This window comes from Helianthus annuus, chromosome 15 (assembly GCF_002127325.2).
Source record: "Helianthus annuus cultivar XRQ/B chromosome 15, HanXRQr2.0-SUNRISE, whole genome shotgun sequence".
Lineage (NCBI taxonomy): Eukaryota > Viridiplantae > Streptophyta > Magnoliopsida > Asterales > Asteraceae > Helianthus > Helianthus annuus.
The window spans coordinates 90,806,509-90,878,597 of record NC_035447.2 but is presented as its reverse complement, the minus strand read 5'-3'; the positions used below and the strand labels follow the sequence as shown (position 1 = coordinate 90,878,597).

At 37.9% G+C, this 72,089-nt stretch overlaps 1 protein-coding gene across 7 annotated transcripts; it reads right to left on the bottom strand.

The window, feature by feature from the left end:
* Positions 1-20,054: 20,054 nt before the first annotated feature.
* LOC110885148 lies at positions 20,055-45,946 on the bottom strand. Of its 7 annotated transcripts, XM_022129990.2 has the most exons (4): positions 45,594-45,944; positions 44,318-44,652; positions 22,558-22,623; positions 20,055-21,389 (listed from the first exon to the last, which is right to left on the bottom strand). In XM_022129990.2, exon 4 carries the CDS (start codon positions 21,381-21,383, stop codon positions 20,586-20,588), a length of 798 nt encoding a protein of 265 aa, XP_021985682.1. In that variant the 5' UTR covers positions 21,384-21,389; positions 22,558-22,623; positions 44,318-44,652; positions 45,594-45,944; the 3' UTR covers positions 20,055-20,585. The 7 variants fall into 7 exon arrangements, 5 of the variants coding, with proteins under 5 accessions (XP_021985682.1, XP_035839826.1, XP_035839823.1 ...); XM_035983933.1 differs by lacking the exon at positions 22,558-22,623; XM_035983930.1 differs by lacking the exons at positions 20,055-21,389; positions 22,558-22,623 and adding an exon at positions 30,128-31,542 and having other exon boundaries at positions 45,594-45,946.
* Between the last annotated feature and the right edge of the window lie 26,143 nt (positions 45,947-72,089).

Sequence of the window (72,089 nt, the reverse complement as noted above, 5' to 3'; positions counted from 1 at the left end):
ACCTTTAGTGTGAAGTTTGTAAGGTTATTATCCAAGGAATCTTACTTAAAATAAGTTGTGCAACTTTGTTTTAAATTATCTGTGCTTAGAATTTGACTAAAAAAACCATGAAAATAATTTAAAACTCCAAGATTCCTTTACTTAAAAACCTGCAGACGGCTGGACACGGGGCCGTGCTCAGCGAGCGCGGGGCCATGTCCGAGGGACTGTTTCGTAAAAATTGAACTCTTTTCGATCTATTTCCCCAGAAATGGCGAGCAGGACAAGCGGAACGTCTTCATCAAGAAATAACCGACAGGGGAGGAGATCGTCAACGGCGGAAGACTCTCTTGTAAACTATGTTTACGCCCTAAGAGAGGCTATTGATGAAATGACGGGGGTGGAAGAAGCATTGGTCGACCGTATCAACCATCTAACGGTGGGACTGGAAGGGTGTCCCCGAGAAGTAAACCTCTTGCACCAGAGGTTAAACCTTCTCGCCTCTCCTCCTTTGGTGCCTATAATAACCTAAAGGGCATGGAACATGGTCCCCGAAGTCATCATATCCGCCGAGTGGTACACCATCCACCCGGAGCCTTCGTAAGAGATAGTGCAAGGGGTCCCGGTGGGCGTTCCCCCTCCTCCGCGAGATGTTGAGGAAAATGAAGCCGCCTTCTTCCTTCCAAGGGAGACAGAAGAATGGCTTTGACAACATCTAGGAAGATAACCCTCGGCCAAGAGTCCTACTACATCGGGAAACTATTCCCGAAATTTTCTCAACAAAGAAGTAGAACTCTTTATGATAACTTTTTCTTCTTCGGTTCAGATACTGAAAACTTGTTCAAACTAATGGCTTCCTCAGTAAGTGCCACACTGAGATCGATGGCTTCCGTGATCGTTGCAGGCTTGGACATGGTAACCATGCTCATGATCTGGGGTGCCAATCCCCAGATAAAGCGCTCAACACGTTTAAATTCGGGCGTGACCATGTACGGCACCACATGGGACAAATCGTGAAACCTTTGAACATATTCTGCAATCTTAGGGCCTTCCATTTTTAGGTGCTAGAACTTAGTCTCTAGCTTCTGTATTTCAGCACGCGAGCAATACTTTCTCCTCATGATCTCTTTCGGCTCATTCCAGGTTAACGCATAAGCTGCGCTTCTCCCAATGTTTGCACTTGCAGATTCCACCACAATAGGGCACCATCCAGAAACAGCCCTGAGATGTAGGTCACTTGTTGCTCAGGAGCACACTTGCTCATCCTTAGGACAGAGTCTGTCTTTTCAGCCCACCTGACAAATGCAACAACACCTCCAGTGACGTCGAAATTTACGGGCTTACAGTCGAGGAATTGCTTGTAGGTGCACCCTGCACATACGTTAGAATTTACAAATGGTATTAGCGGGCGTGCTAGAAATATCCAAATGTATCGCAATATATCTCAAGCGACTTAACATTACCATTGGGTGGATTGTTATTGCCGTTTTTGTTCGAGATATTTCCGCTTGTTTCTGCATGGGAGTCCGCATACTGGGCTATAGCCGCGGCAATTATCCCTTGGAGTTCCACCTCGGTAGTGGGCATGCACAAGTCGCGTCGTGGAGGCATCTTCTAAAAGATGATCATATTGGTCAGGTCATAGTAAGTATAATAAATATGCATATATAGTAACATCCATCAAGCACCTAACATCTCATGTTATAAAATTAAAACATATAATTCAACAAAGCATGTAGTGAAGACGTTGCCATTGAGCTTTCATTGATCATGACCACAATATTGTTTTACAGGTTTTATAGTACATCATACATCCAAATGATATCATAGGGTCACATCACCCTCAAAATACAAGTCAAACTACACATATCATAAACAAAAAGTGTGGTCACTCAAAAGTCTTCGTATGCTGGCTCAATCGCGACTTTCTCACCAAAATGATCTACCTGCATCAAACGAAAAATATCTATGCTGATGGTGGAGGAGGAGGAGGGGGAAAATGAGAGAAAAGCAAACGACGCATGTGCATCCAGTCCTCCTCAAGTGCACAACAGACGCGCATCAAATAGGAAATCTGTTGCTCAGATGTAAGAAAACGAACATCCGAATCAGGGGAAAGCGGACGGGGAGTGTGTGGTGCTGCAAAGGGGGTCTGACAGTGACAAGCCGGGCGTGGAGCTCTCTCCAACTCCTGAATACGATGGCTCAGTGCATCCTGCTGTAGCTGCAGCGACGCAAGTATATCCTCCGTAGTGTACCCCACATGAAATGGGTGGTACGGGTCAGATAATGGCATAACATGGGGTGTAGTCCACAAAAACGGCTCGCCCGACGGTGCAACAGGTGGTGCAACATGAGGAAACTGTGACAAGAACGGAAAAGATGATGACACAGGAGGAATGAAAGCAGGTGGCTGCCTCGATGAACCCTCCCTTGGACGAGGTGGCAGTATGTCCTGGAGGAATGTGATGGGAAGATCAGTGCGATGGACGTCAGTGGTGTGTGGGTGGAACAATGGAATCTCAGCAGGTTCAGAAACAGGTGCTGCAGGAGGAGTGACGAGTAGCACAAATGGTGGGTAGTCGTCATCATCCTCGATCCACCCGTTACGGGTGTCAGCATAACGAAGATCTATGTGAGCGGCGAAAGGTGCACGGTCAACCAGTGCCAACACGGGGTCAGGTAAAGGTGCATCAACAATAGGATCATCCAGCAATGGTGGTGCAATAATGGGAAGGTCAGCAATGGGTGGTGCAAGGGCCGGTGCATCATCAAGAACAGGGTCGTGCTCTAGTGCAGGGTCAGGAGCAACAACAGGCTCTGGGGCCATGACAGTCTCAGGTTTAACAAGGTCCATATCAAAATCGGCAGGAATGTCAAACAACGGATCAATGGGAGCCACTGGCGCCTCTAATGGCTGGTCCATATGAATAAACTCGATCTGATGATCAGGATCGAAGTCAGGGGAGAACTGGATCGATGACGATCTCGTGGTCAAACTCAAACTCGTGTGATGGACCAGGTGCAGCTGACATCGCTACGTTGGGGTCAGCGTCAGGAGAGTGATGCTGCACACCCTGGTCGTGCAAGGATGCGGATGCCACAGACTCCAACGAGTCTGGGACAGGTGAACTAAGAGGAGCCTCCTCTATAGGGGCCTCAGCAATAGGAAGGATAGCATCAACATCAATCGGGGCCCCACCCTCATAGTCGTCCTCAGGGGGACCCTCCTCAAAAAGATCAATATCGTCATCAGACACGACATCGAGTGGCACATCCGCCACGGGAAAGGCAGCAAGTGGAACGGGAGCAGGGATCACAGCAAGAGGGAGATCCCCTGCAGGAATGCCATCAGCAGGCTGAATCTCAACTCCGATGTCTGGCAGAGCGAACGGCTGAAAATCATCGTCATCCGTGCTCGTGGTGTCTGACGTGTAAACGTCTCCCTCGGATGGCATCTCATCGTCTGACACAATCGCCATGGGGTCCACTGTGTCTGATACTCCTGTGTCAGAAGAAGATACCATGGTGTCTGTAACACAACCACACATATGCACAAATATCAACATGAAATCAAATAAACATGTAAGTCACAATAAAACAAACAAGTAATTCTCCTAGTCTCCCTAGACTACCCTCCCAGTCTCTCAGACTGAACTCCCTAGCCTCTCAGACTAACTCCCTGGTCTCTAAGACTAACTCCCAGTCTCTAAGACTAAACCTCCCCAATCTCTAAGATTGAACCCTTCAGTCTCTAAGACTGAACCTCCCTCAGCCTCTAAGGCTGAACTCCCTCAGTCTCTAAGACTGAACCATGAATTTTGAAAAAAAAAATGTATTTGTGCCTTTTTGTTTGTAAAAATGTTTTGTGCCCTGGATCTGGACGTTTATTGTATGCAATGTAAAAATGTTTTTGTGAGAGCCCTAGTGATCATAGTCTAGACTCGAGAAAGAATCCTAGTTCGCTATGATCGAGGCTCTGATACCAAGCTGTCACACCCTGGCTTTTGCGGAAGCGTGGGTTTAATTAGTGTGACTTCTTAATACCATAGCAACAATCATAACAATGCTATATGAAAATAAAACACATAATGATCATCCATTCATTGAATTTAAAGTTACCACAACATCATTGTTTAAAATGCCGACACATAAAACAAGTTACAACATGACATGATTAAAACGTGTTCACATGACACAACAAAAGTTTTAAATAAAAACATGGCTTGACACGATTGCACACTTCGCCAGATCCATTAATTTCCTGAAATACATGTAGTTTGAAAAATCAACAAAAGTTGAGCGAGTTCATGTAAAAGTGAGTATGTATAAACCTTTCGTGTATGAATAAAAGTCCCTGGTATGTAGCAATAAGGAAAAAAAAAGAGATCACCAATGGGTTGCAAAGCCACTGGTATGTGTGAAAAGGTGCAGGAAGACTCAAACCTAGCAAATTTGTTACCGGGCTTCGGCTGTAAGACACAGTCACCTCTATGGGCCGCCCCGGCCTCACGGGTGTGGGCTCGCTACACCCAAATAGATCTATTACTCTTGTGTTCCTCGGTCCTAACAACGAGGCTTGATGGCCTTAAGTGTTGTACCCACCCCTCACATGATCTAATAGTAAACCCTCCCTACGCTAACCATACCATGTAAATAAATGTTTGTAATAATTGTCACATGTATTTCACCCCCCGAGTATAAAACTGAAAACAGTAAAGAAAAAAGGGGGAACATGAACTCACAGAAGTGCGTCTCCTGAAATAGTCGTCAATCCAAACTCGGTCTGCTGCGCAATGACCTACACGTACTAATGCCTATTAGACGGATGGGCCGTGCCTTGGCTTAGGGTTTAATGTTTTGAGTTGCGTTACTTTGATATTATATCAAGTTTGGCTACTTGTTAAAATAATATTAATTCTTTTAACTTAACTTTTGTATTTAGGAAAAATAGTTAGGCAACTATTTCGTATCCACACTTCTCAAGTATTTTATATGTGTATTTCCTTCCCAAGGATGGGGGTATTTATACATGTACACTTGTCATTCCGAAAAATATATTTTAAATCCCACTTAAAAAAATATATTTAAATTATCTGTCTAAAACATCTTAATTCAAAATATAAATATTTTTCCCAAAAATATTATATTTTACTTCATAAGTCTTCCAACATAATATTTTACCAAAATATACGTGTGAAAGTATTTTTCTGAAATATTACATAGGTGACGTTTTAGCGTTTCGTATTGCAATAATAATTGCGTAACTTAAATATTTATTTTGTAAGAGTTTTTGTATTATTTTGGAGTCAAAATTTTATGGTATACATGAGTTATATTATTTCATCCTAAAAATAATATAACTAGTTCACAAAATAAACAAACAATCACACAAGCGTCTTAGTACAAAACATATATTCTACATATATATTTATCAAATTTTATTTACGAAAATCAACCTCCGGCACTTATTTTTTTTGTAATAAAAATCATAGCGAAGTTTATTTTGAAAACCAAGTTAAAAATATATTTGTAACACTTGTTAGAAAAATATTTTCTGAGTGTTGAAATTTTAGAAAAATTTCGCCAGAGTTTCCTTTGTAAATGGAGGCGTCCATGCTTACTAGCATATCATTTTCTTTTGTAAAATTATTGAATCAATCATCAACCAACAATATGTAACTTATACTTACCAAACTTGTCAAGAACAAGCACAACTACAAACTCATGAACTTGAATATTTATGAAAACATGTAGTAACTTACTGGCACACTTAGTAAGTCTTGTTACCTTCCAAAATGTGATTAGTTCTTTAAAAACTTCATTTTTAAAGGGTTTGAATGTTCACAACTTCTAGTCATATTTTCTAAAAAAGTTTCTTTGTGAAATTTTCCTATTACACAAGTGTTTCTACACTTGTTTATCCACCAAAATGTGTTAAGTTTATGTAAGATCTAAGTTTTAACAAAACTCACACTTTTCACTTGGTTCTTTCGAAAAACCTAAAATCTTGTATACAGTTTTACATGTTTGTCATACATGTGGGGCCGGTTTGTAAGCCGGACATGATTAACTGACTCACCACTTATAAAACCCACAAAGGAGTTATCCCCAACTTGTGGGTAATTTAATATTTAGCATTTGCATCTGTCGGGTGCATGCATGCACCCCGTGCATAGGTCGTGGCCATTATTAACTTAAATGAGCCAAGGATATCCAGGACACGGTCGTTAACCCCCAAATGTTTATGTTATCAAACAATACGGATTAAAACGGGTTATGCGGATTTATTAAATCACAACCCGACTAAATAATCCCATACCCGACCAAGCGGTATTAATATACCGTATCCCAAGCCCGTATAGGGAAAATAAGTTAAAAGTATTTACCTGGTGATAGCAGTAAAATTCCTAAGGTTCTTAAAGGCACTTTTTACCGGAAGCTATTTAATCTGTATAAAAGGTATAATTAAACTATTAGGATGCTAACGGGTCTTTAATTAAGTTAAGGACTTAAACCGGCTAGCTAGAAGGAAACCTTACGGTTCTAAACGCTAGATTAAGCAGAGACCGGGATAGAATGTGATTTAGACCCGACAAGCTTGGATACTTGTATAATATGGGTAAATTAAATACATTCTGGAAAATGAGAATTAAATGATAAGGTTAAGCCCGATTCGGCTATTTTACGTAAACTAGTCACGTAACTGATCCGCACGCATAAATGCGTAACGGGTAACCAAATGAATTATATGCAGGTCCTAATTGTTATTATGCTTAAAATATGTTAATACATCAGTAGGATGTTAACATATATGCACAAAAAGTATTTAAAACCATTTTAAGTCCCGTAAGGGCATTTTGGTAATTTTAATACTTATAAAAAGATTTTATATTAAACTGAAGTTCTGGTCCTTTCTAATCAGTAAAAATATTTAATTTATCTCATTACATTAGTAAGATATTACACATATGTGAAATTTACTATTTATGACCAAACTATGCCCCGAAATGGCATTTTGGTCATTTCACATAGGCTTTTAAGGGCATTTTTGGAAACCTGAGTTCATAACTTTTACCTGCTGTAATAATATTTAAATTTGTTTAACATTTCAATAGGTAACAAGTCTTAGATGTTAAATATGGTTTTAAACCATACTATGCACCTATTTAGCGTAAAACTCGCTTATTGGCGATAATCAAGATGTTTTATGTAAATCTGAAGTTTTGATCAGTTTTGAATGCCCAAAATAATTTACTTAATATATGAAATCAATAGAAAAAGGTTTGGCATTCAAATCCTTTGTGAATCTTATTTTATGCTTAAAAAGGGTATTATCGTCATTAACCGAATCATACAAAAACTCTATGTTTTAAACAGATAATAATCTGACCAAAAATCTTAAAATTTCCTAAAAATAATATCTTAACAGTAGGTAATGAGTTTTGATTCAAAGTCCAAGTTTAAACATGCATTATGCAAGATATCGCAAAGTAACTAATAAGAAGCTTCTAATTAGGATATCGAGCATAACTCCTATTTGGGACCAAGAACTGATGTCAAATTTTTGGGGCAAGTCTAAATATCAGTAGCAAAGGTATTAGTCCATTCACATTGCTAAAAATCTCAGTTTTATGCAAAAAGGGCGTTTAAGGCATTATTAAGCATAATTACAATCAAGTGCATATAATTCAAACCACTAGGCATCATGCAATATAACTCCAGAGGGTTATATTACTAAGTAATGTGGTCCTAATGGAAGCTTAAAACATAGGAGAATTAAGCTTGAACGGGTCAGAACTGAAAGTCAAAGCAAAAGTTAAGCTTTTACAACTTTCGGTTATAAACTGACCTTAGACTATTAATTGCCAGGTTGGGACTGATAAAACATGTTTAATTACTAAATACCAGGTCATTAGAATGTTAAAATAATATTTAGAACCTTTGGTTTATTAGTTTTAATCATATTTGCAACTTCTGTCCAGTTTGACTTTTTGTCAAACTACTTTGACCCGACAGTTGATCAGTCAAACGAGAATATTAGGAGATGCCCTTTTAAGGGTTAATCATCTATACTAATGTGGTCTTATAACTACTTTCAATTTGATCAGTAGTAAAACCACATGAGATTAAAACGAAAGTCAAACTTAAATTACGTCAAGTTTGACTTTTAGATAATTAAGCTAACTACAATGACTAATCAGGTAATTAGAGGCTTACTAGAGGTCCAAGCAACATTTTCTACACTTGATAGTCTTCTCCAAGTCCTTGCAATGCTCCAGAAGATGATTTTGAAGATGTTTGCAACTGAGGTATGAGAGCCTAACTCAAAAGTCCTATTTATACTTGATCACAAACTCTTGGATCAATCCCAGCTGTTATGGAAGGCACTAGGACACCCCAGGTGTCCTAGTGGTTTGTATATACCGTCCAATGATCCATGGTTTCGAAAATTATGAGTTTAAGTTGGTTTATCATATTAACATACATCTGTCCATAACTTCTGCCCAGCGACAGGCTTACGGACCGTAAGGGAAAGCTCTTGCGGTCCGTATCCTTTACTTTATGGACCGTAAGTCCAAGCGTTTGTGGTCCGTAACCGAACTTGGTTTGCATCACCCAGTTACCTCTTTACAGACCGTAAGCCTAGGGCCATACGGTCCGTAACCGATGACCAGAAGACAAAAATTTTTCTAACTTTTATACACTTCACCATGCATTTCAATTGTCCGAATCTTGAACCAAAATTCAGTGTAACAGTCCAAATGATCAGTTCTGAGTGCCCTAATAACCATGCCATGCAATGTGTCCCCTTGGAGTTTTCAAGAGTTGGCAACATATGAAGAAATTGTTGGTATTGCACATGAACTTCATACTCTTGAAAGGTTGGTTAATTCAACACAATTTCAACCGGATAATTATGCATTCATTATCAGATTTGCATGAGAATGTATTTATAATTTTACAAAGCCTTGTGGGCATTAAACGGTCACTCAGAGGTAGAATTTAACATGTTGACACGTTTAAATTACCGAAGCCTTATAATCTTTAGATTACATTCACACGGTTCTTCATATTCATTTAATCTCTTGATTAAGAATATATCTTCCGTGTAGTGTCATTCAGAGGCCCAAGCTTGGCATGTTGACACTTTAAGTCCTTCACAAAATTTCCACACGTTTAAAGTTCAGGACACGTGTCTATATATAATTTGGACACGTTTTTACGTGGTGTCACATCCTCACCCCCTTAAAAGAAATCTCGACCCCGAGATTTACTGGAATAAGTGAGGGTACTACTGCCTCATAGTGGACTCGACTTCTCACGTATACTCAGGACCTCTGTGAGCGTCCCATTTGACCTTTACTATTGGCACATACTTTCTTCGGAGCTTCTTAACTTGTCGATCCTCGATCGATATTGGTCTTTCCATGAATCTCAAGCTTTTATCAACCTGAACGTCTTTATGAGACATAGCTAGCGATTCATCGGCTAGGCATTTCTTGAGATTACAAACGTGGAACACGTTATGAATTCCACTCAGCTCCTCTGGCAAGTTTAGCTTATAAGCTACACTGCCGACACATTCGATAATCTCGAATGGTCCGATATATCTAGGGCTCAACTTGCCCTTTTTACCAAAACGCATCACACCTTTCCAGGGTGACACTTTCAGTAAAACCTTATCGCCTACCTCAAACTTTAGAGGTTTACGCCTCTTATCAGCATAACTTTTCTGCCTGTCTCTGGCCGCTTTCAGGCGATCACGGATCTGGACAATCTTGTCCGTTGTCTCAAGGACTATCTCGGGTCCTGATAACTGAGCTTCTCCTACTTCTGCCCAACAGACAGGCGTTCTGCATTTCCTACCATATAATGCCTCAAAAGGCGCAGCTTGAATGCTAGTATGGTAGCTATTGTTATAGGAGAACTCGATCAATGGCAGGTGGTCATCCTAACTACCACCTAAATCAATAACACATGCACGAAGCATGTCCTCCAGGGTTTGAATAGTACGCTCACTTTGTCCATCAGTCTGAGGGTGGTAAGCAGTACTAAAATTCAAACGAGTGCCCAAAGATTGTTGGAAACTTTTCCAAAAATGAGAGGTGTATCTAGTATCTCTATCCGAGATAATAGATACCGGTACACCATGAAGAGCTACAATCTTATCAACGTACAACTGGGCTAACTTGTCGGAGCTATGAGTCTCCTTGATGGGCAAGAAATGTGCTGACTTTGTCAGTCTATCAACTATAACCCATATAGTATCGTTTCCGTGCCTCGTTTTATGTAATTTGGTTATAAAATCCATGGTTACCATCTCCCACTTCCACGTGGGGAGTTCTGGCTGTTGTAAAAGACCTGATGGCTTTTGATGTTCAGCTTTAATCTGAGCACATGTCAGGCACTTAGCTACGTGGGTGGCAATAGATTTCTTCAAACCTATCCACCAATAATTAGCCTTCAAATCTTGATACATCTTGTCACCTCCAGGGTGAACCGAATACTTAGAGTTGTGGGCCTCCTGAAGGATCACATCTCGAAGTCCTCCTTGCATAGGAACCCAAATTCTACCATTCATCCGGAGGATTCCATCCTTCCTAGGTGTTAACTGTTCAGCAGTTACACCTAACTTTTCGTTTGGAAGGTTAACTTCCAAAACAACATCTTTTTGTGCAGCTAATAGTCTTTCATTCAGACTATTCTTCAGCTCAATGCTCTTGGCATTGATCCTAATTGGCTTAACTCTTTCCTTTCAGCTTAGAGCATCAGCAACCACGTTCGCGTTACCTGGATGGTAGTGAATTTCGCAATCATAATCATTCAGAGTTTCCATCCAACGGCGTTGTCTCATATTGAGCTCTTTTTTATTGAACAGATGTTGGAGACTTTTGTGATCCGAATAGATCACACATTTAGTTCCATACAAGTAATGTCTCCACAACTTTAGTGCGAATACAACAGCGCCCAATTCTAAATCATGGGTGGTGTAATTCTTTTCATGCACTTTTAGCTGTCGCGATGCATAGGCGATTACATTGCCGCGCTGCATAAGCACACACCCCATGTCGGTGTGTGAAGCATCGCAGTATACAACAAACTCTTCCATTCCTTCTGGTAAAGATAATACCGGAGCATTACTCAATCTTTGTTTTAGAATCTCAAAAGATTCCTGCTGCTTTGGACCCCAATCAAACTTCACATTCTTACGGGTCAAAGAGGTTAATGGTGCAGCTATTCTTGAGAAGTTCTCAATGAATCTTCTATAATATCCAGCTAAACCCAGAAAACTACGAATTTCTGTAGGTGTCTTAGGTGCTTCCCAATTCATAACAGCTTCTACCTTGGCAGGATCTACTTGGATGCCATGTTCACTGACAACATGTCACACCATGCTCGTAGCGGAAGCGCGAGGTGTGATCAGTTGGTTCTCATTGCATAACGATATAAGTAAACATACTAAATGAATAAAACATACTCCATTGCCATTACCATAATTGTTCAAAAGATACGCAACATACATTAAGTTTATAATTTACAAACCATTCAAAGAAAATAAGTTGTTATTATTTCATACATCCAACACGAAAGTTTTAAACATTAAGGCTTTGTCCACTATAACACCGCAAAGCGGTAGTATAATAGATAAACCCTTCAAAAGATGGCATGGAGTCTTGCTACTTGTTTCTTAAATTAGAATCCCTGACAAGATCCACTAATTCCCTGAAATACATGTTTAAGTAGAAAAATCAACAAACGTTGAGCGAGTTCATGCAGTTTACTTGTGTATGATACATCCGAAAAAGGTAGAATGTATTTGTGTTTGAATCAAATATAGTATGAAAAGCGTCAATGAAATCGTGATCATTAATGTTTTGCAAGGACATTAATATGTGTGACGAAATAGGAAGCAATCCAACCCTAGACGATTTTAATTGTATGGACACCATGTCGTAGGGCAACAAACGCACTCCTAGGCAAATGAATGGCCATGGGTGGGGCTCGCCAAAACCCATTAGATCTAACCCTTTGTTCCTTGGTCCAAACTGGATTAATGATGCTTTAGTTATGGCCCTAATTTCGCACATGATCTAAGGTGTTTCATTCCTTGACTTATCATACTTATTGTACATGTATTTTCCCCGATAGTTGTAAAGGTTGAAAAACATTTAAAATGAAAAGGGGACATGAACTCACAGTATTGCGTCAGTGAGTAGAAGTAAATATGATTTCACGTGCGGTAGTCCTGAACAGTGTTGCGACCTACAATCGTTGTTATATTTGTTAGACACTTCGGTCTTTGTAAATAACTTGAGTACAAGTCTTGTGTCTTAAATATGTGTAAGACTTGTATGTCTTTATTGTTCGTTGAACTTTGTATTAGATGCATTTATTGTTTAACCATTATATATATATTTTTCCAAATATATATATATAAGTAATCGTGTATCTTGTATGTCATATAGTCGGATCTGGTCCTCTTGATTTCGTGTCTAGTATGTATCAATCATATACTTGTATTTCTTTACAATTTATGTCATTGGACTTAGCCCAAGAAATTATGATATTGGGCCCAAATAGTGTTGGGCTTAAATAGTGTTGGGCTTTTGTAGTGTTGGACTTAAATAGTGTTGGGCTTTTGTAGTGTTGGGCTTAAATAGTGTTTGGCTTTTGGGCCCATAAGTTTGGTATTGGGCTTCGCCCATAAGTTATTGATATTGGGCTTAGCCCATGTATTTAGTTTAAGCCCATTTTAAATATAAGTCCATTAAGAGGTATAAGCCCATTTATATAAAAATAGCCCATTTGAAAAATATAATTCTTACATAAAAACATTTTTATAATATTAACTAAATATACTTTTTAGTTAATAAAAACATAATAGTTTTTTTTATAAGTTTCAAAATGTCCGAATTTCGTTAATGGTAACGTAATTTTTGTGTCCGTGTCGAAAGATCGTCTAGATGTCGTATTAAGTCCTCGGATTGGTAATATGTCCATAAGTTCGTCCGTCATCCGTTTTGACCATAATTTATGTCTGATTGTTCGTATTGTCCGTAACATGTCTTTAAGGCATATTTATATGTAGTTTTGTAAGACTTTAATTATAAAGTCTCTTGAGTTTATTATTATCATTTTAATCAAGTTCCTATCTTTGATATATATAACTAATACACCAATTATTACATATCACATAACTTGTTAAAATAAACAAATATATATTTTCTCAGAAAAAATATATATATTTATCTAATCTTTTCTTTTTATAAAAACCTTTCTTTAAATCTTTGTAAATCTTGTAAAGATTTAACCAAAAATGATAGTTTTTATAACATAATGTTTTTAAGAAAATTTGCCATATAACCTTTGTTTTAAGCACTTTGCCATGTTTAATAAACATATCTTTTTCTTTTCAAATCAACATCAAGAATTTACTCATAACTTTTATAAATAATACACATAAGATTTATAACATAACCTTGTCAAGATGATCTCAAAATCATGTAGGGTTTTGAACTTGATCATAACATATGTTAACTAGTTCAAAAACCAAGTTTACTTCTAGTTTTAACAACTTTTATAAAAATCTCATGTTGTATGTTACTTTTTATAATCTTGAAAAAAGTCTTGTTTTTAATTAAAAACCTTAGATACTTTAATTACACCATAAATTTTGATCATCCATTACCTTTTAAGTTTTTTTTTAAAAAAAAACCTTTAACATATTCATGTATACTTGTTAGATCATATTGTTAGAACATCATCTAACAAGTTATACATGTCTTAATCATCTCAACAAGATCAAATATGCAAATAACAATCTTAATAACAACATAAACAAACATATACATATCAGGATTTGTATTTTTGCTTCTTTGTATCTTCATATTATTATGTATGATTATTTTGTTTATTACTAGTTATAATAATAATCATAACATAAATAAGTAAGAAAAAAAATAAATTTAGAAGCTCACTTCTAGCTCTAGGCTAGGGATGATCTAGATGATCTTAAGAAACAAAGAAGATGTAGATCTTGTTGGTAGAAAACTCTTGGATGGATGAAAATGCTTGATTTAGCTTGCAAATGCTTTAGATCATCCTATGTTCCATGAAAATCCAGGTTGATCATAAGAAAAATCAAGAAGATGAAGTGGGTTTTTGAAGGTGTTCTTGATGAACATATGAAGATATGAAGAGAGAGTTCTTAAGTGTGCGAAAAATAAAGGTGTAAAAGAGTTGTAATTTGTGTTAGTGATTAATGAAGAGTGTTATAACTCTTCCACCTCATGACTAACCCTTCCACCTCATAATCCACCTAAGATTTGTATAAGTATCCATTAATTAAAATAAGAAAAAAAACAAAGAGTGGGGGGGGGCCCACTTGTCTACGGTTCAACAAAGGGGGGGGGGGTCATTTATGGTAAAAATTGTGATGGTAAATTTTTGTTAATGTTAAAAGGTTAAAAGGGTTAAATGCTTAGGTTTTTATATATTACCATGTTTCAAGACTTAGAATGATCACAAATAGGATGAAAATGACCAAAATAATTATCACTAGTTCACTACATATGTCAAATTTTAGTTTGGATAGTCTTTTGTCGTTCGTTCCGCAAGAAGATAGTCGAAAGGATTGCTTATGAAAGTTGTAGAGAAACATTCGGTTATATATTAATATGATGTTCCCTATGTATTTTCATATGGAATTTGAGTTTAAATAACCCATTTTGCACTTTGTAATAAAAACACTAATGCTGAATTTTGCCGAAAAATATTGAAATGGTCACTTTTGGTGCTTTTTGGCAGTTTTCGGGCAGTTTTTGTGCTATCGGACATTGGTAACATTTTCGACCAAACCATTGTATTTCCTATCAGGGTTTATTGTATAATTGATGTTGGACTTTCGTCTGAGTCCTAAAAATATCGTTACACTAGTTTCTGCGGATCCTGAGTTTTGTCAGCACGCTAGTTTACTAGGCACTACTCTAGTTGTTTCGATGCACTGTTTACACTGTTTCAAATGTAACCAGTAAAAATGAATCATGTGCATCATAAATGAATATTCCATAAGTATTCTAGGATGTATATCATGAAATCATGCATTTCGGATATTCTAATCACGTATTTGTATAATGTAATTTATTGCTTTAAATTTAAGTAATTTACCAGAAAGTGGCAGTTGTCACATTCTCCCCCTGTTATTGAAAATTTCGTCCCGAAATTCGAGCTTTGTTATTCTTTGTAGGAGTCTTCAGAAACAGGTGAGGATATTTTGCTTTGATTGGTCTTCACGTTCCCAAGTATACTCAGGTCCGTGACGAGAGTTCCAACGAACTTTTACTAACTTGGTACGACTTCTCCGTGTTTTCTGAACCTTCCAGTCCGTGACCTCAACGGGTTCTTCGGTGAATTGGAGGTTGTCGTCAATGTGAATTTCATCCGCAGGGATGATAACGGTATCTTGTGTTGGACTCCTTCTAAGATTCGACACATGAAACGTGTGGTGCACACTGCTAAGTTCATCTGGTAACTTCAACTTGTAGGCAACAGTGCCAATCTTTTCTAAGATTTCAAATGGTCCAATGTAACATGGGTTTAGCTTTCCACGCCTACCAAACCTCGCTACGGCTTTCCAAGGCGAGACTTTCAACAAGACTTTGTCTCCGACCTCGAAAGATAATTGTTTTCGCTTTTTGTTTGCATAGCTCTTTTGTCGATCGCGAGCCGCCTTGATACGGTCTCGGATCTGGAAAATTTTATCCGTAGTCTCTTGGACTAGTTCCGGACTAATTAACTGACTATCGCCTGTTTCCGCCCAACATAGCGGAGAGCGACACTTTCGACCATAAAGAGCTTCAAACGGTGCAGCTTGTATACTAGTATGGTAGCTGTTATTGTAGGAAAACTCAACTAAAGGTAGATGAGTATCCCAATTTCCGCCTAAATCCCTAACACACGCACAAAGCATATCTTCGAGTGTTTGGATTATCCGTTTGCTCTGGCCGTCAGTTTGAGGATGAAAGGCCGTACTCAGATTTAATTGTGATCCAAAGGCCTGTTGAAATGATTCCCAAATTCTAGAAAAAAACGACCATCTCGGTCCGAAATGATTGAAATAGGTACCCCATGACGAGCCACTATTTCTCTGACACAGAGTTCTGCTAGTTTCTCAGTACTATCCTTCTCCCGAATTGGCAAGAAGTGTGCGGACTTTGTCAATCTATCGACGATTACCCATATCATGTCAGGGCCTTTTGAGGTCCTGGGTAACTTCGTAATGAAGTCCATCGATATTTGCTCCCATTTCCAAACGGGAATCTCGGGTTGTTGTAACAAGCCCGAGGGTTTCTGATATTCAGCCTTGATCTTCGCGCAAGTTAAGCATTTTCCGACATAATTCGCAATATCACCTTTGAGTTTAGACCACCAATAGTACTCTTTCAAATCCTGGTACATTTTATCTGATCCAGGATGAATCGAGTATTTAGACCTATGTGCTTCCTCAAAAATAACATCTCGAAGGCCTCCAAAGAGTGGAACCCAAATTCGACCCATAAGGTATAAAGTTCCATCTTCTTTTGGCACTAATTGTTTTTCCATGCCTCGAAGTGTTTCAGCTTGAATATGCTCTTCCTTGAGCGCTTCTTGTTGTGCATTATGAATCCGAGTGGTAAGATCTGTGTGAATTGTCATTTCTAATGCTCGGACTCTTAGTGTTTTAACTCGCTCCTTGCGGCTCAAGGCGTCAGCTACAACATTCGCCTTGCCCGGATGATACTTGATTTCACAATCAAAATCGTTTAACAATTCAACCCAACGTCGTTGACGTATATTTAATTCTTTTTGGTTGAATATATGTTGTAGACTTTTATGATCCGTGAAAATAGTACATTGAGTACCATATACATAATGTCGCCATATCTTCAAAGCAAATACCACTGTGCCTAATTCAAGGTCGTGTGTGGTATAGTTCTTTTCGTGAACTTTTAGTTGGCGAGACGCGTACGCGATAACTTTTTCACGTTGCATGAGTACGCAACCCAAACCTTGATGCGAAACATCACAGTATACAACAAAATCATCAGTACCATCGGGTAATGATAAGATTGGTGCAATGCACAACTCGTCTTTAAGAAGTTGAAATGCTGCTTCTTGTTTCTCTCCCCAATCGAATTTCTTGTCTTTCTGTGTAAGAGAAGTTAGTGGTTGAGCAATCTTTGAAAAATTTTCAATAAATCTCCGATAATATCCCGCTAAGCCCAAAAATTGTCGCACTTCAGTAGGAGTCTTGGGCGCTTCCCAATTCTTAATCGCTTCTATCTTCAACGGGTCTACTTGAATGCCTTTCTCGTTCACTACATGCCCGAGAAATTGTACTTTGCGAATCCAAAATTCGCATTTGGAAAATTTCGCGTATAGTTTCTCCGTCTTTAGCAACTCCAAAATTGTTCTCAAATGTTGTTCATGTTCATCAGTTGATCGAGAGTATAACAAAATATCGTCAATAAACACTATAACGAATTTGTCGAGATACGGCTTGCACACACGATTCATTAGATCCATGAAGACCGCTGGTGCATTCGTTAAGCCAAATGGCATAACGAGAAACTCGTAATGACCGTAACGAGTCCGAAAAGCCGTTTTCGGTATGCTTTCCTCTTGAATCCGTAATTGATGATACCCCGATCGTAAGTCTATCTTTGAGTATAAGCTCGACCCTTGTAGTTGATCGAATAGATCATCAATCCTCGGTAATGGATACCGATTCTTGATGGTAAGTTTATTCAACTCGCGATAATCGATGCACATCCTGAAAGTTCCGTCCTTCTTCTTTACAAACAAGACTGGAGCTCCCCAAGGCGAGTAGCTCGGTCTAATGAATCCTTTATCCAACAACTCTTGAAGTTGTGTGTATAACTCTTGCATTTCAGAAGGTGCTAACCGATATGGAGATTTAGCTACGGATCCGGCTCCTGGTACCAAATCGATGTGAAATTCGACTTGTCGATAAGGTGGTAGTCCTGGTAAGTCTTCAGGAAAGACTTCAGGAAATTCTTTTACTATTGGAATATCTGTCAACTTTGGCCCATCAGCCTTCTTGTCCACAACATGTGCTAGAAAAGCAATACACCCTTTCCGTAAGCACTTCTGGGCTTTCATGCTATTGATGATCCGTAATGGGGTGTCGCGCTTCTCTCCATGTATCACCAGTGTCTCTTCGTTCAGTAGTGGTATGCGAATGATCTTTTCGTGGCAAACGACTTCGGCTTGATTATTGGATAGCCAATCTATACAAACCACTACATCGAAACTACCCAACTCAACAGGTAAGAGATTGATAGTGAATTTTTATTCTCCAAGTTGTAAGGAACATTCCGTAACAACTTCCCCCGATTCTACTAGTTTACCGTTAGCCAATTCTATAGAATATGGGACATCTCGTTTACTAGATTTTAGTCCTAGAGTATTTTTAAATTCCACAGAGATAAAGCTAAAATCGGCACCAGTATCAAATAATATGGATGCAAAATGATTGTTGAGGAGGAACGTACCAGTGACCACATTAGGGTCTTGGCGCACATCCTTGGCTCCCATCACAAATGATTGACCACGAGCTTGGTTTTCTTTAGGGCAATCCCTTTTGAAGTGATCTTTGCTTCCGCATCCAAAACATCCTTGCTCACGCCCATTACCATTCTTATTGTTGTTTCTATTCTCCGTTCCTGATCTATTTCCTGATCCCCAGCATGACTCGGTACGGTGGCCAAGCTTGCCACACTTATCACATTTCCTACAATTACCCACATGATGATACGCGCATCGCTCACACTTGGGCATAGTACCTGAGTACTTCTTCGGGCCGGTATCATTGGTGGCTACAAAAGCCTTTGCATCCCTTGCCTGAGTATTCTCTTGTTTTATGTTATAATTGTTGGGGTTGTTGTGATTGCGGTTGTTGTTATTGTTGTTGTGGTTATTGTGGTTGTAGTTGTTGTTGTTGGTATTGTTGTTGGGGTTGGTGTTATTGTTGTAGTTGTTGTTCTTACGAGTTCCCTTCTTGAAATTTGAGTACTTCCTTTTTCCACCATTGGAAGACTCGACATGTGATTCTTTCTTCTCATCTCCTTTCACATTATATTTCTTCATCCTGATCGTGTCTTCATTAAGGCTCACAGCTAAAGTTACCGCCTGTGTGATATTTGTGGGTTCTGCTGCAGTAACATGGCTTCGGATCTCAGGAGCAAGTCCCCAAATATAGCGTTCAATACGCTTGTATTCTGGTGTAACCAAATAAGGAATCACATGAGACAGGTCGTGAAACCTTTGTGTATACCCAGTAATATCAGATCCGACCATAGTAAGATTCCAAAATTCGTTCTCCAACTTCTGGAGTTCAGCACGAGAACAATATTTTTCTCTCATCCTTTCTTTCAACTCTTCCCATGTCAATCTGTATGCTACACTATCACCCAAAGTTTGCACTTGTAAATTCCACCATGTAAGGGCCTCATTGATGAACAAGCCAGTGACGTAGGTGACTTGCTGATCAATAGAGCATCTGCTCATTCTTATGGTGGAATCCGTTTTCTCCGTCCAACGCACATAAGCCACAGCACCGTCTGTGCCATCATAATTGAGTGGCTTGCAGTCTAAAAACTACTTGAATGTGCATCCATTGGTATTGGTTCCGCCAGAGGTACCGTCGTGTCGTGGGCCTCCTGATCCACCAGTGCCACCGCTGTGTTCAGCACGTGAGGCCTCATAGAGGGCTATGGCTTGGGAAATCCTTTCTTCTATTAGTGCATTCAATTCTGCCTCATTTGTAGGCATTGGTGGAGGTGGGGGTAGATTAGATGTTCGGGTACGTGGAGGTTTTCTTTTCGGCACCATTATTCTTCCAAAAGAATATACGATTAAGTTTAGGCGTTGGTTTGTTAATAAATATTTTTACTAAGTATATAAAACACATTTATAACATTAATAAAAATATAATCAAGCAATATATCATGCGAATAGACCAAACAATACAAGCAACAAAACATGTATCATATAACATTTAGATGCACATATAGGATAACACCAAGTTTTCTTATATATATAACTGACAACTGATTACATGATTCTTTTTGAAAAGGAAATCAAAATAGACTCGGGTTACATCCCCCGGTCTTACTAGACTAGTACATATACAAGGTGGCAAAATTTTTCCTTCATTCCATGCGGTCTTTAGCCTTTCAGTTGTCTTGAAACTTGGTGTGAGTCTATGTACACAAAACGCTGATATAGCTACCTGTCACAAAAGAAGTACCTGCAAACACAAAGTCTATGGTGGAGGAAAAACTGGTGGTGGAGTCGGAAATAACAAGCTGATGAAGTAAGACATTCTCTCCTCCAAATCATGAACCAAACGGATAAGGAGATCAATCTGCTGCTCGAGTGTCAGCACTCGAGCTGGTAACTCTGCCGGTGTCATCTGTGGTGGTAGTGGGGGTAACGGTGGTGACCCTGGTGGTGGTGGTCTGCCGTCAGCAAGCTGCTAAAGCTCATGAACGCCGTGAGAAAGTATGTCAATCTGAGACTGCAGAGAGAGGATAAAGGCATCAGTAGAAATGCTCTGGTAGTGAATGGTACGGATCTGTAATAGGCATAACATGTGGTGGAGAATGTTGTGCGTTGGGCGGTATATGGGCATGTCCAGATGGTCCTGCCTCGTTATTATGGTCTGTATGTGGTAGGATAGGGGCAAATCGCATGAGTCGAATACGGTCCATAGATCCCTCGGAAACAGGGGCCTGACTAGGCTCCTCAGCAGGTAAGTGAGCTAGAGAATGTGGTGGTGTAAGAATGTGACCAGGTGCAGGGACAACTGGCTCATCTGGTAGGACATCATCCAACTCGACTGGGAGTAGTGCAGAAGATGTAACAGATGCACCCGTAGGAGCATCTGAGTCAGTGTCAGAATCTGAAGAAAGAACAATAATCGGTACTACCGGTGCAGCAACATCTAGAATAAGCAGATCATAAACATCCCCGTCTCCTAAGTCATCATCTATATGCTCCAGGGGAATCACCGGGACAATGTCGTTATCATCCTCGTCGAGGTCGACGAAAGGCACCATAGCAAGAGGAAGGACATCCAAAGGTATAATCTCGACTACATGTTCACCCTCCGGGTGACCTATGATAACTATGTCATTGAGTAGTGGAGGTACATCTAATACGTCATCGTCAACAATATCCCCTAGAAATGCGAATGGCTGAAAATCATCCATATCGCTATCAGATCCCGTCTCACTATCCGATGTAATAACCTGAACCTCCGGTATGTAATCATCATCTGAAGAAGGTGTCATAGGATCCACATCGTCGTAAATGTTGCTTCCTTCGGAGGAAGACATGATATCCTGGAAAATAATTTGTTCGACGTATGTATTAATAATTAATTTTTCAATTAATATATATATATACACAAAATGTTGAAATCACATAAGTTCATTTTAAGTTATTCTATTTGTGTTGTGCGGATTAACTTAATGTTTCATGTCTACCATTTAGAGACTAAGGCACTTAATGTCCTTGCTTGATTTGTATGATATGAATTTTGTTTTTGTTGTGCTAGACCTTGAGAAAAAAAATTGTTTATGCAATGAAAACTCTTGTTTTTGTATAAATTGTTTTCGTGAGAGGTTCCCTAGTGATTGTAGACTAGACTCGACAAAGAATCCTGGTTCACTACAATCGAAGCTCTGATACCAATCTGTCACACCCTGCTCGTAGCGGAAGCGCGAGGTGTGATCGGTTGGTTCTCATTGCATAATGATATAAGTAAACATACTAAATGAATAAAACATACTCCATTGCCATTACCATAATTGTTCAAAAGATACGCAACATACATTAAGTTTATAATTTACAAACCATTCAAAGAAAATAAGTTGTTATTATTTCATACATCCAACACGAAAGTGTTAAACATTAAGGCTTTGTCCACTATAACACCGCAAAGCGGCAATATAATAGATAAACCCTTCAAAAGATGGCATGGAGTCTTGCTACTTATTTCTTGAATTAGAATCCCTGACAAGGTCCACTAATTCCCTCAAATACATGTTTAAGTAGAAAAATCAACAAACGTTGAGCGAGTTCATGCAGTTTAGTTGTGTATGATACATCCGAAAAAGGTAGAATGTATTTGTATTTAAATCAAATATAGTATGAAAAGTGTCAATGAAATCGTGATCATTAATGTTTTGCAAGGACATTAATATGTGTGACGAAATAGGAAGCAATCCAACCCTACACGATTTTAATTGTATCGACGCCATGCCGTAGGGCAACAAACGCACTCTTAGGCAAATGAATGGCCATGGGTGGGGCTCGCCAAAACCCATTAGATCTAACCCTTTGTTCCTTGGTCCAAACTGGATTAATGGTGCTTTAGTTATGGCCCTAATTTCGCACATGATCTAAGGTGTTTCATTCCTTGACTTATCATACTTATTGTACATGTATTTTCCCCGATAGTTGTAAAGCTTGAGAAACATTTAAAATGAAAAGGGGACATGAACTCACAGTATTGCGTCAATGAGTAGAAGTAAATATGATTTCACGTGCGGTAGTCCTGAACAGTGTTGCGACCTACAATCGTTGTGATATTTGTTAGACACTTCGGTCTTTGTAAATAACTTGAGTACAAGTCTTGTGTCATAAATATGTGTAAGACTTGTATGTCTTTATTGTTCGTTGAACTTTGTATTAGATGCATTTATTGTTTAACCATTATATATATATTTTTCCAAATATATACATATATAAGTAATCGTGTATCTTGTATATCATATAGTCGGATCTGGTCCTCTTGATTTCGTGTCTAGTATGTATCAATCGTATACTTGTATTTCTTTACAATTTATGTCATTGGACTTAGCCCAAAAAATTATGATATTGGGCCCAAATAGTGTTGGGCTTAAATAGTGTTGGGCTTTTGGGCCCATAAGTTTGGTATTGGGCTTAGCCCATAAGTTAGTGATATTGGGCTTAGCCCATGTATTTAGTTTAAGCCCATTTTAAATATAAGTCCATTAAGAGGTATAAGCCTATTTATATAAAAATAGTCCATTTGAAAAATATAAGTCTTTCATAAAAACATAATAGTTTTTTTATAAGTTTCAAAATGTCGGAATTTCGTTAATGGTAACGTAATTTTTGTGTCCGCGTCGAAAGATCGTCTAGATGTCGTATTAAGTCCTCGGATTGGTAATATGTCCATAAGTTCGTCCGTCGTCCGTTTTGACCATAATTTATGTCCGATTGTTCGTATTTTCCGTAACATGTCTTTAAGGCATAATTATATGTAGTTTTGTAAGACTTTAATTATAAAGTCTCTTGAGTTTATTATTATGATTTTAATCAAGTTCCTATCTTTGATATATATAACTAATACACCAATTATTACATATCACATAACTTGTTAAAATAAACAAATATATATTTTCTCAAAAAAATATGTATATTTATCTAATCTTTTCTTTTTATAAAAACCTTTCTTTAAATCTTTGTAAATCTTGTAAAGATTTAACCAAAAATGATAGTTTTTATAACATAATGTTTTTAAGAAAATTTGCCATATAACCTTTGTTTTAAGGACTTTGTCATGTTTAATAAACATATCTTTTTCTTTTAAAATCAACATCAACAATTTACTCATAACGTTTATAAACAATACACATAAGATTTATAACATAACCTTGTCAAGATGATCTCAAAATCATGTAGTGTTTTGAACTTGATCATAACATATGTTAACTAGTTCAAAAACCAAGTTTACTTCTAGTTTTAACAACTTTTATAAAAATCTCATGTTGTATGTTACTTTTTATAATCTTGTAAAAAGTCTTGTTTTTAATTAAAAACCTTAGATACTTTAATTACACCATAAATTTTGATCATCCATTACCTTGTAAGTTTTTTTTTAAAAAAAAACTTTAACATATTCATGTATACTTGTTAGATCATATTGTTAGAACATCATCTAACAAGTTATACATGTCTTAATCATCTCAACAAGATCAAATATGCAAATAACAATCTTAATCACAACATAAACAAACATATACATATCATGATTTGTATTTTTGCTTCTTTCTATCTTCATATTATTATGTATAATTATTTTGTTTATTACTAGTTATAATAATAATCATAACATAAATAAGTAAGAAAAAAAAATTTAGAAGCTCACTTCTAGCTCTAGGCTAGGGATGATCTAGATGATCTTAAGAAACAAAGAAGATGAAGATCTTGTTGGTAGAAAACTCTTGGATGGATGAAAATGCTTGATTTAGCTTGCAAATGCTTTAGATCATCCTATGTTCCATGAAAATCCATGTTGATCATAAGAAAAATGAAGAAGATGAAGTGGGTTTTTGAAGGTGTTCTTGATGAAGATATAAAGATAAGAAGATATGAAGAGAGAGTTCTTAAGTGTGTGAAAAATAAAGGTGTAAAAGAGTTGTAATTTGTGTTAGTGATTAATGAAGAGTGTTATAACTCTTCCACCTCATGACTAACCCTTCCACCTCATAATCCACCTAAGATTTGGATAAGTATCCATTAATTAAAATAATAAAAAAACAAAGAGTGGGGGGGGGGGTCATTTGTGGTAAAAATTGTGATGGTAAATTTTTGTTAAGGTTAAAAGGTTAAAAGGGTTAAGTGCTTAGGTTTTTATATATTACCAAGTTTCAAGATGTTTCAAGACTTAGAATGATCACAAATAGGATGAAAATGACCAAAATAATGTTCACTAGCTCACTACATATGTCAAATTGTAGTTCGGATAGTCTTTTGTCGTTCGTTCCGCAAGAAGATAGTCGAAAGGTTTGCTTATGAAAGTTGTAGAGAAACATTCGGTTATATATTAATATGATGTTCCCTATGTATTTTCATATGGAATTTGAGTTTAACAACCCATTTTGCACTTTGTAATAAAAACACTAATGCTGAATTATAAAGTCTCTTGAGTTTATTATTATGATTTTAATCAAGTTCCTATCTTTGATATATATAACTAATACACCAATTATTACATATCACATAACTTGTTAAAATAAACAAATATATATTTTCTCAAAAAAATATGTATATTTATCTAATCTTTTCTTTTTATAAAAACCTTTCTTTAAATCTTTGTAAATCTTGTAAAGATTTAACCAAAAATGATAGTTTTTATAACATGATGTTTTTAAGAAAATTTGCCATATAACCTTTGTTTTAAGGACTTTGTCATGTTTAATAAACATATCTTTTTCTTTTTAAATCAACATCAACAATTTACTCATAACGTTTATAAACAATACACATAAGATTTATAACATAACCTTGTCAAGATGATCTCAAAATCATGTAGTGTTTTGAACTTGATCATAACATATGTTAACTAGTTCAAAAACCAAGTTTACTTCTAGTTTTAACAACTTTTATAAAAATCTCATGTTGTATGTTACTTTTTATAATCTTGTAAAAAGTCTTGTTTTTAATTAAAAACCTTAGATACTTTAATTACACCATAAATTTTGATCATCCATTACCTTGTAAGTTTTTTTTTAAAAAAAAAAACTTTAACATATTCATGTATACTTGTTAGATCATATTGTTAGAACATCATCTAACAAGTTATACATGTCTTAATCATCTCAACAAGATCAAATATGCAAATAACAATCTTAATCACAACATAAACAAACATATACATATCATGATTTGTATTTTTGCTTCTTTCTATCTTCATATTATTATGTATAATTATTTTGTTTATTACTAGTTATAATAATAATCATAACATAAATAAGTAAGAAAAAAAAATTTAGAAGCTCACTTCTAGCTCTAGGCTAGGGATGATCTAGATGATCTTAAGAAACAAAGAAGATGAAGATCTTGTTGGTAGAAAACTCTTGGATGGATGAAAATGCTTGGTTTAGCTTGCAAATGCTTTAGATCATCCTATGTTCCATGAAAATCCATGTTGATCATAAGAAAAATGAAGAAGATGAAGTGGGTGTTTGAAGGTGTTCTTGATGAAGATATAAAGATAAGAAGATATGAAGAGAGAGTTCTTAAGTGTGTGAAAAATAAAGGTGTAAAAGAGTTGTAATTTGTGTTAGTGATTAATGAAGAGTGTTATAACTCTTCCACCTCATGACTAACCCTTCCACCTCATAATCCACCTAAGATTTGGATAAGTATCCATTAATTAAAATAATAAAAAAACAAAGAGTGGGGGGGGGTCATTTGTGGTAAAAATTGTGATGGTAAATTTTTGTTAAGGTTAAAAGGTTAAAAGGGTTAAGTGCTTAGGTTTTTATATATTACCAAGTTTCAAGATGTTTCAAGACTTAGAATGATCACAAATAGGATGAAAATGACCAAAATAATGTTCACTAGCTCACTACATATGTCAAATTGTAGTTCGGATAGTCTTTTGTCGTTCGTTCCGCAAGAAGATAGTCGAAAGGTTTGCTTATGAAAGTTGTAGAGAAACATTCGGTTATATATTAATATGATGTTCCCTATGTATTTTCATATGGAATTTGAGTTTAACAACCCATTTTGCACTTTGTAATAAAAACACTAATGCTGAATTTTGCGGAAAAATATTAAAATGGACACTTTTGGTGCTTTTTGGCAGTTTTCGGGCAGTTTTTGTGCTATCGGACATTGGTAACGTTTTCGACCAAACCATTGTATTTCCTATCAGGGTTTATTGTATAATTGATGTTGGACTTTCGTCTGAGTCCTAAAAATATCGTTACACTAGTTTCTGCGGATCCTGAGTTTTGTCAGCACGCTAGTTTACGAGGCACTACTCTAGTTGTTTCGATGCATTGTTTACACTGTTTCAAATGTAACCACTAAAAATGAATCATGTGCATCATAAATGAATATTCCATAAGTATTCTAAGATGTATATCATGAAATCATGCATTTCGGATATTCAAATCACGTATTTGTATAATGTAATTTATTGCTTTAAATTTAAGTAATTTACCAGAAAGTGGCAGTTGTCACACAACATGTCCAAGGAACTGGACTTTGCAAGCCAAAACTCACACTTGGAGAATTTGGCGTACAATTTCTCCTGTCGAAGCAGTCCTAAGATATACCGAAGGTTCTTTTCATGCTCCACTTGGCTATGAGAGTAAATAAGTATGTCGTCTATAAAGATAATGACAAACTTATCTAAATATGGCTTGCAGACTCTATTCATGAGGTCCATGAATGTTGCAGGCGCATTAGTGAGCCCAAAAGGCATCACTAAGAACTCGAAATGTCCATACCTCATTCTGAATGCCGTCTTCGGAACATCTTCAGTTCGAACCTTGAGTTGATGATACCTAGATCTCAAATCAATCTTTGAGAAATAACTCGCTTCTTGAAGTTGATCGAACAAATCATCGATCCTGGGTAAAGGATAACGATTCTTAATCGCTACCTTATTTAGTTCATGGTAATCAATGCATAAGCGCATTGATCCGTCCTTCTTTTTCACGAACAGAATTGGAGCTCCCCAAGGTGAAGAGCTAGGCTGAATGAAACCCTTTTCCAGTAAATCATCTAACTGAGTTCTGAGCTCTTTCATTTCAGTAGGTGCTAGATGGTACGGAGCTCGTGCTATAGGCGCAGATCCTGGAAGGATATCTATCCTGAACTCTCCTTGCCTCTCAGGAGGTAATCCAGGTAATTCGTCAGGAAAGACATCAGGATACTCTGAGATGATTGGAATGTCTTCAATCTTCCGCTTTGGGTCATTCACAGTCACCTGCGCCATATAAATGACACATCCACTTAAGCACTGGGATACTTTGAGAATAGACACATTGCTGGGCAACCCATATTGTGTATCTCCTTGAATGGTGACTGTTTCACCAGAGGGGGTTTTGATAATGACAAGCTTTTTATCGCAGGCAATTTGGGCTTGGTTATGCGACAACCAATCCATGCCTAAAACTATATCAAAACCAGCCAATTTCATTGGCAGGAGGGATAGCGGGATAGAATGATTCTTAATGGATATGGAACATCCATCAAGAAGAGTTGAAGCTGATTCTAAGGTACCATCGGCAAGCTCTACCTCATATTTTATGTCTAGAGTCTTAATAGGCAAATTCAACAACTTACAGAACTTATGGTCTACAAAGGACTTATCAGCACCGGAATCAAATAAGAATCTAGTATAAATATTATTGATGAGGAAGGTACCTGTTATGACGCTCTCGTCATTCACCGCTTCCCTTGCTTGCATCTGAAACACTCTGGCATTGTTCTTCTTTGCCTCTTCAGGCTTCTTTGCGTTCTTGGGGCAGTTGGTTTTAATGTGCTCTTTTTCATTGCAACCATAACAGGTTGCGTCTTAATATTCCGGCATTCAACAGACTTGTGCCCCTTCTTTTTACAGATCCCACATGGTTTGGCCTGTGGGTCTCGATTGCACTTTCCAAAGTGCCATTTGTGACAAGTCTTGCACCTGGGCTTATCGCCTGACTGTCCCTTTTTGGAACTAGAGTTCCCCTTGCCCTTCTTGTTCGATTGAGAAGACTGTTCATCCTCTCTTTTCCTCTTTCCCTCTTCAGTAGTCTTCTTTGCCCGACTCCTCATTACATCCAAAGTGAGGGACAATGATAGATCCACAGCGGATCTATAAGTGGCTGGCTTAGAGGCCTTAACATTTCCCTTAACTTCAGGGGCCAGACCACCAATGAAACGCGCAATGTGTTTAGGCTCAGGAGTGACTAGATACGGTACAAGCCTTGACATGGAATTGAAACTAGTCACATAGGATCCACAATCCAGATCCTTCATTACAAGGGTGAGGAAATCAATCTCTATCCTCTCTACTTCGTGCTGAGGACAGTAAGTGTCCTTCACCAAGTCAACAAACTTTTCCCACGAGAGATTGTACAAATGAACTTTCCCGGTGGACTGTACTAGCGCTTTCCACCATGTGAGGGCATCGCCCTTAAACGATTGGGATACAAACATGACCACATCCTCCTTAGCGCATCCGCTAATGTCTATCACAGTCTCCATCTCGTCTAACCACTTCATACAATCAATCGCCCCCTTTTCTCCTGTAATCTCGGCTTACAGGAGACAAAATACTTGTAGGTACAACCCTTGGTGTGCCTAGGGGTCGGCTCGAGAACTATCTGCTTCTTGGGTTCACTACCCTGGTTAGATGAGTGCTGAGACTCACCCTTCTTATGAGTGTGTGGTTGAGAATGGGTTTTTGAATGAGTTTGAGATCGAACAACACTCGGCTCTTTAAACTTAGCATCTACCGCCTGAGAAACTGCCGTGGTGATCAGGGCTTGAAGTTCGGCACCAGTGATACTAATCCTGGTGTTGCTTCTGCTGGATGACTGTTTGCTTCATCTGAGCCAACCATTTCTGAATACTATAACAAACAATAATAATATCTAAATTTTATATAGATTCATCGTATTGATGATCAGATGGTCATGGTATTATTAAACCATTTAGACCATTTTAAGTAGTAATTTAAAATCAAATAGAATACACTATTCTTTATGCTATTAGGCAGGGGAAGATAGAATTTCCACAACTGCAAATGTCGTGAAAGACATTTTATTTATCATTAAGCTCGTCTCGAAGGACATTTAAATAGCTTAGGAAGCTTGTCACAGGGACGACTTATGATCTAACCACCGATCTCGTGGATCAATGATCTTTTAAGGGTCGAACAAAGTTCATTGCCTTATTGACAAGAAGTTTATAAGTTGAACTTTCGTTGTCATTATTACACCTTTGCGTATAAGCATACATCTCTAAGGGATGTCTTGGTGTACACATCATATTAATGTTTATTAGCCATGATTCGCATTGATCATATGGGCTATATGTAACTTGGAAAGATCCAAGTACTTTTTGGAAGCTTGTGTGGTTTCTCGTACCGCACAACTAGGAATGTCAATATGTTTTCAGATGTTAACAGAGATTTGCTATCTTAAAAAGGTTGTACCATCACAGCCAATTAATACTTTGGCTAGGTTATACCTCTAAGAGTTTTCTTTGGCGGATCAATTATAAATTGAAAAGATACAACACGATGTAATAAAATACATAATTAAAAACCAAAGATAAAACTTCATTAAACTTGAAACAAGTACAGGTGCCCTAAACGAGACTTAGAAAAGACAAACTGCCCACGCAGGGGCTTACAGAAATAAGAAAATAAGTCCTCGCAGGGACTTTGATACTGAAATTAAACAAATGTCCACACAGGGACATGATTACAAACAACCAAGAAAATTTAACAATCCCCTACTTCTTCTTCCCTTTGATAAGGTTTGCAAGGCCCTTCATGAAGCTATTATGCTTCTCCTTGTTCTTCCTAGCCTTGTGTTCAACCCTATCTAACCTCTCCAGGATTTCCTGAGTCTGTTGCTGCTGTTGTAGCTACTGAGGAGGAGGTTGCTGGTACGACGGGTACTGATAACCCTGAACCGGGTATCCAGTTGGATGAGTCGGAGGGTAAGAAGAAGGGTAAAGGTGATAATACTGTGTAGCTGTAAGGTACGGGTCTTGAGTTCCATAATCCGATGGATATCCCGACGTGTTTTCAAAAAGATTATACTCAGTAGGACCTGGCTAGGTCGGGATAGGGTTATCAAAACCCATAGGCGGCTGAGGTGGTGCAAATGAAACTGGCGGAGGATCAATCTCAGGTGCCGCGTTCGAGGGCCCACCCTTCTGGGGGTCCTCCGGAATAGGGGATAAGAACTCGAACCCTGGGGAGAACTGAAACGAGGTCCTCCCCACACGGATATACGTGCGTTCCTCCTTTGCCTCGGAGGCTCGGAAGGTGGTTGCGGTGGCTGCTGAGGTGGCTCCTCAACAGGAAGTGGTGGTGGTGAAACAGCTTGGAGTTGGGGTTCAACCAAAGGTGGTTGGGCTGGAGAGCTATGGTATGATGGGGTAAAGAACCAATTATATGTGGCCATTTTCTCTTGAAACGAGTCGGGCCCATGGTAAGGTGATCCCTGAAATGGAGATTCACTTGGTATGCTAATTGGGTGGCCCGGTGTCTGCATCTCCGGATCTGGATCATCGTCCATTTCCATCTCCTGAGAAAAATGGTCCTCAGGGCCCAATGGGTTGTAGCCAAGCAAGTTGTTAACATAATCGTTTGAGTTGAACTGTCCCGGAGAGTAGAGGGAATCAGAATGGTGAAACGAATGGGAATGCAAAGAGTGGTGCGATTGGTAAGACTCGTGAGAATCATGAGATTGTTGAGAGTGGTGTGAGTGTTGGGGCTCGTCTGGAACTAGCGGCCCAAAAGACGGGTGGAAAGAAGGTGAAGAGCTTAGCGAGACAGAATGTCTTGCTGGCTCAAAAGGTTGAGCCCACAGATCGTGAGAGTCAGAGGTAGAAAAGGACGCCGATGGAGTGCGTCTATGAGATGGTCCTGCTGTCGACGGTCCCCCTCGCATGGGAACTTTGCCTCTTCCCCTTACTCTTGGAGGCATGTTGATGAACTTCCTGTTAAAACAAAAAAAACAAAATAAATAAAACATAATAACAACAAAGGAAAGTTAAAGATATATCCTAAGTCATTTGCCTAGACTCGAGAGTCTAAGGAATGTGCTTATTGTGTCATTGAGATTAAACACAAAAGGTTAGTGTTTAATTCACTCAATGTTGGCTCTGATACCAACCTGTCAAACCCCGATATTTCCACATATTATCGGTGGGCCCGGCGAGGAATATCGTGACGTAGTTGATATCATCATTGTCAATACGCACAATAATATAGCACAGCGGAAGTGGGTAAATAAACTATTACAAACCATACTGTCTGAGTGTTCGAGTATATGAATAATACAGACGGGAATGTAATAAGATCCACAGGAGGATCATAATGTACAAAGAAACAAAAACTACAGACTTCAGGTATCTTATGGATTTGCAAAATCCTCTATGACACCCTATAGCTCCAGCCTATTTCGAGAAGTACCTGTCAATCAATCTTTAGGAAAATACGTCAGTTTACACTGGTAAATACAATTTAACTGACTCAATTTGAAAACATTTATGAAAATTGATTTAGGTGCTCATGGCACAAAATCATTTATAACTTGGGACAATCTTTATTAAAATCTTGTATACAGTTTTACATGTTTGTCATATATGTGGGGCCGGTTTGTAAGCCGGACATGATTAACTGACTCACCACTTATAGAACCCACAAAGGAGTTATCCCCAACTTGTGGGTAATTTAATATTTAGCATTTGCATCTGTCGGGTGCATGCTTGCACCCCGTGCATAGGTCGTGGCCATTATTAACTTAAATGAGCCAAGGATATCCAGGACATGGTCGTTAACCCCTAAATGTTTATGTTATCAAACAATACGGATTAAAACGGGTTATGCGGATTTATTAAATCACAATCCGACTAAATAATCCCATACCCGACCAAGCGGTATTAATATACCGTATCCCAAGCCCGTATAAGGAAAATAAGTTAAAAGTATTTACCTGGTGATAGCAGTAAAATTCCTAAGGTTCTTGAAGGTACTTTTTACCGGAAGCTATTTAATCTGTATAAAAGATTTAATTAACCTATTAGGATGCTAACGGGTCTTTAATTAAGTCAAGGACTTAGACCGGCTAGCTAGAAGGAAACCTTGCGGTTCTAAACGCTAGATTAAGCGGAGACCGGGATAGAATGTGATTTAGACCCGACAAGCTTGGATACTTGTATAATATGGGTAAACTAAATACATTCTGGAAAATGAGAATTAAATGATAAGGTTAAGCCCGTTTCGGCTATTTTACGTAAACTAGTCACGTAACCGATCCGAATGCATAAATGGGTAACAAGTAACCAAATGAATTATATGCAGGTCCTAATTGTTATTATGCTTAAAATATGTTAATACATCATTAGGATGTTAACATATATGCCCAAAAAGTATTTAAAACCATTTTAAGTCCCGTAAGGGCATTTTGGTAATTTTAATACTTATAAAAGAGATTTTATAATAAACTGAAGTTCTGGTCCTTTCTAATCAGTAAAAATATTTAATTTATCTCATTACATCAGTAAGATATCACACATATGTGAAATTTACTATTTATGACCAAACTATGCCCCGAAAGGGCATTTTGGTCATTTCACAGAGGCTTTTAAGGGCATTTTTGGAAACCTGAGTTCATAACTTATACCTACTGTAACAATATTTAAATTTGTTTAAAATTTCAGTAGGTAACAAGTCTTAGATGTTAAATATGGTTTTAAACCATACTATGCACCTATTTAGCGTAAAACTCGCTTATTGACGATAATCAAGATGTTTTATGTAAATCTGAAGTTTTGATCAGTTTTGAATGCCCAAAATAATTTATTTAATATATGAAATCAGTAGAAAAAGGTTTCGCATTCAAATCCTTTGTTAATATTATTTTATGCTTAAAAAGGGTATTATCGTCATTAACCGAATCATACAAAAACTCTATGTTTTAAACAGATAATAATCTGACCAAAAATCTTAAAATTTCCTAAAAATAACATCTTAACAGTAGGCAATGAGTTTTGATTCAAAATCCGAGTTTAAACATGCATTATGCAAGATATCGCAAATTAACTAATAAGAAGCTTCTAATTACGATATCGAGCATAACTCCTATTTGGGACCAAGAACTGATGTCAAATTTTCGTGGCAAGTCTAAATATCAGTAGCAAAGGTATTAGTCCATTCACATTGCTAAAAATCTCAGTTTTATGCAAAAAGGGCGTTTAAGGCATTATTAAGGATAATTACAATCAAGTGCATATAATTCAAACCACTAGGCATCATGCAATATAACTCCAGAGGGTTATACTACTAAGTAATGTGGTCCTAGTGGAAGCTTAAAACATAGGAGAATTAAGCTTGAACGGGTCAGAACTGAAAGTCAAAGCAAAAGTTAAGCTTTTGCGACTTTCGGTTATAAACTGACCTTAGACTATTAATTGCCGGGTTGGGACTGATAAAACATGTTTACTTACTAATTACCAGGTCATTAGAATGTTAAAATAATATTTAGAACCTTTGGTTTATTAGTTTTAATCATATTTGCAACTTCTGTCCAGTTTGACTTTTTGTCAAACTATTTTGACCCGACAGTTGATCAGTCAAACGAGAATATTAGGAGATGCCCTTTTAAGGGTTAATCACCTATACTAATGTGGTCTTATAAATACTTTCAATTTAATCAGTAGTTAAACCACATGAGATTAAAACGAAAGTCAAACTTAAATTACGTCAAGTTTGACTTTTAGATAATTAAGCTAACTACAATGACTAATCAGGTAATTAGAGGCTTACTACAGGTCCAAGCAATCTTTTCTACACTTGATAGTCTTCTCCAAGTCCTTGCAATGCTCCAGAAGATGATTTTGAAGATATTTGCAAATGAGGTATGAGAGCTCAACTCAAAAGTCCTATTTATACTTGATCACAAACTCTTGGATCAATCCCAGCTGTTATGGAAGGCCCTAGGATCACCCCAGGTGTCCTAGTGGTTTGTATATACCGTCAAATGATCCATGGTTCCGAAAATTATGAGTTTAAGTCGGTTTATCAGCTTAACATACATCTGTCCATAACTTTTGCCCAGCGACAAGCTTACGGACCGTAAAGGAAAGCTCTTGCGGTCCGTATCCTTTGCTTTACGAACCGTAAGTCCAAGCGTTTGCGGTCTGTAACCGAACCTGGTTTGCATCGCCCAGTTACCTCTTTACGGACGTAAGCCTAGGGCCATACGGTCCGTAACCGATGACCAGAAGACAAAAATTTTCTAACTTTTATACACTTCACCATGCATTTCAATTGTCCGAATCTTGAAGCAAAATTTAGTGTAATAGTCCAAATGATCAGTTCTGAGTGCCCCTAATAACCATGCCATGCAATGTGTCCCCTTGGAGTTTTCAAGAGTTGGCAACATATGAAGAAATTGTCGGTATTGCACATGAACTTCATACTCTTGAAAGGTTCGTTAATTCAACACAATTTCAACCGGATAATTATGCATTCATTATCAGATTTGCATGAGAACGTATTTATAATTATACAAAGCCTTGTGGGCATTAAACGGTCACTCAGAGGTATAATTTAACATGTTGACACGTTTTAATTCCCGAAGCCTTATAATCTTTAGATTACATTCACACGGTTCGTCATATTCATTTAATCTCTTGATTAAGAATATATCTTCTGTGTAGTGTCATTCAAAGGCCCAAGCTTGGTATGTTGACATTTAAGTCCTTCACAAAATTTCCACGCGTTTAAAGTTCAGGACACGTGTCTATATATAATTTGGACACGTTTTTACGTGGTGTCACAAAACCACTCATGGATCTTTAGATCTATAAGATTATAACTTACTTTGATCTTTATTTTTCAAGAAAACACCCATTTATTCAAGTTCATAGTATGTGTGGATGATTCCATCATCCACAACATTCTTACTTTTTCCATCTTGCTAGTTCATATTTTTAATCATGATCTAGCAAGACCATGTGATGATCCATATCATTTCTACTAGCAAACAACATTCAACAAGCATCATAACACAAGAATATCATGATTTCATCATCATTTTAACCATACTTCATCGCTATGTTAGTTGATGTTCAAGACTTTGTTTATGGTTCTTTAGAGTTCTTATCGTTTTGATCTTAAACATCATTGACCACTTAAACAACATGTAAAATGCAAGGATCTAAGTGCTTACCACTAGCACAAGGCTAGGGGAGTTCAAGAGTATAAAAGTGGTGGATAAAAGAAAATGAGAGCGGTCCTTGAGCTTCCGAACACAGCAAGCTTGTTTGTATGATCACTAACACCTTTGGATGCCCTTGGAATGATTGAAGAAGCTTGAATGATGGTGGTGGTGTGTGGTGTGGGGGTCGGCCGAGACCAAAGAGGGAGAGGGAGAGAGAGTTGGTGTTTGATGTTGTGATGAGAATGAAGTACCTTAACCCCTTGTGCCATCTTATAACCCATCTTCATCTTTAACCCTTGTGTATTATGTTTCTTAATCACCAACCATATCAAATAAAATACTAAACAAATCCATGGGTGGGGACACCCATGGTAACCGTCCCGGGGGGGGGGGGTATAGGGTTGGGTTTTAAATGTCTAGTTACTAGTTTAGTTAGAAACCAAGTGTTTTAGTTAGTGGGTTTTGGTGTGTTATTAAATATATAATGTGTTAGGGTGTTCGGGGATCCTAACTGGCTCAGAAAAATAAAAACAATGTGTTTGACAATATTTTTGTGTTCCGGGTAAAGTCCGGTTGTTCGGTTGGGTGTTGTTCCGTTAAAGTGCTTAATTAATTAATAAGGTGTCTTTGATAATACTTTTAATGACACTTTTAATTCCCAACACTTTGGAAGGTATGTAGGACCATTTTGTCAAGTTTTTGCACATAACTAGGATAGTTAAATGCTGAATTTTTGTTATTAAGCGCAGAATTCTGCATTTAGAGTGTGTTTTAGGCATTTCCCGGCACTATAACTATCACCTAGTGACGCAGTTTTATGGTCCTCACTTCCCTACACTCCCTACTAGTGTAGTATTCTATCTCTGGCTCATACTGGCCTCAAAAACATTGTCTGTCTAGGTGCTGGCACTGTCAGCATGTCTCTGCGCTCAGTGTGCTAATTGTGCTTTGTGCATCAAGTTTGTCACTAATGTTTGTATAAAATAAATGAAGTGACAGTATGAAATGTGATGCATATGTATGTATGTAACAGAAATCAGAAAGCAGTTTAATCATAGTTGTAGTCAAGCACAGACATTAAGCACAAATTAAATATTAATTAATTATACGGATACCTGTAATTGTGAGGGTTGTCACACCGGTGGGGATGGGGGTTACATTTCTAGGGGATGTTGGGGTTGGGGTGACCACTTGGCTTGGCCAAACGGTTTGAATTTAAAATTCAAACTTTCAAATGGCCCGCTATGACATGGCGGCGTCAGCGAATATGAGGCCGCCAGCTAGGATGTCACGACCGCCCCACGCCCGGCTTGAAGACTATGGGGTATGGGGCTTGGGTTGGGGTGTGGGTTGGGGGAAAACGCCCAAGCCACCACACCGGGTGGGCTTGGGTTGTGGCGTGGCCCTTGGGGCTTGGGTTTCAAGCGGGGCGTGGGGCGGTCTTGACATCCTAGCTGACGGCCTCCTATTCGCTGACCCCGCCATGTCATAGCGGGCCATTTGAAAGTTTGAATTTTAAATTCAAATCGTTTGGCCAAGCCAAGCGGTCACCCCAACCCCAACATCCCCTATAAATGTAACCCCCAACCCCACTGACTACCCCATCCCAAACCGTCACTATCCACCGCTACCCCACCGGCTACCCACTTGATCCCACGAACCCGCTACCCCACCGACTACCCACTTGATCCCACGAACCCGCTACCCCAACCCTAAGAAGATGCATGTTGGACCCACGAGGAAGAATTGGCTCTCGTCACAAGCGTTGTTGACGCTATGAAGGGTCGGCAACCCGGCCAAACACGATATTGGCCGGAAGCATTCGCAACCTACAAAGAAAACGTTCGACATGACCGCCACAACCTCAACGCGTGCCAACATAAATGGCGCAAGCTACGGCCCAAGCTCGATCGTTTCAAGGCTTACTACGAAGCCATTCCGAGCGGCGATTTAAGCCACGAGGACCGGGTGGCGGTGGCGAACATTGAATTTCTAGGCAAGGAGCGAAAGGCGTTCGACAAGATCGCCCTTTTTGAAATTTACCTAACGCTCTAGGTTTTTTATTTTGTAATTTTTAGGTATTATGTAATTTTTAGGATTATGTAATTTTTAAAAATCTAATGAAATTTTAGGTTTTTTTATAAATGTTGTGTGAATTTTATAAATTTTTTGTATTTTTTTAATAATCTGCTAAGCGGTGCACCCGACCCAAGCCCAACCCACGCCTCGCCATACCCCACGGACACGTCACTAGGCGGTGGGGGGCTCCAATTCCAGGTGTCAACTCATGCCCCAACCCAAGCCCCATCATACCCCACGGTCGAAACCCAAGCCCCAAGGGCCACGCCAGAACCCAAGCCCACCTGGGGTGGTGCTTGGGCGTTTTCCCACAACCCAAGCCCCATACCCCATAGTCTAACCCATAAGAGTTTAAGTTCATTTTCAAAAATAAATGATTAATCGGACTTGTTTTTTTTCTTTTTGTAGTATTTTCGGGGAAATTATTAGGGTTCTCTCCTATTAGGTAGGGATGAGCAAATGGTATGGGGTACCAGTACCCAATTCCCGGTACCACCACCGGTACCCACATTTTTGGTTTTTTGACATCGTAATTACACGTATCGGTTCGGTACGGTACCGGTATTTATCGACTTTTACATTCAAATACCGGTCTGTGTGGAAATGATGCGGGGCTTTCGTCACGTTTTGCACACCACCACAACCCATGGGCTAAAATTGTACACAGAATAGCGCGTCATGCGTTACTGGCATAGCAAAACATCCAGCTTATAAATAACTAAATAAGTAACCATGAACCATGAACCACTAACCAGTGTATAGAACGTTTCACTCAAGAGTCAAGATTTGAACGTTCAATCATCAACAAGAAAGTTCACTCATTAAGATTCAAGAAATGATGGTGAGGAAATTTGAAGAGATTTAAGCTTAACAAAGAAGTATACGCACCAGTTGCACGTAACAAAATGATATTTTGTTAATGCAAAGAGAACAGTTTAACGTTTGAAAACAAGTTACAACCGAACCGGGCTGCTTAAAAGTAAAAGGAAACGACAGTGGGACTCGAACCCCGGTTCTCTCGTGTGTACGTGTGTGACTTAACCAAGTCGCCCGGCTACGGGTTTGCGAATATCACTGATCCATAATGTATTTAAACAAAAACAGGTTCGAGCCATAACCCATACAAATGAACCAACTGCCTGCCCGATTACCCCATACGGATCGTATACGCGTATACAAGTCGTATACCAGCACCCCTGGCCCCCGTATACAGGCAAACCCGCGTATAAGTCATGTGTTTGGGTTGCGGATATGCCCTCCGTATACGGGTATACGCGATGTATAGGGTGACTGCCATACGTGGGGTATACCGGTATACGGGGGGTATAGCCGCCACCCTAAACCAGGCGTATACGTATACGGGAATACAAGGCGTGTAACTTTTATTAAATGACGGATGTGACACTGATTATTCCCTCGTAATTCGTTCTTCAATACGGAACGTATACCCGTATATGCCCCGTATACAAGGTGTGTAGTTATTTTGCTTGGGTGTCTTAATATCCTCACCCATTATATATATGCTAAAATTTTTACTGGAAAAAACAAACAAAAAGTTAAAAAACTTGTGGATAATTCAGAAGCCAAACAGTCCCTTACTAGGGGTGTTTTTCGGGTTTTTCGGGTTGGGTTGTTCGGGTTTTTAGCAGGAGAAAAGTGACCCGATAACCGAACCATTTAAAGTTCGGGTTGGTCGGGTTCGGGTTATTCGGCTTTGGGTTAGTTCGGGTCGGGTTGTTCGATTTTCGGATTTTATATGTAAAATGAAAAAAATATATGTTTTTAATAAAATATCATCCTAGGATTAGGTTCAAACGTGAACATTTTCTCCAGCGTGAACTGTGTGAACTTATCTGGGCCCTTGATTTTGTAGATGATAGGTCTTAGATCAATGGCAGAATTGTAACTAAAGGTTTAATAAATTTAATTTAAATTTTAATCAAAAGGGTAAAATAGGGAACTTTCATATTAAAGATATGGAAACTAATTAAATTGTAATCCCCTAAAATCCCTATATCAGTTTTAATATATTCTAACAAACACACACATACACCGCACACACACATATCCCCCAGACGACGGCAGCAGAGCCGGTGACGGCACGGCGGCCGACCACCGTGGATGGTGGTCCGGCGAGAGCTTACACTGGATGGTGGTCCGGCGACGGCACAACGTGGGACGTGGATATATTCAACAAACACACACATACGCCGCACAGACATGTTTTACCGGAACCCTAGCGCCGCCGACATATCAGCGCCGCCGGCCACTTCCATCTTCATCACCGTCGGCCACCACCATCTTCATGTTTTACCGGAACCCTAGCGCCGCCGTTGGTTCTTCTGGAGATCAACAATCGCGGCCTACCACAGGTATGTTCAATGGTTTTTCATGATTGTATATTGGGTTTCACTGTTTTTGATGATCTTTGTGATAGAATCAGGTTAGTGATGAAGGAACTTTATGCTGTAATTTGTTTATTTCACGGTTGTTCTTTGATGCTAAAAGCAATGTCAATTTGAGGAATTCAATACAAGCACGGATTCAGGTAATGTGTGGTTTGATTCTATGCAGAGGTGGCAACATGCCCAGAACATTTTTGATCCATATATATTTATCACTAATTAATGTGCCACATATATGGTTTGATTACAGAAATTATATTATTTTTTTTATAAAGTGATTTATGTGGTTTTTTGCATTACGAGTACAACTGGACGAATTTCGCCGTGATCTTTTGTAACCAACTAGGGGTAGGGGTGTTTAATATTCGGGTAAAACCAAATTCAGAATCGAAATTGTTACGATTACAAACCGAGGTAACAAAATTCAGATTTGGTTAGGTTTCTTTATTTCTTGGTTTAAACAGAATTCACATTAAAGGGTTTTTGGCCTAGCGGAACGACGGTATTTAGGTGTGTAAAATGGTGCCCATCTCCAAGAGGTACACATGTGTATAGCGTTTGTTTAATATCTCAGTTTTTTTTGTGTGTATTGAATGTATAAAGTTGTTGATGTACACTTGTAAATTATGCAAAGTATAAGTTGCTGAGTTTTTTTGTTCAATACTTTGATTTTGCTCTATTTTTAAGGCGATGTACACATGTGTATTCTGATTTTGCTTGTTTTTAAGGCGTTGTACACATGTGTATTCTGATTTTTGCTCTGGTTTTAAGGCGCTGTACACATGTGTAATCTGATTTTTGCTCTGGTTTTAAGGCGCTGTACACATGTGTATTATGATTTTGCTCTGTTTTTAAGGCGTTGTACACATGTGTATTCTGGTTTTGCTATGTTTTTAATGCGATGTACACATGTGTATAGCGTCTGTTTTTGTGATATCTCATTTTTTTGTGTATTGAATGTGTAAAGTTGTTGATGTACACTTGTGAATTATGCAAAGTACTAATTGCTGAGTTTTTTGTGTTATCATAGGAGACGTCGTAAACGAGGAAAGTGGAGATGGAAGGTCGATAAGGATGATTCACGTATGAGGTCGATAAGGATGATTCACGTATGTTTGTTTGCTTGGTCGATAAGGATGATTCGGCATACAACGCGACGAATAGTTGTAAAAGACTATGTCTTTTTTATTTTTCCGATTATGTTGCGTTTATTGTTTTCACGAAACTGGAACTTGTAATTGTATGTTTTTTTTTGGTTTGGCAAACATTATGGAAATTGTTATTTGCTTAATATAAAATAGGTTTACAAGTTTTGTTTGTTTATATGTATGTATTATGTAGCTAATTACACATATGTACCATGCTGAGTACACATGTGTACTGTTCAATTCATATCAAAGTACACATGTGTATACCGTTGAAATATGAAGGTTATGTGAATCTTAAAAATCATAATCCGAATTCTGGTGGCGAAATCTAAAAAATAAAAATGAAATAAAAGATAATGTGGATAATGAATTTAAAATAGGAAAGATGTAACTTCATTCAATTATTAAAATAATGATTTAAATATAATTTTTTATATAATTACAATCATACCCTTAACAACTAAAAAGGAAATCAATGGTCCAGATCAGTTCACGCAGTTCACGCATGGGATTAGGTTCACGCTGGAACCCTACCCTATCATCCTAATGTATAATCCTACTAAGAAAAATGATCAAAATTTAAACATCATCTTAATTCTTTAGATAATTCAAATTCCAATTCCCCTAGTTCTATTCCATTATGGCTAAACGAACGCTACTTTAAAAAGAGAAATTGTTCCTACTAGCTTCTCGTCAACTTCCATGACAAGGATGGCAGCTAACTCTCTATCTCCTTAAACTGCAAACAATACAAAGATATAGAAAACGTAACAACCTTAAAATGTATAATGTAACAAGCTTAAAACAGTTTATGTAACAACCTGGATCCTCCCACAGCATGTCCATGGTCTCAATTGCATATTTACTCTTATGTGGGTAAATATGATATAGTTACTCAACGTCAAACACATCTAGTATCTTCTTTGAGTATTTTTCATATGCTATTTGTGGTTATTGATAAAAATAATACCACTAAAGTATTCTGGTGTTGTGACTTATGTTAGCCAAATGACACATAACCAATCACTTCCGTTTTGGTTTTGATGGCTTCTTTGTCTGTCGACCTACAGGACTATAAAAAACTCTCGTTTTTATCACCCGTCCCGTTCTAGTCGTGTGACGTGCTTCTTCGTCAACCAAACCAGCACTTCATCCGGCACTAATCGAGTTTTTGATTAATCGGTCCGGATCAACCTGATACTCGAACCAGTACGACGAGCATATTAGAGGGCAGGCTTCTTTATTCAGGTGGAGCTCGTCAGACGCTTTTAGATTAGGCACATAAAACCAATTTCTCTATTCACCCAAGGGAAACGAAGATATATCGGGATCTTCATAATGATGATTGGTGGCCAGGAATGAAGCAAAGTGTCGCTTGGTACGTCGAGCGGTGTTTGACTTGAAGGAAAGTCAAAGCCGAGCACGAGAAGACACATAATTATATTCCGGGGTGTTACATTGGGGCTCCTAATCGGTAAACAACCAGTTATAGTTTGAATGGTCTAAAACAACCGGACCATTCAACCCTCCCCCTTCCCCTTCTCCCGCCTACTCCATCTCCGATCGATCACCATGCGCCTGCCTGCTGCCACCTGCTCCTCTCACCTCCGACTGACGCCGGCTCCTCCTACCTCCGACTGACGCTAGCTCCTCCCACGTCTGGCCTCCGTCCAACGCCGCCTCCATCTTCCAGTGCCAGCCTCCGTCCAGCGCCTACTCCTTCCAGTGGTAAGAAAAACCGATTTCCCTTTTCCTCCATTTTTTTTCGATTTTTTCTACCTTGTTTGCAAACAGGAAAAGCAAAAGTATTGTACCAAGTTTGAAAATTGTATGTTAAATTCAAGTAATTTAAGGCAAATTATATGCTTTTTTTTCTTGAGATTTTGCCTATCGAGATTCTTGTTTTATCAAATTTTGTCATAGTTTTGAATTGGGTTCTACATAAGTACATTTTGCTTGTTCGTTGGTTGTCAATGTATAGCTTTGGTTGCTCTTGAACGTGAACTTGAGCTTGCTGTTATGTATGGATTGCTTTCTGGTCACTGAGTTATACTCTCCAAGTCATTGGTTGGATTTCAACTTGCTTATATATTTTAATTTCATTTTATGGCTTTAATTTTGGGAGGTGGTTTGCTTTAATTTATCAATCAACTAATAAAAATTGGGTTTTTTTAATCATTCTGTTTGTGGTTTCTTGAAGAAGGACATGAGAAATTGTTATGGTTTTTTAAACTGTAAAACTATTTTTGAATGTTGGTGTGGACTGCCGTTCTTTGTCAGTAGAGAGAGGACATAAAAAACTAAAAAATAATAGGTTTAAACTATAGGTATATTTTTTACTTTTTCTATTTTCTAAGTCATCTTCTTTTCCTTCTTCCTCTTTCACCATTGTTGTTTATCCACCCAAGAACAGAAAAATGTATATGACGAAAAAAAAAAACGCATATGACACAATGTATCTTTAATGTTCTCTGGTCAATTGCAGGGTCATCCTCTATAAAAGGCTCTCGATGAAGGACAATGTAGAGGACCGTCCGCCGAGGTGTATGGTGGGCCTGTGCCCACCCGACTAACCCTCTAAATCCGCCACTGAACACAGGTGACAAGTCCCTACTAAGAAACATGATTCATGTCAACTAAGACATGATTATAGAGTTTTTTTAATTCGTTCGAAAATTGGATTAATGTTGGGCGCGCATTCTCAGATTGTTATATCTATCCATTTTATATATGGTTGAAATCATAGAAGAATGAAAATCCAGCTAGGTACTTAAGACTATGTAAACATAACGGGTATACACAACAAAAAGAGTTTTAGTGATGATATGTACGCTACTCTTCATAAATGGTATGACAAAGCAATAACAAAGAATATAAGTGAACTATGATTAGGATAAAGGGAAAGAGATTTTACCAAGAATTTCCGAGATCACCGATTCCAACAATGAATGGAAGATAGAACAGCCATGGAATCTTGTAACAAAAGAAGCTCCCGCGCACACACACTTTCATGGCATAGGTTTGTAGGTTGCGAGGCCGGTCCAAACGCTAAAACCGTATGTGGTTACGAAGATCAGAAAACAATCAGTGTGATAGTTCGGGTTGAACAACGAGGGATGCTATTGTGGATGGCAAGTCATGTGGTGGGGAGGAATTTAAAGTGTGACAGTAGGTTCGAATGCAGTCACGGGTGGAATAGTTTTTAGTAGATACTTTGGCAGCTTTCATTTGAATGCGTTGATGGATGATCTGGAAAATTCAATACATGCATTGATAATAAGTAAAAGGATGCACATTGTCAGAGAGTGATTTGAATGGGTAGAGTAAAAACAATTTATGCATAAGTTAAGTTGGTGGAGTAGGAATCTAATTGCACCAGTAGTAATTGGCGTGTAGTTGAGAAACAAACAAATGAAAGTTGAAGTTGAATATTGTGAAGAATGTAAATAAATATTTACTAACCTCACTTCAAATATGTAACATACATTAAAATCTTTCCAAAAATCTCACTTCAAATTTATTTAAATATTTTGTTTTTACGCTTTGTCAACAACATATACTTTCTAATCAAGTTTGTTACTTTATAAAAGTGTTAATTATACAGATACTTCTTATGTTTTATTGAAAATAACACCTTAAGTACTATTTTATTTTTTTAATACAAGGTTCTATGGTTTCGTGAACACATATATATCTTAACACGAACACATAAAAGAGTCAATGACTTTCAAACGTGTGATAAGCTTGCAATTTTTGGGTTGAAAAAATCCCGGCCAAGTTTAAAAAAACGTTGGCTAAGCCGAATCCGGCAAACAATGCCTTTTTTAGAAAAGTGAAAGTCAAACTTTGTCTATATTTGTAAAGTTCCATTTAAAACCTCTATAAACCATGCAAAATACTAGGGGGGGGGGGGGGGGGGGCAATTCTGGCCCGAATTAATAGATTTGGATCGTTTTGGGTCTTTTAACTAACGGGTCCAATTGGGTCATCCCCTAAAACACAGAGATATTTCATAGGTCAAGGCTCTGGTTGTAAAAAGGAACGGGTTATGAAAAATAGAGACCAGGATTTTTTTCCTAGTCAAATATGAACCCATTTTGGGGATAGAGATGGAGAGAGAAAATAAATTACTAAATTTGAGATATCGCAGTAAGCAGATGAAGTCAATAAAAATGGGTGAAATTACATACTCTTACGTTTGACGACGAAGAAGAATAGGTTTCTTGAGGAAGGAACTACTATTATCTCTTGAATTTGCCCATTTCACAATCTTATCTATCAAATCGGCTTCCTCTTAAATCAGAAACGGATATCATAGGGAAGACGCGGATTCTACAAGATTTTGTGCAGAGGGGGAATAGGAAAAAGCATAACAACGAATAGTATTGCTTACCTGTCGCCAACATCGGCTCCAAGCCTCATGACCGGTGACCCTATACCGTGGATTGGCATTCAAGTTTTAGGCCCTATACCGGTGGATTGGCATTCAATGTCCGACCATACTTGGCCCAGAGTTTAAAATGATAGATCAATGATACAGACTAATTATTTGACAAGATCATATATATTTTCACATTGAAAACTAGGTAAAGGATCAAATAAAAACAAAATTAACGTACGAAACGTACGCATTGAGGGAAAAAGCAAAAAGTGGCGGTGTCACTTTGGTAATTATGAGCAACTTCCAAATAACTGGGGAAAAGCAAAATGTGTCTTGTAGAGTAATTTTGAGCATCTGTAGAGTAATTTTGGGAAATGTGGGGTAATTATCAAATTACTCTAGTAGAGTAATTTTGACTTCTGTAGAGTAATTTTGAGCATCTGTAGAGTAATTTTGGGAAATGCAGGGTAATTATCAAATTACTCTACTAGAGTAATTTTGACTTCTGTAGAGTAATTTTGAAAAATGTCTTGTAGTAATTTTGTTAGCATTTAGTTATGGGGTTTAGCTTTATGGTTTAGTTTTTAGCTTTTAGTTGGGGGGAGGGGGGGATAGGTTTTTTTAGGTTTTTGGGGGTGGGGGGGGGGGTGGTTTAGGTTTTTGAGGGGTGGGGGGGGGGGTGGGGGGTTAGTGTGATTTTGATAATTACCCTACAATTTTGATAATTACCCTACACGACCAAAATTACTCTACCTGAACATTTACAATGGTTTAGATTTTTTTAGGTTTTTAGGGGGTGGGGGGGGGGGGGTTAGTGTAATTTTGATAATTACCCTACAATTTTGATAATTACCCTACACGACCAAAATTACTCTATCTAAACATTTACAAAATTACTCTACATAGGCTCAAAATTACTCTACTAGAGTAATTTTGAAGTTGTTGATAATTACCAAAATGACACCGCCCCTTTTTTGACTTTTCTTTCACTTCGTACGTTTAATTTATTTTCACGTGAACTTAACTCTTGAAAACTAATAGTGATAACATTAACTAAAAATTGCTATTAGTGGTACGGACATTTGGATCGGTTTGGATTTAAACCGAATTAATACTTTGGATTGGTCTTGGTTATTGAAATCAAAACCGAATAGCACAAAAAAACCGAAATAAATTTACCTATTTATTAATTATATGTTTTCAATTTTTACATATGTATATATAAATATATATTTAACACTATTTTTATTTTATGATTATTATTATATACGGAGTATTTCATATTTAATAATTAGTATATTCCATTGTTCATGTAGCTGAGTGAACATTCTTGCTGATGATCGAACGTTCAAATCTTGAGTGAAACGTTCTATACACTGGTTAGTGGTTCATGATTCATGGTTACTTATTTAGTTATTTATAAGCTGGATGTTTTGCTATGCCAGTAATGGTTTTATAATTCATTTTATTTTTATAATGTCAATTTGATGTTATTTAATTCTTACGTTTCCATATTTATATTTTTTTATAAAAAAAGTGTCAAAATGACCGAACGAATACGATATATTTGAATAATTAGCTAATAGTGAAATTAAATTTCGAATATATGTTATAATTTTGGGTTATATATTTTATATAAATTACTATTTAGGCTTACTTTTAAAGGAGCCAAACAAGCAAGCTGAAGAACGAGCCAGCTATCGAGTGAGCAACGAGTCGAGCTTACCTTGGCTCAAGCTTGGCTCGTTTACAAACCAAGCCAATTTCAAGAAGCTTTTTTCGAGTTTTTTTCGAATGAAATTCGGACCGCGAGATTTTGAATAGGCTTAACCTACCCACAAAAGTACTTTAGTAAAAAAAGACCATAAATAGGGAATCAATAAATTACCTAATAAATTTTCATCCACAATTCACCTACCCACCAAATTACTTGGTCAAAAGAACCATAACTAGGGAATGAAGGCTACTCCATCAAATCGCATAACTGACTTAGCTCTGACATATATTCTCCTTCCCACAAAACTAGTTGAGTTTAAACCATCTTTTGAATGCACAACACTGATGAACCAACTATATTTGAGCCAAACGTCATGACTGAACTTAGGGTGTTAGGGTGTACGGGGCGTCTTCGATGAGTGCCCGCGGTGATAGGTTTCCCCGATCGGGAACACCGCCGCCATCAAAGCGGGGTCCCGATTCGGGGTGTAATTTGGGCGTGGCCTCACCGATTGAATGTGCACGAGATTTGAGGAACGGTCCTCTTCAACGGTCATATTTTTAATAAAAAAAAAATCACTTTTTTAAAACTAATATAAATAACCATCTCATTCTCATCATTTTTTTATACTCAAACCATCTCATTCTCTCTATTTTTTAAACTCTCCAACCACACCCACTTCACTTTTTATTTTTTATACTCTCCAACCAAACCCCCTTCACTTTTTATTTTTTATACACCGAGCAATGGAGAACCGACCCCGCGAGGCCAAGAAAAAAACTAAGGGACGGGTCTCGAAACCGTCTCGAGATGGTTCGAGCGGTTCAAATGCTCAACCACAACCCCCTTTCGGATACACTTCACAACCCCCGTTTTTTTTCCAACAACCTACACACCCCTCGTTTTACAACACCCAACAACCCAATTTCGGCTATTTTCAAAATTTGTTATCAATGGACGCTCCTCCTCAATCCCCCGCCTTCGACCCATATGCTTATCGTTCTCCACAAGTTCCTTCTACACGAGGAAATGTCGAACGTCCTCTACCTATTCACGACGACGAGGACGATGAGGTAGTGCCCGAAACTCAAAATTTGGGCGACGACGACGAGGAAGATGAATATAATGTGGACGAAGACGCGGGCAACGAAGAAGATGAGGCTCGAGAAAAAAAAGGGAAAACGGTGAGCGAAAAATGGACAAAAGAACAAGAAGAGGCGTTGGCGAAGGCGTGGGTACATTGTTCTACCAACAAAAAAAAGGGCAATCAACAAAGTCGCGAAAGTTTTTGGGGTAAAATTTTAGAGCACTTTAACAAAACTATCGGTGGAAGTAACCGGACCGTTCATCAAGTACGGTCTAAATGGAACCCGATGCATGCGAAAATAAACTTTTTCAACGGCCTATACCAACAAGCGGTAAAAATTATATTTTTTTTAACATTGCATATTTTTAATTTTTTTTCTAAGTTCATACTTTTTTAACACTTTCTAATTTTTTTTATTTTATAACATGTAGGATCGCACACGAGCAAGCGGATGTCAGGATCTGGACGTGATGAAAGTCGCGTTAAAAGAATTTAAAGAAAGATTTCCAAGCGGTTTTCAACACATCGAGGCGTGGGAGGTCGTTCGAAAACACGAGAAATGGGCCCAAGTCCCATTGATGGGTGAGGAAGGTGAAGGTTCGGCACATAAAAGAAAGCCCGTTGACGTGGACTTTTCGATACCGGATATGAACGAAGATCCCTCGCCACAAAGAGCACAACGGCGAGACAAGCGTCAAGCTACATCGTCCGAGGGAAGCTCGGCCGAGTTGGCGGCACAATTCAAAGTGTACACCGCCATGAAAGAAGCGAAGCATGCGGTAGAATTGGAGGCGATCGAATTGAGGAAAAAAAGAGAGTCGGAGGCTCGCGAGCTCATATCGGCACAACTCGAGACGATGAAAAACTACAATTACGATCGAGATATGAAAACCTTCCTTAAGCCGCACGACGATGTTCCGCCAAGTATGTTGCCGATTATCCTCGCCCGAAAGCGAGAAATCGCTAACAAGTACGGGTGGCCATGCGATTTCTAAAATTTTAATTTTCTAGTTTTAATGTAATTTTTATTTTCTACTTTGAATGTGTTTTTTATTTTCTACTTTCAATGTGTTTTTTTTCTAGTTTGAATGTATTTTTTTTAAATTTAATGAAATGTCTTTTATATAATTTTTAAACATCCATAATTTTACCAAAAGTCAATATACCCATCACTAGGATTAATATAGCCAAAAGTCAATATAGCCAAAAGTCAATTTTAGTAATGACTTTGTAATGGTAAACTATTTTTTTAAGGATGTAATAAATATACCCATCACTAGGATTAATATAGCCAAAAGTCAATTTTAGTAATGACTTTGTAATGATTAACTACTTTCTTATATTATTTTATTATAAAGTAAAAAGTAATAATTATGTTTTATTATAAAGTGAAAAATAATGATTATGCTTTTTATCTTATTTTATTTTATAATACTTTTGTAAAAAAATAGGGATCAAGACTATATATCATGTAAAAAAAAATAAGTATTACATAACCGATGTTACTTGATTCAGATAGTAGTGAATATTTCTATTGACATAAATGTATATATCTATCACTTAATTACGTACTATTAAAAGAGTTAGACTTTTTTTTTACTTGTGTTGTCTTATTTCTGTATATTTGTTGATGCTAGTTGTGATATATATATATATATATATATATATTATACTTTGCTACATGAATTGTTGATATAACTTCAAGAGTTAACCCGATACTTTTTATTTATATGAATTATTATTATTATTATTAATTATTATTATTATGAACTGATGATTATATATGTGTGTGTATATGAGTTGGCGTAACAAACTTTTTGTGTCAAGGTAAATTACATTTTAAATTAGCCATGTAAATTTTTTTAATGGAATAACTTCTTTACATGTTGAAATAAAGTAAACCGATCAAGTGAAAGAAACCTTTTCTATTACTATTCAACTTGATTGTTTTAAAGTTGAATAATTTATTCAAAACATTTGTCAAGTCTGTGTTGTGTGTTATAACTTCATTACATAAAAGTTTGATCGTATAAAAAATACTTTATGTTGACTTAAAAAATAATATAAAAGCTAAAAACTAATGATTCTAATTAATAATTTAAAAATAAAATAGAAATATTAGATAATTAATGTTTTAAGTAATTAATGACAATCTGATCCTCTCTCCTACCACAATTCTCTCTCCTCAAATGTTGACTTTTGAGTATATTTAACAACACCCTTTTTTTAAAAGGATAAATGTGTGATTGGTTGAGATTTGAATGGACCCCACCCGACACACCCCCTCTCTCTCTCCTATACTGCCTTCCCGCATCGTCATACCATCCTCGATCCACACAAGTCATCGAGTGGCAAGGGGGGTTGGCGGCGGTGTTACCGCGTGGCAAACCCCCTTGTCGAACCAGCTTACCGCACCACTCCTAACACCCTTTGGAACATCCTCGGTATATGTCCCGTATTCTTTCCAAAACGCGAATGCTCTTCGAGTGGTCAGCTAACTTCTAAGGTCAATTGTGAAAGATAGGTACCAGTCAATTCAGCCAGAGATCCTCTCTAAGGTCTTGACTAGGGACCAAAAAGTGGGAACCAAGTCTTCAGCTAGAGATCCCCTCAAAAAAGGATGCTTGTCAAACAATCCACAAGTCTTTTAGTTTTAGTTGTGTATTTACTTATGGTAACCACGTTAAGCGCTGTCAAATCTCTAATATTCTTCCCTTTCGCAATAAAAAATAACGTTTTCAGGAATTGTTCCATCTTTATCTCTAATGCTTTTTAAAACATATAAGTAAAACCCAACGTTAAAATAGTGTAGGCGTAACAAACTTTTTGTGTCAAAGGTAAATTACATTTTAAATTAGCCATGTAAATTTTTTTAATGGAATAACTTCTTTACATGTTGAAATAAAGTAAACCGATCAAGTGAAAGAAACCTTTTCTATTACTATTCAACTTGATTGTTTTAAAGTTGAATAATTTATTCAAAACATTTGTCAAGTCTGTGTTGTGTGTTATAACTTCATTACATAAAAGTTTGATCGTATAAAAAATACTTTATGTTGACTTAAAAAATAATATAAAAGCTAAAAACTAATGATTCTAATTAATAATTTCAAAATAAAATAGAAATATTAGATAATTAATGTTTTAAGTAATTAATGACAATCTTTTTCTCTCTCCTGCCACAATTCTCTCTCCTCAAATGTTGACTTTTGGGTATATTTAACAACACCTTTTTTTTAAAAGGAAAAATGTGTGATTGGTTGAGATTTGAATGGACCCCACCCCACACACCCCCTCTCTCTCTCCTATCCTCCCTTCCCGCATCGTCATACCATCCTCGATCCACACAAGTCACCGAGTGGCAAGGGGGGTTAGCGGCGGTGTTACCGCGTGGCAAACCCCCTTGCCGAACCAGCTTACCGCACCACTCCTAACACCCTTTGGAACATCCTCGGTATATGTCCCGTATTCTTTCCAAAACGGGAATGCTCTTCGAGTGGTCAGCTAACTTCTAAGGTCAATTGTGAAAGATAGGTACCAGTCAATTCAGCCAGAGATCCTCTCTAAGGTCTTGACTAGGGACCAAAAAGTGGGAACCAAGTCTTCAGCTAGAGATCCCCTCAAAAAAGGATGCTTGTCAAACAATCCACAAGTCTTTTAGTTTTAGTTGTGTATTTACTTATGGTAACCACGTTAAGCGCTGTCAAATCTCTAATATTCTTCCCTTTCGCAATAAAAAATGACGTTTTCAGGAATTGTTCCATCTTTATCTCTACTGCTTTTTAAAACATATAAGTAAAACCCAACGTTAAAATAGTGTAGGCGTAACAAACTTTTTGTATCAAGGTAAATTACATTTTAAATTAGCCATGTAAATTTTTTTAATGGAATAACTTTTTTACATGTTGAAATAAAGTAAACCGATCAAGTGAAAGAAACCTTTTCTATTACTATTCAACTTGATTGTTTTAAAGTTGAATAATTTATTCAAAACATTTGTCAAGTCTGTGTTGTGTGTTATAACTTCATTACATAAAAGTTTGATTGTATAAAAAATACTTTATGTTGACTTAAAAAATAATATAAAAGCTAAAAACTAATGATTCTAATTAATAATTTAAAAATAAAATAGAAATATTAGATAATTAATGTTTTAAGTAATTAATGACAATCTTTTTCTCTCTCCTGCCACAATTCTCTCTTCTCAAATGTTGACTTTTGGGTATATTTAACAACACCCTTTTTTAAAAGGAAAAATGTGTGATTGGTTGAGATTTGAACGGACCCCACCCCACACACCCCCTCTCTCTCTCCTATCCTCCTTCCCCGCATCATCATACCATCCTCGATCCACACAAGTCACTGAGTGGCAAGGGGGTTTGGCAAGGGGGTTGGCAGCGGTGTTACCGCGTGGCAAACCCCCTTGCCGAACCAGCTTACCGCACCACTCCTAACACCCTTTGGAACATCCTCGGTATATGTCCCGTATTCTTTCCAAAACGCGAATGCTCTTCGAGTGGTCAGCTAACTTCTAAGGTCAATTGTGAAAGATAGGTACCAGTCAATTCAGCCAGAGATCCTCTCTAAGGTCTTGACTAGGGACCAAAAAGTGGGAACCAAGTCTTCAGCTAGAGATCCCCTCAAAAAAGGATGCTTGTCAAACAATCCACAAGTCTTTTAGTTTTAGTTGTGTATTTACTTATGGTAACCACGTTAAGCGCTGTCAAATCTCTAATATTCTTCTCTTTCGCAATAAAAAATGACGTTTTCAGGAATTGTTCCATCTTTATCTCTAATGCTTTTTAAAACATATAAGTAATACCCAACGTTAAAATAGTGTAGGAGTGTGAACTAGAGCTGTAAATGCTGAAAAACAGCGAAGCAAATCATTGAGGTTTAATTTTCGATGAATGAATGTTTCAGATTAGTTAGTAAATCCCGACTAGGCACCGATTAAACCCCGATTACTCAAAATTAATTCCGATTAATCCTAATTAATTCCGATTAATCCTAATTAATTCCAATTAATCCCTAGTTAATCCCGATTACTCGCTAGCCCCGCCAGACTAACACTAGCGATTACTCCAACACTGGTTAGTAGATAAGTTTAACCATAATTTTTGTAGATACGTTACAAAATAATTATTTTGTTTTTCTTCTAATAATTTGAAAAATGACGTTTTCAGGATTCGTTCCGTCTTATCTCTAATGCTTTTTAAAACATATAGAACATAAAAAATATTAAAAAAAAAAAAATAACGAATTGACCTTCGTCGGCTTAGACGACGGCGGCGGAGCTTTCTCCTTCTTCTTGTATTGTTTTCAGCCTGTGTAAATACCTTCAGGAAAACCGACTATACTGATTTCAAGTCACGACTATATTTGATTTCTTAGATCTTAAGACCTTCTTGCTAAGGTTAGAAATATTTGATCCAGGATTGTGATCAAGGCAGCGGAATTCGTTTTCTTGATTTAACTTCCTCCTCTTTTGTTTTGGTGTCACAATTGTATCATCACCTGCTCCTCTTTTTCCTTTCCTTCTGTAAGTTCACTTGCTGCGGCTTCTCTTGCTCCTCTTTTTCTTGGTTTATTTGTTTCTGCTTCTCTCTTTCTTTCATGAATAAGCTTTTCAATCTACTTCTCAAACCATCAATTTCTTTATCTTCAACGCACTTATTCTTAAACTGAAAATTTGAAACATGTTGACTAAGTAAAAGACCAGCAGAATAAAAAAATGTTTTAAATATCAGAGGAAGACAACAATCAACACGTACCATTTTTTCAAATTCTTTTTTTTGTTCTCTTAGGGGCATGTTTAATAAGTGCTCAATAAACAGAAGAACATAGACACCACAATCAGAATAATTTGGTTGTTGTGGAACCTGGCAGGAAAAATCAATGGCATAAAACCTAATTTTTTCCGTTTAAAAAACTAAAACAAAGATTTGAATTGTGTATTAGGTTTTAGACCTTGATGCTGACTCCTTCAACTTTAGCGACTCCATTAACAATACTCTTTATGCTACCATGATTCACTTCTTCCTCCATGAACCTAAAAACAAAGATTTAAATTTGTTACACTTTAATCTTTTCAACACCATATAATAATCATTTGGCTTATTTTTGTCTCACCTTCGAATATTTTCAAAAATTTGAGTTGCATCATGGGTACCACGTAATGAATCCAAATGAAGTATAAGTGGTTCTGATTTATGGGTTTTGTTACGCATACAAACTATAACCACACTCCAATAGGAACTAGAAAAAAATAAAATAAGCTGAATCAATATATCTATATCTGATTTAACAATATGTAAATATCTGATTTAAAACAAATTGTCGTTGAATGTAAATATCTTAGAAAAAAAAAATTACTTTTCATTAATTGGGATAACAATATATTCTTTCTGAAAAATATTGTCTCCACGCCACCACTTTCTTAAGTTGTCGAACGAATTTTCAGCAATTCCCTATTCAAGGAATACAAGGACCACACAAGCATGAGTGGGAGAAATGATAATCATAAATTTAGGCCTAGCAAAATGGGAAGAAAGATAAAACCTTGGGTGATAGAACATCTTTCTGCTTCGAGTAAAAAATTGTGTTAAATAAGCGATAATCACTTATTGCTCCGTTTTTTGGCTTATATGCATATATGTGAAGGAAACGATCGGCATATGCATACCGATCATGGCTGGAGCCGGCGAGTGGGTGACGTAAGAATGGTTGAGAGATGATTTGTGTACCTTCAAGTTGATTTCAGTTTTGTATCTTGATCAATATTATTGTTTTATATCGATCATATGAATGATCATATGAATGAATATATACTTATAATACTAGCTAGAAGGTAACTATTTAAGATTTGGATTTGATGCATGCACGTTTGAATGTTGGGTATGCGTTTGTAAGCTTTACAACTTCTGAAGCGGCTTGGAAGTTTAATTTATCGTTCAAGGGAAAACATTGGGATTTATTTCCAAGCCGCTTCAAAGTCTATGGATCTCTAATTATCTCTACGAATCTCAAAAGCTCTTAATGTGTCACTATCAGATAAATGGTAAATGATCATTCAATATGATCAAATATTAAAAAAAACATGTTTTCTATGACGCTCGTTAATATCTTTGATAGAACTTATTTGTATAAATTGGTTATAGGAAAACTGTGTTTTCACACGGGTGTAACACCTAGTAATAGTTATGCCCTATATATATTGATAAGTGGTGTTCTAAAAAAAATATAAATGTTATATAAACTAGAGTTAAATAACATAGCTTAAACAGAGCCAAAGAAATACGTATTTAAAAATTGTTGTAAACTAGTCAATAGCCCCCTGCGTTGCGGAATATGGTGTAAAATCATTGCAGAGAGGTGGCGTAAAACAACGATAAGTAGCAATCGAACGACGATCAACATAATATAAAAATAAGAATTCTAACACTAAGTAACTCACGTAATGTGACACATATAGACGAAGTAGAAATTATACGACACATATTAGAAAATCAAGGGGTAAAAAACCTGACGAATCAAATGTGACCACTAAACACCGTACTAAGTAGCCACTGGACAACCATCATATCCGAGAAAAAGCCTAAAGAAAAACTAATAAAAAAAACTTAACTCATTTTAATTTTTGTGAAAAAGTTATAAAAGTCTAAAGTTTTATAATGAAAAACATTAAAGTTCACAAAAAAAAAATAATAAATAACAAACCCATAAAAGACAAAATAAACACTATTCCTCATAAATGCTATGCATATATACATGGTATGCATATATATATGTGTATATATATATATATATATATATATATATGAATACTAAATAAATTAATAAACCCAACAGTGGGTTTCTATTGGCCCAAATTAGACAAATTAATAAACCCAGCAATGGGTTTCTGTTGGCCCAAATCATCATCGTTATTTTTTTGTCCCCAACAGCCACCACCACCACCAGACCATCCACCACTCCCCCCTGTTTCAGTACTCTTGTTTCCGCCACGCCATCATCGTTTTTCTTTTGCCCCCAACAGTCGCCGCCGCCGCCACCACTCCCCCCTGCTTCAGTATTCTTGTTTCCGCCACCCCACCCACCACTATCTACATCCACCATCTGAACCAGAAGCATCGTCGTTCTTCTGCCCCCAAGCGCTACCACCTCCGCCGCTTGAACCATCACCCCAACCTCCACCATCACTCATTGTCAGAATCATTTCCCCTTCCACCTCTACCTCGCCCCCTTCCTCCTCTCCCACGGCCACCACTAGGTTAATAGGCCATTGACAAGCAAAATAACTAAGTGCAAGAGTTTGTAGACATGAAATAACCTTTCGTATATATTTTCTTGCTCGAGTCTTTGAGTGATCAGTGATGGCAATATACGCTGTCTTAGCCACATCCATCTCCGCGACACGCTTATTAGGAAATATAGGGGTGGACATGTAGTTCTGACCATCAAAGGGTACGGTACATCTGAACCTAGGCTGGTCACATGATCCTTCATTTTGAGTTTTGAGCACGTTCGTTGATATAACCCATGTATACTGATAATTTAAGCCCTAATTTTATTAGTCAAGCACAATGTAACAACCCTCGTCAAAATCACTATTTATTATATTATTTTATTCAATAGGAAAACCTAATTAAGACACCCAAGTAATTCTACACAAACCCTGAAAGTTTCAGAACAATCGGAATCAGGATCAGGACCCCTAAAACTCAAGGGGGGTAAAACCTAGTTGACGATTATCTTAATAAATCGTTGTTTGAATTCTGTTGGCCAAAACTATTGACTCATCAGAGCTAGTCCCGTGGGGGGCAAGCCAAAGAATTATAGGTGTCCCTTACGGACCATAAGGGCTCAGGCTTACGGTCCGTAAGCAGGAGCAAATTCGTGTATAAATAGCAGGCTTCAGGACTTGCTTCTGGGCACAAAAACGACGCTCAAATTCCAAATTGACGTCGAGTTATACTTCTTCTACTACCCAAACACACACACCTCGAAACGCTGCCGCAATCAGGGTAATAAGTCGATCGCTATTACGATTCAACGTCCGATCGATTGTAACTATCCAACGATTGTCCGGGTGCTCCTCAAATTGAGCTTATACTTTGTTATTCATCGTGATTTCGACTTGAATATTTGAGTGCTGTTCGAATTCGGACTATGCTCTGTTATTCGTTGCGAACCCGATTGAATTGTTAAGTATTGCACTTGTTAATCATTGTGAGGGTTTAATCTCATGAATTGTCGTAACTGCTGTATTAGTTACAACCCCGTTTGTGTGAATTGTTATTAGGTTAATCAAGGTAATTCAGTAGGCCAGACTCTGCTCAAATTAAATCTGCAATATATCAAGGATTACCTATAGACTAAACTTTGCCCGTAGAAATCTGCAATGTGAGTTCATTTCTCTTTTCTCACCGTTTGTGAGTCCATACTCTTTTATCACATTTTTATCACCTTTTTGTGATACAATTATATTACAAATGCTTTCTAAAAATCCTAAATGTTTACCAGTTATACTTACAGTGATTAAATTATTATATTTTATAATAACTGCTGGTATGGGAAGTTTTATACATTATTTGATCCTCTTTACGATTAGCCAGAAAGTTAGCTAATAATAACATGACCACAACTATAACTAATATTATCTTAACATTAAATTGTTAATAAATTTAATGTATGTTTAAGAATAAATTTAAATGGTGGATACCATAATAAAGTCAAGTACAATGTATTCTATTCGTAGTCAGGTTACTATATCATGATATTACAATTAGTGAATTGATATATTGGATAAGTTATAATAGTTGACATAAAATGTCATTATTCTGGATTACATGCTTTTATGCCATAAATAATATATTTGACAAAGTAATGTCATAGGACATCATCATGTCCACGTCACTAGTTGAAAGAATGATCAACAGTGATATGACCAAAGACACTAGTTGAGAGAATGATCAACAGTGTTATAATTAGAATCACTAGTTGAAAGAATGATCAACAGTGATATAACTAGAGTCACTAGTTGAAAGAATGATCAACAGTGATATGACCCCGTCACAGGAATCGCCTAATGACAGATAAATTGAATAATAGTAAAGTATAGTTATTTGATAAATTCACTATTGGACGAAAGTAAGCCAATGAGTGATATTATTGCTGTTATATTGGAACTACCCCATCATGTGACAAAATACTGATTGAGTGGAGTAAATACAAATAAATATAAAAACCTTAATACTGTAAGGTATAACAATATATTTTATAAAAATGGAATGATCCCACTCAGTATTTTCCACTGACAAAACCTTTTTCAAACATGTTTCAGGTAATTACCATAGATTGGAATAAAGGCTAGATACGGCACTGATGTGTGTAAAATGCAACATATAAATAACATCAATTAAGGCATAAAACTAACCCTTTTTAAGTACTAATGTTGGAAAAAGAGTGTTTTTGTCTTTCTTTTGAATTTTCAGGATGAAATGAACTCAAAATCACAAAAGAAGCAAAAAGACAACTAATTCTAGCATAAATACAAGAAAAGGAATAAAAGTAGACTGCCCGGACCCTCAACGACACCTCCCAAGGCAAAGAAGAGAAAACAGAAGACTGAACACGCCCCGTGTCCAGCGAACACGGGGCCGTGCCCAAGAAGCAGCAGAAAAGACAAACCAGTAGAAGCTTCCATTGCCCACCACGGGGCCGTGTCCAGCGGGCACGGGGGCGTGGTGAAAGTACAGCAGGCGCATTAATTGTAATTGCGAATTACAATTAATGAAGAGAGAGAATGTCAGACGGGCACGGGGGCGTGTCCAGCGGACACGGGGCCGTGCCCAGCCTTCTGTTCAGCCTATAAATAGGGGTGCTTGGTTTCATTCCATCTCATCCCTTGGCACACCACCTCTCTCACACTCCATCCACCACCCACCACCACCATAACACCATCATCCACCACCATCATCCATTGTCCATCGTAGAGTGTGTGAGTCGTCTCGGGATCCAAGATTGATCGTAATAGTTCTTGACAATCAAGGCCATGTTTGCCTAAGTCTCTTACATCACTTGGTGAAGACAAGTGTTTAGTATAATACTTTTTATTTTTAATCTTTTGCACTTTTTATTTGGTTTTGTATTAATGACTTTAATAACTAGTTACTTATGTTGAAGGTGATCTTTCCTTATCGTTTGTCCGTGGTGTCTTGGCATTATTTTACTGTCTATATAAAATAAAAGATTTTCACCATTCATATCTCCACGGTCTATATGGAGGTATGTTGGCTACCTGGTCGGGGGTTAAGGGAACGGTTTGGTAAGGGTCTTGCCCTTGTTCAGCGTTTAGAGGTCCTGCTTGGGACCTGGGTCAAATTTAGTAGGATCTCCTTCAATGCCCATAGGTATTGGATGGCGGGGATCCAAACTCTTTGACCCCCTCATAAGTTAACTACTATTAATACTATAACCCGGCTATTTAGGACTGTATCCCTGCTGACTCAGACTACTTAGCCGAGGGTAACGTCACCGCCAAAAGCGGGGCCTACCACAATTTGCATTAATAACTTAATTCATTATCTTTCAATAATCCGACCCTTTAGGATTGTATCCTTGCTGACTCAAACTACTAGGTTGAGGGTAACGTCGCCTTCAAAAGAGGGGCCTACTACAATAACTAAGATAATCTCTTAAACAAGTGCAAAAGTGCGAAAATAATCAAAGGTTATACTAACACACGAGTCGGATCCAAGTGATTCATCTTGTCTATCTGTTTTTATTTTATCTTATTTTTCAGCATTTAGTTAGTTTTTATTTTTCTTAGTTTAAAACATTTTTTCACTTTTTGATTTGATTAGACGTTGAGGATAAACCGGTATTAAAAGCTCTTGTGTCCTTGGACGACCTCGGTATCTTACCAACACTATACTACGTCCACGATGGGTGCACTTGCCCATATGTGTGTTTAGTGTTAGTAAATATCGTGTTTTATAAATTTAAAACTTGGCTAAAAGTGTAAAAAAAGGGGGCTTAAATATACATCTAAAATATATACACGCTAGCACGCATCAAGTTTTTGGCGCCGTTGCCGGGGACACAAGGATTTTAAGAAAGCTTAAAATCGACGGCCTAATCAGTTTTTCAAAACCTTTTCAAAACGCGCGCACATTTTCCTGCATTTTAGTTTAGTTTGCATTTACAGTAGCCTGAACACGGGGCCGTGCTCGCTGAACACGCCCCCGTGCTGCATATTTTTAGTTAGATACCCAGATACAGAGTCTGAACACGGGGCCGTGCTCACTGAACACGCCCCCGTGCTCAACGTGACCAATAACTTTAATTAAAACGCCCAGATACAGTCCTTGAACACGGGGCCGTGTCCAGCTTCTGTTTCCGTCTTATTTTTGTATTCTGGTCCCGAGACTCAGTTGTGGTCTGTTGAGTGATTCTTATGGATCAATACTCAAGAGGTTACAACTACACCTACGATGAGGATGATTATAGGGGTAATTATTGCACTAATTGTCGTAACACACGCTCGGTTCAATATAATAACTCATATCAACCATCCACTTCATACGACTACTATGAGGAGCCCAGGTACGAGCCATCAACTTCATACACATCCTATGAAGACCAAAGGTATGAACCTCCTCCCTCATACTCATATTTTGAGGAACCAAGGTATGAGCCTTCATACTCATACTTTGAAGACTCAAGATATGAGCCACCACCTTCATATTCTTATTATGAGGAACCATGGCATGAACAACCCACCTCATATGAGTACTATGAAGAACAAAGTTTGGACCCTTATCCATCATATACTTACAATGAAGAACAATGGTGTGAACCATCTACTTCATATGAGTATTATGAGGAACCAAGGATCGAACAACCGGATTCAAGCTTTGAGGATCCAAATTCTTTTTCTCTCAGCGAAGTGACCAATAGGATATTAGAACACATTAAAACTATCGAACGTTACATGAAAGAATCTCGCGCAAGGGAAGAGGAATCCCGCGCAAGAGAAGAATTAAATTGTAATAATAACGTAGCAGTAGTTGAAAATGTAAAAATGGAAGAACAAGAAAGTGAAAAACCGACACATGAGTTAAACAATGAAAAAGGTGAGTCCGATAATGTTAGAATTCATGAAGAGTCTAATTTTGAAGAAATTATTCTCTTGTCACCTACTTTCGAAAATCATTGTTTAGTAACCCCTCATGCCAAGTTTTTAAAAGAGTTAAACACTAGTGCTAAAATCAAAGAATTAGTAAGTATTAAGTTAACTAATGATCAAACCTCGCTAATAAAAGAAGACCCTTTTGAAATTAACATTACACCGGTTCCATGTTTTTTTCAAAATTCATTTATTAGCAATATCACCATTGATAAAGATCTTTGTGTTAACATGATGCCTAACTACATTTTTGAAAAATTAAGTATTAGTGATTTTACTCCACTTCAAATTCCCATTTTTCTATCCGATCGAAAAGTGATAAAATCAATCGGTGTAGTTGAAGATGTTTTTGTTCAAACAAATCAATTGATAATCCCAACCGACTTTGTCATCCTCGATGACGCCCCACTAGTCTTGGGAAAACCTTTTGTACCAACTCATAAAGCTTTGAAAAACCGGAAATTCAACAATCTACCTCTTCAGTTAGGGGCATTCAAAAGGAGCATAGACCTTGAGCGTTCAATGAAATATCCTTTTGGTAATAATGACCCCCTAATTGAAGATGAAGCTGAACCACCCGATACGACTAACGAAGAAGACCACTTTGTCGAAGAAGAGATAGCCATAGAACAAACCTTTAAGGTTCTTAATCTAGATGAGCCACAAAATAAGGTGTCTTCTAAAGACCCATCCCTTGAGCTCAAAGAACTTCCTAAAGGTTTGGAATATGCTTTTCTAGGCAAAGATGGTAGTTTACCGGTGATTATTTCATCTAAATTAAGTAACGTAGAAAAAGAGAAATTAATTAGCCTACTTAAAAAACACAAAAACGCGATCGCTTGGAAGCTTGTAGATATTAAAGGAATAAGCCCTTCCATGTGCACGCACAAAATTTTAATGAATGATGACTACAAAACGGTAATTCAACCACAACGAAGAGTGAATCCCAATGTTCAAGAAGTGGTTAAGAATGAAGTCATCAAACTACTTGACACTGGACTAATCTACCCTATCTCCGATAGCCCGTGGGTAAGTCCCGTTCAAGTAGTCCCAAAGAAAGGAGGTATGACGGTAATAACTAATGAGAAAAATGAATTAATACCAACAAGAACCGTCACAGGATGGAGAGTTTGTATAGATTATAGGCGATTAAATGAGGCAACAAGGAAAGACCACTTTCCTTTACCCTTCATTGATCAAATGTTAGAAAGATTGTCCGGTCATAAATTTTATTGTTTCTTAGATGGTTTTTCAGGTTACTTTCAAATACCGATAGCACCAGAAGACCAAGAGAAAACAACTTTCACATGTCCCTACGGAACCTTCGCATATCGACGCACGCCATTCGGTCTATGTAATGCGCCTGCAACATTCCAACGTTGTATGGTGGCCATTTTCCATGATATGATAGAAAAGACAATGGAAGTCTTCATGGACGACTTTTCCATCTTTGGAGACTCATATGACTGATGGATGGGTTTAGGAATGTGATTTATATGTGTTTAATGTCTAATCTTATGCATATTTGGTTGTTTATATGTGTGGAATTGGATAACTATGAGAAATGATGTTTTGCAGGTTAAATACGAAGATTGGATGAGTTTTGGGGAATGTTAATGGATTGAAAATGAAGATATTAGAAGATAGCATGATAGAGGGTTGAATTACGAAGACGTGGTCGAAAACGGTGCGTAAAACGGAGCTAAAACGAAGAAGTTATGAAGAAAACAGTTTTGGAAGAATCTGCCGACCGTAAGCTACAGTTCACCAACCGTAGGCTACGGTTGGGTGCTGATGTTGGTCAGAATTCTGAAACCGTAAGCTACGGTTCCCAAACCGTAGCCTACGGTTTGGGTTACGGAAAAACGCGAATTTAAGGGGTTTTATGATATATTAGGGTTGGCTAATGTGGGGAATCATTATCATTCATACACAATCGATCCTAGGCTTCAAGATACTCAAATTTCAAGGCTTCTTTCACCCAATTCCATCAAGATTCTTCATCCGATCATCGAATCAACCATGATTTCTTCATCAATTCAAGCTTTTGAAGATTCTTCGTGCGAGATGAGCGGCTAAACTTTTTGTGGTTGCCTCCGGATGGAGGGTTTTTGTAAGTTAATGAATATTATGTGTTGATACAATCGTATAACTCGGTGATCTAAGCATTCGATGCTTTTCACTATTGATTTGATTTCTTGATTGTAACCAATTGCATTTATTTAAACCTTAATTTCTAAGCATTCAGTTCCCGAGAGTTCTAGTAATTGGGATATATTTGACATGGGGTTAGGGTTTGTAAATTGTAATTGATAATCATTCGATAACCTCCTGTTATTTATTGACCGGAGTACTTAGTCGTTGATTATCACAATTAGTTAATCAAAATTAACACTTATGTCTATGTAGGTGTCGCGATTAAACACATAGTTGAAGTTAACTGCAAAACCTGAAATCTGGAGGAACCATCTTTTCTCTTATTGATTTACATCACACTTTTTACTCGTTAATTTAGTTATTTCTCACAATCAAACAAACTGATTTTCCAATTCTGTAGTAGTTAATTGAAACTTTTCATTACGACACTTTCCACAGTCCTCCCTTGGTTCGATACCCTGCTTATTCTATACTAATAGTTTAAATAGGTTTTTGCATGTCCATAATGACAGACATCAAAATGGCGCCGTTGCCGGGGAGGCGTGCGCAAAGTGCTTAGTGTTAAGTTCTAGTTTAGTTAAATATCCAAAAATCCAAAAAAAATAGTGTCTTTTCAGTTTGTTCTGTTTTGTTAGGATTTACGCGAGGTTTTCTTGTTTTTGTTTGTGCAGGTGATTTAGTAAGTGTATGCATCATACTCGAAATTCCGGGAAGTCATCACCATTAGTGTTCGACCCAGAGATCGAGAGAACAGTAAAGCATACAAAGCGAGTATTACACCGTGAGAACAAGATTCTACAATCACCTATACCGACATCTAAAGCAATGGAGAACTTAGCAACACCGGAGAAACAACCTGCAACTATAGAACCACAACAATTCTCGCCAACACCTACCCAACCTTCACCAAACACTACCATACCAGTTCCACCACAACAACCTACCTCTACATCTCCAGTACCATCATTCTCAACCTTTTTCCCAAACTTCGATAACAATCAACCAACTTCCACCCAAACAACATCTCTTCAACACCCAACTACAACCCAGACTGTCAATTTACAGCAGTCGTCTCCTTACGTTAGAATCATTCCTGATGACACTCCATCACCGATTCAAACTCAAGCACCTAATGCAACATCAATTCAGCAAGCCACTCGACCGGTTATTTCACAGCAAAGTCAGCCAATGCCAAATCTTTATAGATCAACCATCTATGATCAAGGAAATAACTCAGGTGATTTTGATGATGGCTATGAGGAATATGATAACTACGTGGGTCAAAACGAGAGACAAGTGGTTAACACGGGTAGCTATGAGAGGCAAACAGTCGGATTGGGTGCAGCAGAGAGAGTCAATCAAGGGAATGCAGGGTATCAACAATATGTGCAACCAACGCCAATACAACAACAGATACCACAACAATATCATCAACCTGACCCACTCAATCAGCAGCCTGCTCCGAGAAGGCCGGTGGTGGACATTCCATTACCACCGCCGGTACCTCAGATGCAGGGTCAGGCAAGACCGCTGCCACGAAACCTACACCGACCGGTGATTTTACCGGAAGGAATTCCACGAAGAAATAATCAAGGTCCAGTTCGGGGCATAGAGAGCCACTTCAGGCCTGCTATAGTTAACAACCCATCACCGGTTGTGATCCCGCAATTACAAGGAGGGCGGTCATTCGAAGTTCGAACACAATCAATATCCAGTCTGCCTAAGTTTCATGGTCACGCACATGAAGAACCATATTTACACATTGCTGCATATGATGCGTGTTGCAACACAATCAGCAGCCAAGGTTTCTCAGTTGATGATGTGAAATTGGTACTTTTCCAATTCACACTTGAAGACAAAGCACAACAATGGTTTCATTCGCTACCGTCAGCTTCGATATTCACCTGGGGCGAAATGCAGCAGCAATTTTTAGATGAGTTCTATACTCATTTGCGTACTAACAATGCAAGGAAGGATATTCGAGGGTTTCGACAACAGCCTGGTGAGTTATTTCACGAAGCGTTCAATCGTTTCAAAATGATGCTCAAGAACTGTCCACATCATGAGATATATTTATGGGAGCTTATTAATGCATTCCACGAAGGCCTAACAGATGAAGATGCCAGGGATGTAAATTCAATATCCAATGGTACTTTTGGAATGAATTACGAAGAAGATGATTGGGAATATTTGGAAAGAACCGCAAGGGCGTCAAAACGCAAAGCTCAATCCTCTAGAAGTACACGACAATCGGTAGTGAGAGCGGTGGACAATCCACCAGATTTTAGTGGACAATACCCGTTGTGTGGTCATTGTGGGGATATAGGGCACATCGCTGATCAGTGCCCTAATATAATTGGTAAGTAGGATGATGTGAATATGCTGCAAAGTAGTGGGAACAGGTATTCGGGTTCCCAAGGCAACAATCAGTATTACCAGCCCTAAAATCAAAATAACTATCAGAGGGAAAATAACGTCGGTTATCAAAGGAACTACCAGCAAGGTAATGGTCAGGTGAATAATGATATGATGGAGATGTTGAAAGCAATTCAACTTGATTTACAAAATCAAAGGCTTGAATTGAAAAATCTTACTCAAAAGGATGAGATGCGAGATAAAGTCGTTCAGTCATTAACCACACAAATGGCCCAAGTTGCAACCGATGTGAAGGAGTTGAAACAGCAAAACGGGAAGCTTCCCAGTGACACTCAAACGAACCCCAAGCACGGGAAGAATATACCAGTCAGCGGGGTAAGTTTCGTTCCTAAAAACAATTTGAATGATAAATTTTTAACTTCTTCTGTTCCCCATGTGATTGCAGGTTTAAGTGGCGCAAATGAGGATGGAGATGGGTGTGACGCAGGAGAGCCGGTCGTCCCGATTCGAGTGGGAAAGTTCAAAATCCACAAGGCATTGTTGGATTATGGAGCTGGGATGAGTGTTCTTCCTGGTAGCCTTTATGACCAGTACGACTTTGGTCCGTTACACGCAATTGATCAAATGGCCATGTTTGCGGATGCGAGTTTAAAGCAACCTCGAGGGGTTGTAAAGGATGTGGTGATTCAGCTCGGCGAGTTCTATTACTCTTTCGATTTTATGGTGGTTGATTATGCACCCGCACCGACCTACATACAACCGAAGGTAATTTTGGGTCGCCCGTTTCTGTATACAGCAAATGCACAAATCGACTGCAGGAATGGGATGGTAATTTTAAGTTACAAGAATCGTAAGCTGTATTTCAATGTATTTTTAATATCTATTGCTTATGATCTTCTGAATGATGTGAGTCCCACAGGTGCTACTAATGAGATTGGTTCGAGTGAAGGTAATTTTGGCAGGTCTGAGTTAACGAATGATGGAAGGCAGGTGAACAAGACAGCTGTGAGAGGAAGAGCAATTGCAGGAAAACCACCCGATGGTGGGAGTGAGTGGGGCAACAAGGCTGAGGTTGAACTCAACTGGCGTGGAGCTGCGAACCTTCCACAAGATTGGACGATGATGTATGGAGAGAAATGGGGAGGCAAGCGTTCAAATGAACCTCCCTGAGTACATCAGGTACGGTCTGGCTAAAGACCTAAAACTTAGCGCTCTCGGGAGGCAGCCCGAGGATGTAGAGTATTGTATTTCGTTTTGGTTCGTTTGGTGTGTTGTGTTTTGACAGGTTTCTACGCATTTATCTTCGCGGAGGCAATGATTCAAGTGTGGGGATGTTTTGCAACATCCCCGATGAGACATAAAATCCTATATTGAATGCGTATTTTCCGGTCTTGATCGCAGCAGTTACACCGCTACAGACACTCACTTGTTTCTGATCAGGTGCATGTGTTTCGCTATCCTATTTCGGTTTGTTTTTGTTTTTGGTGGTGTTAAAACTTTAGTGTGTTATGGGAGTGTGTTTAGTTATTTGTTTTAAGAGTTAGCCGTTTGGTTTGTTTGGTTGGATTCCCGGGTACATTTTAAAATCACCATACATTGGGGACAATGTATCCCAAGTGTGGGGATGGGGGAGCCCGGGAAGGGATTCGTGGATAAAGCTTTGAAGCGATTGAAAGTGGTTGAAATCGATGAAAATTGAAAAAATTGAAAATTTTGAAAATTTTTCATCGCCTTAAACAAGCTAATTGGATACGAAAACCTGAAGTTTCAATTACTAATAGGCTTCTTACCGGTACAAGGCTAGATTAGTCACTTGTCATGGTTGTCCCTTTAAGTTTCATGAGAGTAGGTTTGACAAGTGTTTTAAAGAAAATGAGTGAAAAGAGATGTCTATCTAAGGGTAACATGTTTTATTGCATATGCTACATGTCGTCAACCTTTTTACCTTTTCTTGGTGAGATCTTGAGCCTGTAGACGGATAGGATACATTATATGATGAATTCATTTGTTGAGTGCAGGCTATGTGTTATTCTGTGTTAGAACTTGTGTGATTTGATGCATGCTAAGACTGTGGGTTTGACATGTGCGCATAGATGATAAAGGCATTAGGATTTCCCGTTACACCATTGTGTTTGTGTTTCTTTTGTGTTATTCACCAAATTTCCCTTAGTAGCCCTGTTGAGCCTATCTACCTTTCGTTTGTTCACCCATTGTTTATCGTGAAAAACCGACCGTGATGATATTGCTATGAAAAATAGAAAAATATGTAAAAAAATGAGAAAAAGAAAAGAAAAAACAAAAATAGAAATATTGTGAATGTCGTTTATGTTCTTGGGTAGAAACCAACCCAATAGTATAAGTTGTGTTTGAATAAAGTATCACGGTTTGGTTGTTGTTTGTGAGCCATTTAGAAAAGAAAAAAAAACTCAAAAATAATTTCCTACCTTTACCCTAAGCCCAAAACCTGAAAGTCCGTTTGATGTGTGCCATGTTAGATGATACAGTGGAGGTGTGATTGTCATACAAGCCTATGATTACAGGATTTCATGTTTGCTTATTGAGTGTTTATATACTAGCACATTACACGCTAGTCCAGATATTAACCCGAGAGGAGAGTACATTGTGAGGGGTGTGTAGCATGTGATTAATTGTAAACATGTTAGTTTTAGATAGGCAAGTCTTAAGTTTTGAAATTGTATCATTTACTTGTCAGACTGTCAATCTCGATTGTGTCAGTCTATGGGATGGGTATGACTTGGGACTGAACAGGTTTAACCGGTTAGGGAGTTTAGAGGTATTGTTACTGTGGTGACTACTTCTAGTTGGTTTTCTTGAGGACAAGCAAAGGTAAGTGTGGGGATGTGATGGATGGGTTTAGGAATGTGATTTATATGTGTTTAATGTCTAATCTTATGCATATTTGGTTGTTTATATGTGTGGAATTGGATAACTATGAGAAAATGATGTTTTGCAGGTTAAATACGAAGATTGGATGAGTTTTGGGGAATGTTAATGGATTGAAAATGAAGATATTAGAAGATAGCATGATAGAGGGTTGAATTACGAAGACGTGGGCGAAAACGGTGCGTAAAACGGAGCTAAAACGAAGAAGTTATGAAGAAAACAGTTTTGGAAGAATCTGCCGACCGTAAGCTACGGTTCACCAACCGTAGGCTACGGTTGGGTGCTGATGTTGGTCAGAATTCTGAAACCGTAAGCTACGGTTCCCAAACCGTAGCCTACGGTTTGGGTTACGGAAAAACGCGAATTTAAGGGTTTTTATGATATATTAGGGTTGGCTAATGTGGGGAATTATTATCATTCATACACAATCGATGCTAGGCTTCAAGATACTCAAATTTCAAGGCTTCTTTCACCCAATTCCATCAAGATTCTTCATCCGATCATCGAATCAACCATGATTTCTTCATCAATTCAAGCTTTTGAAGATTCTTCGTGCGAGATGAGCGGCTAAACTTTTTGTGGTTGCCTCCGGATGGAGGGTTTTTGTAAGTTAATGAACATTATGTGTTGATACAATCGTATAACTCGGTGATCTAAGCATTCGATGCTTTTCACTATTGATTTGATTTCTTGATTGTAACCAATTGCATTTATTTAAACCTTAATTTCTAAGCATTCAGTTCCCGAGAGTTCTAGTAATTGGGATATATTTGACATGGGTTTAGGGTTTGTAAATTGTAATTGATAATCATTCGATAACCTCCCGTTATGTATTGACCGGAGTACTTAGTCGTTGATTATCACAATTAGTTAATCAAAATTAACACTTATGTCTATGTAGGTGTCGCGATTAAACACATAGTTGAAGTTAACTGCAAAACCTGAAATCTGGAGGAACCATCTTTTCTCTTATTGATTTACATCACACTTTTTACTCGTTAATTTAGTTATTTCTCACAATCAAACAAACTGATTTTCCAATTCTGTAGTAGTTAATTGAAACTTTTCATTACGACACTTTCCACAGTCCTCCCTTGGTTCGATACCCTGCTTATTCTATACTAATAGTTTAAATAGGTTTTTGCATGTCCATAACGACAGACATCAATGACCAATGCCTCGATAATCTTGAACGAATGCTATCCCGATGTGAGGAAACTAACCTCGCCCTTAACTGGGAAAAATGCCATTTCATGGTAACAGAGGGAATAGTACTCGGTCACAAAATCTCAAGCGAAGGAATGGAAGTTGATCGAGCAAAAATAGAAACTATTTCTCGATTACCTCCTCCATCCTCCGTAAGAGCAATCAGAAGTTTCCTAGGACATGCCGGATTTTATAGAAGGTTTATCAAGGACTTTTCAAAAATTTCAAGGCCTCTAACAAAATTACTTGAAAAAGATGCACCCTTCATCTTTGACAAGGAATGCAATCAAGCATTTCTAACCCTCAAGGAAATGCTAGTCAATGCACCTATCATGATAGCGCCAGATTGGAAATTTCCTTTCGAAATCATGTGTGATGCAAGTGACTTTGCTGTTGGAGCAGTCTTGGGACAAAGAAAAGAAAAGCATTTCCACCCAATTTATTATGCTAGTAAAACTCTTAATGATGCACAAGAAAATTATACAACTACAGAAAAAGAATTACTAGCAGTGGTATTTGCTTTTGATAAATTTCGTTTTTATCTTGTTCTTTCTAAAACAGTAGTCTATACAGACCATGCAGGCATCAGGTACCTCTTCAAGAAACAAGACGCAAAACCCCGTTTGATCAGATGGATTCTACTCCTCCAAGAATTCGACATCAAAATCAAGGACAAAAGAGGAGCAGAAAACACTGCTGCAGATCATCTCTCACGCTTAGAAGACCCAGCTTTGAAGACAACCAGAGACGAGCAAATCAACGAGAAATTTCCCACTGAATCCTTGGAAATGATGGAAAGTAGACAAGAGCCATGGTATGCCGACTACGCTAATTTCCTAGCTAGCGGTATAGTCACCAAAGGATGGCCACATCATCAAAGAAAGAAATTCTTTGCTGATGTAAAGCATTACTTTTGGGAAGACCCCTATCTTTTCAAAATGTGTGCCGACCAGCTCATCCGAAGGTGTGTCCATGGTAATGAAGCACGAAGAATTCTCCGTCATTGTCATGAAGGTCCATACGGAGGACATCATGGTGCCGCAAGTACCGCACGAAAGGTATTTGATTCAGGATTTTACTGGCCAACCATTTACAAGGATGCACAAAACCTTGTAAAGACATGTGATGCCTGCCAGAGATCAGGTAATATTTCTTCCAAAAACGAAATGCCTCAAAATGGCATTCTCGTCTGTGAAATCTTTGACGTGTGGGGACTCGATTTCATGGGACCCTTCCCACCTTCAAAGGGAAACAAATATATACTTGTGGCAGTCGATTACTTGTCTAAATGGGCGGAGGCCGAGGCTCTTCCAACAAATGATGGAAGGGTAGTGGTAAAATTTTTGAAAAAACTGTTTTCTCGTTTCGGGACACCAAAGGCTTTAATAAGTGATAGAGGTACCCATTTTTGCAATCATCAACTCGAAAAAATATTAACAAGGTATGGGGTCTATCACCGGGTCTCAACAGCATATCACCCTCAAACAAGTGGGCAAGCCGAAGTGACTAATCGAGGTTTAAAACGAATACTTGAAAAAACCGTAGGAATAAATAAAAAAGAATGGGCCGACAAATTAGACGACGCTTTATGGGCTTTTCGAACTGCTTATAAAACCACTATAGGCACAACCCCATATAAACTTGTCTATGGAAAAAGTTGTCACTT

Excerpts from the sequence above, each read along its gene's own strand:
- LOC110885148 (XM_035983930.1), bottom strand. The coding sequence starts at position 44,415 with ATGAAAGTGTGTGTGCGCGGGAGCTTCTTTTGTTACAAGATTCCATGG. Across the intron at positions 31,543-44,317 it reads GGTGATCTCGGAAATTCTTG|GAAGTTCATCAACATGCCTC; the intron begins GTAAAATCTCTT and ends TTGTTTTAACAG.